The following is a 67,694-nucleotide window of genomic DNA, read 5'->3' on the forward strand; positions in this document are numbered from 1 at the left end:
CCTGGGGAAAAGCCTCTGACTGTCCACACGATCAATGCTTCTCACCATCTTATACACCTCTATCAGGTCACCTCTCATCCTCCGTCGCTCCAAGAAGAAAAGGCCGAGTTCACTCAACCTATTCTCGTAAGGCATGCTCCCCAATCCAGGCAACGTCCTTGTAGATCTCCTCTGCACCCTTTCTATAGTATGCATATCCTTCCTGTAGTGAGGTGACCAGAACTGAGCACAGTACTCCAAACGGGGTCTAACCAGGGTCCTATATAGCTGTAACATTACCTCTCGGCTCTTGAACTCAGTCCCACGGTTGATGAGGGCCAACACACCATACGCCTTCTCAACCACACTGTCAACCTGCGCAGCAGCTTTGAGTGTCCTATGGACACCGACCCCAAGATCTCCACACTGCCAAGAGTCTTACCATTAATATTATATTCTGTCTTCAAATTTGACCTATTGAAATGAAACACTTCACACTTATCTGGGTTGAATTGCATCTGCCACTCCTCTGAATAAAAAAACTTACCTCTCACATTCCCCCTTCACCTGCAATGCATGCCCTCTGGTATTAGACATTTCTACCCAGGGATACAGATACTCCCTGTCCACTCTATCTATGCCTCTCATAATCTCATAAACCTCTATCAGATCTCCCATCAACCTCTGGCGTTCCTGAGAAGACAACCCAAGTTTGTCCAGCCTCTCAGTACAGCTCATGCTCTCTAAATTAGGCAATATCCTGGCCAACCTCTTCTGCACCCTCTCCAAAGCCTCAACATCCTTCCTAAAGTGGGGCAAACAGAACTGGATGCAATACTCCGGATGTGGCTTAATCAGTTTTATAAAGTTGCAACATAACCTCTCGAATTTTCAGCTCAATGTCTCCACTAACAAAAACAAGCATTTCATAAGCCTTCTTAAGGAAGGGTGGGTTAACAATTCTGTCGGTGACACCAAGGTTTGTGGTACCGTGGATGGCGTAGAAGGTGGTCGAGGGTCATGATGGGATTTTGATGGGATGCAGAGGTGGGCTGAGAAGTGGCAGATAGAGTTCAACCCCAGACAGTGCGAAGCGGTTCACTTTGGAAAGGCCGCATCGGATGTAGATTACGGGGTTAATGGCAACATTCCAGACGGTGGAAGAACAAAGGGATCGTCAGCCCTCACTGTTGCCAGGGTGGTTAAGAAGGTGTACGGTGTTGGCCTTCATTAGTTTGGGGATTAAGTTCAAGAGTCACATGGTAGTGGGGCTCACTCTCTCTAACCCAGGGGTGACCGGTCAGTGATGGGGAGCAGGAACCCTGACTGAATCCCCCTCTCTCTCTGACCCAGGGGTGACCGGTCAGTGACGGGGAGCAGGAACCCTGACTGATTCCCCCTCTCTCTCTGACCCAGGGGTGACCGGTCAGTGACGGGGAACAGGAACCCTGACTGATTCCCCCTCTCTCTCTGACCCAGGGGTGACCGGTCAGTGACGGGGAACAGGAACCCTGACTGATTCCCCCTCTCTCTCTGACCCAGGGGTGACCGGTCAGTGACGGGGAACAGGAACCCTGACTGATTCCCTCCCTCTGACCCAGGGGTGACCAGTCAGTGATGGGGAGCAGGGTTACCGCAGCGAGTCGAGATTTATTTCCCATACACCAGTCTTGGTGTCAACAGGAGGGACCAGCCAGAGAACCTGGCCCTGCATGGTGTCACGTCTGGCCTTGGGATGGAAAATATAGCTCCTATAAAGGGGATTCTCCTTGGTCTGATTTTGAGAAACAGAGTGCATGTCGTAATCCTGGAATCATGATGCAACCACTTGGAAGGACCGGGAAAGAGTAAAAACAAAACAGAGATGGTTGAGATGATTCACGGATCAACACAGAACTACAGGCCCTTCTGCCCAATCAATCCATGCCAGCCACGGTGCCCTCCCAGTTGGTCCCAATTTCCCATGTTCGACCCATATCCCTATCAAAGTAATGGCCTTCTCACATGATAGTATTGTACCTGCACCAATGGCAGCTTGTTCCATATTCTACCCACCCTCTGCGTGAGAAGAATTGCCCCTCGGGGTCTCTTTTAACTCTTTTCGCTCTCGCCCTAAATCTATGCCCTCTAGTTTTGCACTCCCTACCCTGGCGGTGGGGTGCGGGGGGAGAGGAAGCTGTCACCGTACACTTTAAATATGCCTCTCATTGTTTAAATCATTTCAGTAAAGTCACTGTTCATTCTTCTGCATTCCAAATAAAGACCTCGCCTGGCCCTGTAACTCACTGTCTGGATCTGGAGACTAGAAGCCATAGGAACAGAATTATGCTATTTGGCCCATCGACTCGTGTCGAACAAGCCTGATAGAGTTCTTTGAGGAGGTGACCAGGCATATAGATGAGGGTAGTGCAGTGGATGTGATCTATATGGATTTTGGTAAGGCATTCAACAAGGTTCCACACAGTAGGCTTATTCAGAAAGTCAGAAGGCATGGGATCCAGGGAAGTTTGGCCAGGTGGATTCAGAATTGGCTTGCTTGCAGAAGGCAGAGGGTGGTGGTGGAGGGAATACATTCAGATTGGAGGATTGTGACTAGTGGTGTCCCACAAGGATCTGTTCTGGGACCTCTACTTTTCGTGATTTTTATTAACGACCTGGATGTGGGGGTAGAAGGGTGGGTTGGCAAGCTTGCAGATGACACAAAGGTTGGTGGTGGTGTCGATAGTGTAGAGGATTGTCGAAGATTGCAGAGAGACATTGATAGGATGCAGAAGTGGGCTGAGAAGTGGCAGATGGAGTTCAACCCGGAGAAGTGTGAGGTGGTACACTTTGGAAGGACAAACTCCAAGGCAGAGTACAAAGTAAATGGCAGGATACTTGGTAGTGTGGAGGAGCAGAGAGATCTGGGGGTACATGTCCACAGATCCCTGAAAGTTGCCTCACAGGTAGATAGAGTAGTTAAGAAAGCTTATGGGGTGTTAGCTTTCATAAGTCGAGGGATAGAGTTTAAGAGTCGCGATGTAATGATGCAGCTCTATAAAACTCTGGTTAGGCCACACTTGGAGTACTGTGTCCATTTCTGGTCGCCTCACTATAGGAAGGATCTGGAAGCATTGGAAAGGGTACAGAGGAGATTTACCAGGATGCTGCCTGGTTTAGAGAGTGTGCATTATGATCAAAGATTAAGAGAGCTAGGGCTTTACTCTTTGGAGAGAAGGAGGATGAGAGGAGTCATGATAGAGGTGTACAAGATAGTAAGAAGAATAGATAGAGTGGATAGCCAGCATCTCTTCCCCAGGGCACCACTGCACAATACAAGAGGACATGGCTTTAAGGTAAGTGGTGGGAAGTTCAAGGGGGAATATTAGAGGAAGATTTTTTACTCAGAGAGTGGTTGGTGCGTAGAATGCACTGCCTGAGTCAGTGGTGGAGGCAGATACACTAGTGAAGTTTAAGAGACTAGACAGGTAGATGGAGGAATATAAGGTGGGGGGTTATATGGGAGGCAGGGTTTGAGGGTCAGCATAACATTGTAGGCCAAAGGGCCTGTACTATGACTCCGCTATTCCATCATTTGTTACCCCTCTCAACCTTATTCTCCTGCCTTCTCCCCCTAACCTTTGATGCTCTGGTCAACCAAGAACCTACCAACCTCTGCTTTAATGGCTTGACCTTCACAGCCGTCTGTGTCAATGAATTCCCACAGGTTGACCGCCCTCCGGATAAAGAAATTCCTCCTTATCTCTGGTCTAAAGGAACGTTCGGTTCATAGGCTCTACCCTCTGACCCTAGACTTCCTTCACAGCACCAAACATCTTCTCGATCTTGGCCATGCAATATTCTATAGGTTCCAGTGAGATCTCCCCCTCAGTCTTATAAACTGTAGCGAGCACGGGCCCAGGGCCATCAAGCGCTCCTCATACATTAACCCTTTCATTCTCATGACCCTCCTCTGGATCTCTCCAATGCCAGCACATCTTTTCTTAGATATGCCTCCCAATACTCCAAGGGAGGCCTCACTAGTGCATTATAAAGCCTCAACATTACATCCTTGCTTTTGTATTCTAGTCTTCTCCAAATGAATGCTAACGTTGCATTCATTCCTCACCCGACTCAACCTCCAAGTTATCCTCCACAAGGACTCCCAAGTCCCTTTGCACCCCTGATGTCTGAATGTTCTCCCCGTCTAAAAGATAGTCTATGCCTATTCCATCTGCCACTTCTGTGCCCATTCTTCAGTAAGACCTTCTGCAGACTCCGTTACCTCAACACTATCTGCTCCACCTACCTGTTTGCCACAAAGCTGTCAATCTTTGATAGAGATATGGATGATAGAAAAACGTTGGGAAGAGTTAGATTAACCTGAGAGTAGGTTAAAAGGTCAGCACGTTATGGGCCGAAGGGCCTGTACCATGAAGAACTGTTCTGTAACCCGACAACCTGACCTGCACAGCACATAGGTGCAAACACAAGGAAGGATAACAAGCATCTTTATTAGGAGGGTAAGGAGGGTCTGTACAGCACTGAACACTGCATTTGTACGGAAACACTCTTCAAAGCACCCTGCGTTGTCGGTGGGAAGACTTCGCTGAGCTCCCAGCTCAGGAGTTCAGACCTGGCTCCGAGACACATCTCCCTGTAAACGTTCTCTTGAATTTTATTTTACAGTTGCGCGGACCAGCCACTGCTCTGAGCAGGAAGATTTTACATGGCCTGAAAACTGAGCAGCACTTTAAATGTGTTTTTTTTTCCCCCTGTAATTTGCACATCAAACAAACACAAAGTACAACCCACAACACAAGTGAACGTTGTCAGGCATTCAAAACAACTGCAGGCACAATGGCAAAAGTAAAATGTTTGGGCTAGATGGCGTTGGCGTTCAGCAGCCTGGCAGTTTATTAACAATGAGCTACTGACTTCCATTCTGTGTTTATTGTTCCAATTAGTAACAGCGTTATACAGTAACTTGAAACTGTAAGACATAGGAGCAGAATTAGGCTATTTGGCCCATCGATTCTGCTCCGCCATTTCATCACGGCTGATCCATTTCCCTCTCAGCCCCAATCTCCTTGTAACCCTTCATTCCCTAATGAAGAACCTATCAACCTCTGCCTTAAATATATCCAGTGACTTTGCCTCCACCCTGACAAAGCTCTAAAATGTTTCAAATGAAGGTTGTGGTATGGCTATTACTTTAAAAATTATGGATTGTATTAACACAATTAATTACAGGGTATTTCATAATCATATTAACAGACTTAAGAATTATATGAACGCTTAATAAAATTCCAGCTGCACAGCTGCAAAGGGTATGTGCGCGGGAGCATTTCAGTTACAGCGTGGCCGCGCACCACACAGCTCTGAAGGTGCAGCTCTCCCTGCTGTTCCAATGGTCGACATTCCACCAGGTCTGACTCATTGACGCTGCACTGCCCGGTTGCCGTCACTTGGGCACTTCCAAGCACATCCGTACCACATGATCTCTCTCTGCGTGTCGGACGTGCACCTCGATCCTCGACTCTGGCCCGAGCATCACGGCTTCACCGCCTTAACCCGGACCAGGATGACACTTTGTTGTTGGCCCGGGGGCCTGCGGCGCCTCTTCGGTCACCGTTAACATACACTGCGGTCAGGACAGCCAAGGTCGTTTTAACTCTTTAACTGCTGTAGATGGTCTCACCTTGCCGCCCGTCCCCCGGCGCACCCTGCTCGCCACCCTTCCCGTGGTCCGGTGCTCTCACCCTGCCGCACCCACCGCAGCTCCGACGCTTCCCGCGGCGCCCACTGCTCACAGACCACCCTGCAGTGCTCCCTCCTCACCGCCACCTCCCCCATAGGCACGGTGCTCCCTCCCCTATTCCGACGGCACAGCGCTCCCCCCTCACCGCCTCTCCCTTGCAGCGTTCCCTCCTCGCCAGCCCTCCCTCCGTCTATTTCTTGGCACAGCCACGGCCATTTTGTGCACAGTGAGATCCCACAATCTGTACCGATGGCACAACCAGGACTGGGGAGTGGGGGGGGGGGGCGTTCGATGGGACTCCAGGAATGTCTCCTCCCTGAGAGGTGCCAGAAGATTCACGCCCCCTCTTCCACCGGGAGACAGGCAAGCAGTTCAGGGCCAGCTGATCCCAAGATACGGTGGCCACCCCCTCCGGCACCAAGACCTAAGACCGCCTCCGAGAAGTGTACCGTCCCACGTTCTGGGCAGAGCACGGTAGGAGGGGGCAAACGTGCGACTCTCATTGGAGACGGAGCAGGTGTCTGCCCGCCAGCAAATAACAGACCACGGAACAGGGGAGGAGGTGCATTCAAACCATCACACTCTTTAATCGAGGCTCGCAAGATGTGACGCATTTCCCTGTGGGTACAAGTCAACAAAGACATGCCCTGACCTTAAAGGGCCGATCCTTGCCTGCCTCCCAGCACCCAAAGGACTTCTTGTCGCACAGCACTGCACTGGATTGGTTAATACTGCGGCCAGCACAGCCTGGCAGGGATTGGCCAATGAGGGCAGGCCTTGCTTGGCACAACTCTACTCCAGGATGAGAAGGCATGTCTCATTGGTCCCATCACAGCGTCCAATCAGATGCTCTCCTTCGGTTGACTTTGAGAAGCTAAGGTTGGAGCTGACCTGCTGAAACCAGAAGTGAATGAGCAGTGGGCGGCCGACAATAATCGGGACTGGATACAAGGGACTGCGGGTAAGAAGGTCGGTGGGGAAGAGGCGTTCTTCAAGGCTCACAGAGCAAGCCAATCCTGATGGGTTGGAGAAAGTGCTTGAAGATTAGAGCAAGGGGATTTTGGGATGAGGGAAGGGGGTGCAGGCTCCATCGGGGGGGGGGGGGAGGAGGTCAACTTCAGATGTCCGGGGTCAGGATCTTGTTCTGAAAGTCTCTGGTTGATGGTCACAGGTCTGACCCCGTGGCCGATGGGGGTGAGAGGTCAGAGGTTGGCGGTGGGCGCCTCCTTGGGCTTCTTCCGATCAGGCCCCGCGACTGGCCGGTCGCGCTCCTCCCACAGGGTAACGCCGTCACAGGCGCAGATCCTCTTTGGGTTCTGGAACAGTCCGGCGGAGCGCGCGATGATGCCGCACACCAAACTACACATGAAGGGGTGGAAGAACAAGGGGCAGAATTAGCTAAGAGAAGGGAACAATACGGCTCAGACACAGAGTGACGCTCCCATTACACACTCCCAGGGTCAGACACAGAGTGAAACTCCCTCCACACCGTCTCATCACTCACTCCCGGGGTCAGACACAGAGTGAAGCTCCCTCCACACTGTCCCGTCACACACTCCCCCAGGGTCAGACACAGAGTGAACACTCTCTACTATCCCATCACACACTCCCGGGGTCAGACACAGAGTGAAGCTCCCTCCACACCGTCCCATCACACACTCCCGGGGTCAGACACAGAGTGAAGCTCCCTCCACACCGTCCCATCACACACTCCCGGGGTCAGACACAGAGTGAAACTCCCTCTACACTGTCCCATCACACACTCCCGGGGTCAGACACAGAGTGAAGCTCCCTCCACATCGTCCCATCACACACTCCCAGGGTCAGACACAGAGAGGAGCTGTGCTGACTGAGCTGGGAGAAATCGAGGCAAAACTACTGGATAAAGTTCGTGGAATACTTTGGAGGTGGCTCTAAAAGTCTCTTGGACAACCGAGTGAGTGACGGCGCTGGTGTGGAAACTCGGTGTGCAGTTTTACTGCCGGTTTGGGCTGGGTTTGTTGGCGGCTGCTAACTGCGTAGCTCCCAGCTGCGGCCGCTGGCAACTCGCCAGGAAGCCGTTTCGCTCCAAAACCGGAGGCAAACGCCGTCGTTCCCCCCCATTGACAGCGGGGCAACGTTCCTCCTCCATTGTTTTCCTGATTTTCGTCCGGTGTTGGTGCCGGAGCATCTGGAAGGACGTTTCGGCCTCTCCCGGCCTGGGTCTCTGCAAGTCCGACGGAGCCTTTCCTGACGTCGAGCCAGCGAGGAACTGTCGACTGCAAACTTTCCCGGCCAGTTATTCGACTCGTTCCAGGACTTCTAACCGGCACCACTGTAGGATTCTCGGACTGGAAAGAGCGCCAGCATGCCAGACCGGTCTCCAGGGAGTCGCGGGCCTTCGGGGAGTTACGCAAGGGCGGCTGCCTCCCCGGCCTCGGACAACACCCTTTTTCGGTCGGTGAAGGTGGAACGTGGGGTGCAATGTATTTTGCGCCCTGGAATGACACTAGAAAAGTGTACGGAGGCAATGGAGGACCTTGTTGGGAAAGGTGGTATTCTGGCCACCGAGAAGGAGTTCGGAAAGGCGGTGTTTTATCTGGCGAATGAAGAGCTAGTGCACCGGGCCCTAAGCAGGGGAGTCATGGTAGACAACATCTTTTTACCTATGGAGCTGGTGATGGCCCCCACACAACGTATCGTGCTTGGGCATGTTAAGCCTTTCATTCCAAATGAGGACTTGCTACCCCCACTGGCCCGTTTAGGGCAAGTAAGGTCGGAGATCACTGCCATCCGACACAAATTTAAGAGACGCACCCTCCGCACCGTAATCTCTTTCCGGCGTCAGGTATTCATGCAGCTGGAAAGGGAGGACGACGTTGAGGGCCGGTTTACTGTCCGGCACGAGGGAGTGGATTATCAGGTGTACTGGAGCTCCGAGCGCCCGCGGTGCCATGCGTGCAGGGGGGTGGGGCACTTTCGGAGGGACTGTCCTGCCGCCTGGAACCCGAGGGAGCCCATTTCGGGCACCAGTGCCCCAGCTACCTCTGCCCCTGATCCTACTCCTGCGCGTGCGTCTGCGCCTGCATCTAACCCTGCCCCCGCCCGTGATCCTGCCCCAGCCCCTCACCCTGCCCCTGCCCCTACCCCTACCCCTACTCCTACGGTTGGGTCGGTCCCTGCTCCTCTCCCTGTGGTTCAGGTGGGGGACGGGGTGGAGTCTGTGCGGAGTAAGAAGGCAAAGGGGAAATCCAAACACAGTAAGAAGCGGGCCTTTGAGGCTGCAAAGCTCACGCCCATTTCGCCTGAAGTGGAGCGTGGGGCTCGGGGAGGTGCGCAAGCAGACGGGGCGATGGAAACAGAGAGCGCCGCCCCATCGGTGAAGCCTGCACCTGTGTGCTCCTCCGGTGTGAAGAGGAGAAGGGAACGTTCCCGCAAGAGGGCAGGGGATGTAGATGCCGGGGAGTCCCAGGAAGGGGTGGGAATCCGGGTAGGGGTTGGTTCTAAACCTGAGTCCCCAGATGTAGCCACCAGTCCTGGGGCAGATGGTGTGGTTGTGCAAAAAGCTTGTGATAGCCCTGTTTGCACAAATGAGGCAGCCCTGGAGGCCTCCACCCAGGACCTACAAGTCAGCGCCTCTCTGGAGGCCAGTGTACCGAATAATGTAAGAGGAGACGAGACAAAGCTCTCTCATTCTCAGCACCAGGCTGCTTGTGAATCCCTTGGACCAAAGGTGCCGGGTTCCCCTCTATGCCTGCCCCCTGGGGAGGGCGTTTTTCTGTGCACGTCGACCCCAGCAATTAATGACTTGCAGGGAGTCCCTGGGGATTGTCCCTCCACTGTCGCAAATGTGGATGAGGCTGATGCGACGGTGGAGCGGGCAGGTAAGAGCGGGGTGCCCGCTGCGCGGTATGGGTCACAAGTGCAGCCATCTTTTGGAACATGCGGGGAGGCCGATGGGGATTCTGTCTGCAGTGACGGGTTGGAGGGGGACTCTTTCGATAGTGAAATAATGGACATCCTCACCCCTCCTGAGAAGTCCCCATTGATACCTGTAGAGGAAATTAAGCATTTTATTCTCACCTCTGAGGGTGCCAAGCACCGGCCTCAACTAGCCTCGCTACGCTGGCCCAGCATGCCGAGGCTGGTGAGGTCCCTGCGAGTCATCCTCGGACGAAAGGGAAAGGGAAAGAGGAATGCGGTGGCGGGGAACGACAGACGGCAACTAAAATCTTTCCTAGATGACCTAGTAAGGAACATTAGAGGGAGAAGCAGCCTCGCTCCTACGGGGGATGGTGGGTCACAGGGTGTCGCTGGTACCGCTCGAGCCCGGAAGGCAAAAAGTAACCTTGCTTTGTTTCCGGACAGTGTGGTGGAGGGCGCCTCCGCTCTCACCGAAATGGGCACAGCTGCTGAGACCTAGTGTGCTCCCGCCATGAAGCTTACCATAGCTAGTCTCAATGTAAACAGCAGCAGGGGTCCTCTTCGCAGGCATAACAATCTCTCAGCCCTCAGGGATGGGTGGTATACGGTGAGTTTCCTGCAGGAAACCCATACCATCCCTGGGGACGAGTCTGCTTGGCTCCTGGAGTGGCGGGGCGGGGTCTACATGAGCCACCTCAGCTCCATTTCTAGCGGGGTGGCGATCCTGTTGGCCCCGACCTTCCAGCCAGTAATTGAAAGAGTCCAGGACGTTGTGCCCGGCCGTCTGCTCCACCTGGTTGTGCGCCTGGATGGCGTACCATTGCATTTTATCAATGTGCATGCTCCCAGGCGCGGTGTGATGAAGACGCGCCTATTCTGCCAGCTGTCCACCCTGCTGAGCTCCATCGATCCTGGGGATTGTGTCATCCTCGGGGGAGATTTCAATTGTACCCTCGAGGCGGAGGACCGTTCGGGCCTCCAACGCGACCCAGCATCGGCAAAAAAGTTAAAGGAGCTAGTCGGCTCCTTTGACTTGGTGGACAGCTGGCAGAATCTTCACCCCAACTCTAGCGCCTTCTCGAGAAGGTCTAGAGAAGGAGGTTCCAGGATAGACCGCATTTACATCTCTCGGGCCTACGTCTCCCGCGTGTCGGCGTCCTCCATGCGGCCGGTGTCGTGCTCGGATCATCACCTTGTGTGGATGGAATTTATTCCACTACACCCTCGGGTGGGATCCGGGTATTGGCATTTTAACAACCGGCTGCTGGAGGACAGCCGATTCCGGGATTCGTTCCGAGCTTTCTGGGTCTCCTGGAAGGAGAGGCGGAGAGAGTTCTGCTCCCTACGGCTATGGTGGGATGTGGGCAAAGCCCACATCCGGGTTTTATGTCGGGAGTACACTAGGGGGTCGACAAAGAGGCGGAGCTCTGAGGTTGAGCGGCTTGAGAGAGCGTTGCTTGACCTGGAGTCCCGCCTCGGTCCGACTGCTGGAGACCAACAGCTGTGGCAGGAATACCAGGAGAAGAAGGACGCACTAAGGAACCTGCAGCTCCAGCAGTCCCGAGGTGCGTACGTGAGGTCATGGATCCAAATGCTGCAGGATTTGGACCGTGGCTCACCCTTCTTCTACTCTTTGGAAAGGTGGCGGGGAGTTCAAAAGCAGCTAGTGGAGCTGCTGGCTGCCGATGGCTCCTCCATCACGGACCCTGATGGAATTAACAACGAGGTCCGTTCATTCTATCGGTCCTTATTCTCGCCTGATCCGTCAAATGCGGAGGCGTGTAATGAGGTCTGGGAGGATTTGCCGAAGGTCAGCCCAGAGGACGCAGTGCGTCTGGATGCCCCCCTGACTTGGGAGGAGCTGTCCACTGCCCTTCGGCAACTCCGGAGGGGCAAGTCCCCTGGTTTGGATGGACTGAGTGTTGAGTTTTATCAGGCTTTTTGGGATGTCCTGGGGGATGATTACAGCCTTGTCCTAGGGGAGAGCCTAGCCACCGGAGAAATGCCCCTCTCATGGCGGAGAGCTGTTGTGGTCCTACTGCCCAAGAAGGGAGACCTCCGCCTGCTAAAGAACTGGCGGCCGGTCTCCCTCTTGTGCGTGGACTACAAGATCTTCGCCCGGGCAATGGCCAACCGTCTGGGTTCGGTAATTGGACAGGTGGTCCATCCTGACCAATCTTATACAGTCCCGGGCCGCTCCATCCAGGACAATGTCCACCTAGTACGGGATCTGATCCACCTACTCCAGGAGACTGGGACCCCGGCAGCGTTTCTTTCTCTTGACCAGGAGAAGGCTTTTGACCGGGTGGACCACAGTTTCCTGGTGGGCACCCTGCAGGCTTTTGGGCTCGGACCACACTTTGTGGCCCGAGTTCGGCTCCTGTACTCTGCCGCAGAGTGCCTAGTGAAGATTAACGGATCATTGACAGGACCTATCCACTTCCGAAGAGGAGTGCGTCAAGGGTGCCCCATGTCCGGTCAACTGTATGCGATCTGTGTCGAGCCATTCCTCAGCCTTCTTCGGCGAAGGCTGACAGGTCTGGTTCTGCGCGAACCGGACATGGGTGTCGTCCTCTCGGCCTACGCCGATGACGTACTCCTCATGATGACAGACCCCTGTGACCTGCGGAGGATGCGCGAGTGCCAAGATGTTTTCTCGGCGGCATCCTCCGCCAGGATCAACTGGGCGAAATGTTCCGGACTCTTAGTAGGCCAGTGGCAGGTGGACTCCCTGCCGGAGGAGATGAGAGCTTTTGAGTGGAGCACCAGACGTCTTCTCTATCTGGGAGTCTACCTGAGTCCTTCTGGGGAGACCTGGCTGGCGAACTGGCAGGACCTGGAGACAAAGGTCATGGCCCGGCTAGGGCGCTGGTCAGGCCTTCTCAGGGTGCTTTCCTATCGAGGCAGGGTGGTGGTCATAAACCAGCTGGTGGCCTCCATGTTGTGGTACCGGATGGTCACCTTGGCCCCCCCTGCCCCTTTTGTCGCAAGAATGCAGAGGAAGCTAGTGGACTTCTTCTGGGGAAACAGGAAGCACTGGGTCTCTGCAGCGGTTCTGAGTCTCCCAGAAGGAGAGGGCAGACAGTCGCTGGTGTGTGTACGCACACGACTGGCGGCTCTCCGCCTCAGGACGCTGCAGAGATTCCTGTACGCCGAGCACCCTCCCAGGTGGCACGTGTTGGCGACTTTCTTCCTCCGGAGGGGCTGCTGTCTTGCCGAAGATATGCAGCTACCACCGGCGGGCGTTAGCCGTGCTGCTTTGCAGAGGCTGCCCGGCTTCTATCAGGACCTACTGAGAGTCTGGAACATGGTTGCCTCAGGCCGGGAATCCCCTCCTCTGGCAGAGGGCGGGGTCCTGGCCGACCCTTGCCCTGTCTCAACGGATGTCAGTGCGGCTCAGGTGTGTGGAACGACTCGGGCTGAGCTGCTCGTCGGGCCCAGGCCCCGCAGCCTTGCCCGAGAGACGAATCCACACAACTTGAGCCGTCTTTCATCAACACCCACAATCCCATTCAGGGATGCAGGCGGGAGGTATCTTTATGGGCTGCTGCTCCACACCCTCCACTTCCTAGCATTTGTCCACCGTCCCGACACGCCATGGCGGTCGGTCTTTCCACCTGGAGGTGAGGGGGGTCCCCAGTGGAAGTCCCTCTACAAGGGAGTCCTTCCCATGCACCTTGGGGATCTCGGCTGGAGGGTGCTGCATAAAGCGGTGCCCTGCAATAAGTTCTTTAGTTTGTACACGGATCTCCCAGCCGCGTGTCACTTCTGCGGGCTGGAGGAGACCGTGTACCATATGTACGTGGAGTGTGTGAGGCTGCAGCCCCTTTTCGCGTATTTGCGTGGGCTGCTTCTCGCCTTCTGGTTGCATTTCAGTCCCACCCTATTCATATATGGTCATCCAGTAAGGAGGGGGGCACAGAGGGATGAGGATGTCCTTGTCAACTTGCTCCTGGGGCTGGCGAAAATTGCCATCCATGGCTCCTGGAAAAGGGTGGCAGGAGGTTCTCCCCGGGCGGACTGCCTGGCTATGTTTAGGGGGTATGTTCCAGCCCGGGTGAACATTGAAAAGGAATACGCACAGTCCACGGCGACCGTCGAGATGTTCCGGGACCGTTGGGCTCCGCGGGGTGTAAATGCCATCATTGATGAGGATGGCAATATATTGGTTTAACATGTATTGTCTGTTTGTAGTGTAGTAAATGTGTTAGTCACTGGGTTTGTAAATATTGTATAGCACCGACATTTGTAATAAAGAATTTTGTAAAAAAAAAAAAAAGGGGTCAGAAACAGAGTGAAGCTCCCTCTACACCGTCCCATCACACACTCCCGGGGTCAGACACAGAGTGAAGCTCCCTCTACACAGTCCCATCACACACTCCCGGGGTCAGACACAGAGTGAATCTCCCTCCACACTGTCCCATCACACACGCCCGGGGTCAGACACAGAGTGATAATCTCTCTATACTGTCCCATTGCCAGGGAGAGTTCAGAGGGATGTTCGAGGACCTTGCCAGAATGGACACTGACGTTACAGAGAACTGTCTGGACTGGGGGTTGGTTTCTGAGGGACAGAGGAGAAAGAGGATGGAGGTGTACCCGATCACGAGAGGCTGGACAGGGATACGAAAAGGACCAATGAACCTAGGCAAGGATGATGATCAGCAGGGAAGGAGATTTCTAGGGGTGCGGAGGGGGATAACAGGAGGCACAAACCCCCACAGGGGTTGACAGCGGACTGAAGGGGCGTCTCCTTCAGACCATCTCTTGCGTCAGAAACATCACCAATTCTGGGAGCCCTGCCCGGATTGCTTCGAGGGCGAGGGTCGGGGAGGGGAGGTGAGGTCGGATGCTGCTCGCCACCTACCCCTCTCCAGAGTTTCCCGTGACGTGGGACAGCGGGTGTCCTCCTCGACCCAAGTCGTCCTCGCCGCTGGCCACCACCACCGAGCGCCCGATGATGTCCCAGACCTGGGGAGGGTTCAAGGAAGGGGCAGACTCAGCACGCGTGTTGAAAAACCGAGCGGCCCCCTCCACTCCCTCACCTCCCCCCACTCCCCTCAACCCCCCCCCATGCCCCACTCCCCTCATCCCTAGGGCTCATTTCACGTGGGTATCGCTTTCCTGGTGATACCTTGCTCTCCGGTGCACGGGAAGAAACAAGCCCTTTCACTGGACCTGCCCATAGCGACCAAGGTGGCTACCTGAGCTAGTCCCATTTGCCCGCGTTCGGCCCATATCCTTCTAAATCAGGGGTTCCCAACCACCATTGTCCCTGTACCAAAACAGACCAAGGTAACATGCCTGAACGACTGGCGTCCTGTCGCACTCACCTCAATAATAAGCAAATGCTTTGAGAGGCTGGTCAAGGATTACATCTGCAGCTTGCTACCACCCAAACTGGGCCCCCGACAGTTCCCCTACCGACACAACCGATCGGCAGCAGCCACTGCTCTACATACTGTCCTTACACATCTGGAGAAGAGGGATGCTTATGTGAGAATGCTGTTCTTGGGACTACAGTTCAGCATTCAACACCATAGTTCCATCCAGGCTCGATAAGAAGCTCAGAGACCTCGGCCTTGACCCTGCCTGGTGTAGCTGAATCCTGGACTTCCTGTCACATCGCCTGCAGGTGCTAAGAGTGGGCTCTCTCACCTCCACCCTCCTATGACTCTCAATACAGGAGCCCCTCAAGGCTGTGTACTGAGTCCCCTCCTTTACTCCCTGTATTCCAATGACTGTATCACCACCCACAGCTCTAATCTGCTTATTAAATTTGCCGACAACACTACATTGACTGGCCTTACATCAAACAATAACGAGGTGGCCTACAGGGAAAAAGTCATCTCCCTGACACAGTGTTGTCAAGAAAACAACCTCTCCCTCAATGTCCCAAAAACAATGGAGCTGGTTGTGGATTACAGGAGGAATGGAGACGGGCTAAAGCCTGGTTTATACTTCTGCGTTAACTGGACGCCGTAACCTACGCAAGTGGCCTACGTGCGTTGTGAGCATTTATACTTGTGCGTTGGCATATCTGCATTGCTTGGCAATTCGCGCACGTTGCGCATGCGCGCACACTTGCCCGCGCAAGACTTCGTGGTCATGGTAGTCTCAGGGTAAACAAGACGCGAGCGTCTTTTCTCGTGCGAGATGTGTCCTCCATAATTTCGGAGGTCTGTAAAGCTTTATGGAAAGCATTGCAGCCAGAGTTCCTTCCCTGCCCTTCAGTCGCCCAATGGGAAGCTATTGCAGCGTAGGAGGAAATGCGATGCTACCAAGCTGACCAATCACAGTTGTTGTGGTCTGCGTTGCCGCGACGCGCAGTTACATTTTGGGAGAGGTGCGCGTCAGGCTACGCAAGCTCTCGCGTAGAGTTCCGTGTGGGCTTTGCGTAGGGTTTGCGGCGACGCGTTGACGCAGAAGTATAAATCAGCCTTAACCCCTATTGACATCAATGCATCTGGAGTTAAGAAGGTAAACAGCTTTAAATTCCTCAGCATCCACATCACCGAGGATCTCGCGTGGTCTGTGCACACCAACGGTTGAGGAAGTTAGGTATGGGCCCCCAAATCCTAAAAAATTTCTACAGGGGCACAATTGAGAGCATCCTGACTGGCTGTATCACTGCCTGGTATGGGAACTGTACCTCCCTTAATCGCAGGATTCTGTAGAGAGTGGTGCGGACAGCCCAGTGCATCTATAGATGTGAACTTCCTACGAATCAGGACATTTACAAAGACAAGTGTGTAAAAAGGGCCCGAAGGATCATTGGGGACTCAAATCTATTCCAGCTGCTACCATCCGGGAAGTGGTACCACAGCATAAAAGCCAGGACCAACAGGCTCCGGGACAGCTTCTTCCACCAGGCCATCAGACTGATTAACTCACGCTGATTTAAGTGTATTTCTATGTTACATTGACTGCTCTATTCATTATAAATTATTATGATTGCACATTAAATGGAGATGTAACGTAAAGATTTTTACTTCTCATGAATGTGAAGGATGTAAGAAATAAAGTCCATTCACAATTCAATTCTTAATGGTATGGGTTCAAGCCATAAAAAAGGGTTGGGAACCCCTGCCCTAAACCTTTCCTATCAGTGTTTTGCATCTCCGGCTCTTACAGAACATAAGACTCTACAGCACCCTTTGGCCACGGTGTGCCAACTCCTTAACCTACTCTCTGATCAATCTAACCCTTCCCTCCCACATAGCCCTCCAATTTTCTATTATCCCTGTGTGCATCTTTCAGAGTCATAGAAAAGTACAGCACAGAAGCAGGCCCTTCACCCCATCTAGTCCATGCTGAGCCATTTAAACTTCCTATTCCCATCGAACTGCATCGGGACCATACCCTCCCATCCATGTATCTATCCAAACTTTTCCTAAACGTTGAACTCGAGTTCGCATGCACCACTTGTGCTGGCAGCTCGTTCCACACTCTCACCAACCTCTGAGTTTCCCCTCGTGCTCCCCTTAAACTTTTCACCTTTCACCCTCACCCCGCGACCTCTGGTTGTAGTCCCACCCAACCTCAGTGGAAAAAGCCTGCTTGCATTTACCCTATCTATACCTCTCATAATTCTGTATACCTCTATCAAGTCTCTTCTCAATCTTGTACATTCCAAGGAATAAAGTCCCAACCTATTCAATCTTTCCTCATAACTCAGGTCCTCCAGACCCGGCAACATCCTTGTAAATTTTCCCTGTACTCTTTCAACCTTATTTATATCTTTCACGTAGGTAGGTGGTCAAAACTGCATCACCGTCTGGTATTGGGGTGGGGTTAGCTGGCTACTGCACAGGATTGAAAGAAGCTGCAGAGAGTTGTAAACTCAGTCAGCTCCATCATGGGCACCAGCCTCCGTAGTGTCCAGGACATCTTCAAGGAGCGGTGCCTCAGAAAGGCAGCGTCCATCATTAAGGACCCTCATCACCCAGGATATGCCCTCTTCTCATTGATACTGTCAGGAAGGAGGTACAGGAGCCTGAAGGCACACACTCAGTGATTCAGGAACAACTTCTTCCCCTCTGCCATCCGATTTCTGAATGGACATTGAACCCATGAACACTACCTCAATACTTTTTTATTATTTCTTATTTTTGTACTAATTATTTATGTAAGGGGTTTCTCCTTTTATGTTACTGCGTAGGCTAATTAAAATGGCTTCTTTGTTATGTTAAATAACCATATAACAATTACAGCATGGAAACAGGCCATCTCAGCCCTTCTAGTCCGTGCCGAACTCTTACCCTATCCCAGTTCCACCGACCTGCACTCAGCCTATAACCCTCCATTCCTTTCCTGTCCATATATCTATCCAATTTAACTTTAAATGACAATATCGAACCTGCCTCAACCACTTCTGCTGGAAACTCGTTCCACACAGCTACCACTCTCTGAGTAAAGAAGTTCCCCCTCATGTTACCCCTAAACTTTTGTCCTCTAATTCTCAACCCATGTCCTCTTGTTTGAATCTTCCCCACACTCAATGGAAAAAGTCTAACCATGTCAACTCTATCAATCCCCCTCATAATTTTAAACACCTCTATCAAGTCCCCTCTCAACCTTCTACACTCCAAAGAATAAAGACCCAACTTGTTCAACCTTTCTCTGTAACTTAGGAGATGAAACCCAGGCAACATTCTAGTAAACCTCCTCTGTACTCTCTCAATTTTATTGACATCTTTCCTATAATGCGGTGACCAGAACTGTACACAATACTCCAGATCTGGCCTTACCAATGCCTTATACAAATCCAACATCACATCCCAACTCCTATACTCAATGCTCTGATTAATAACGGCCAGCAAACCAAAAGCTTTCTTCACCACCGTATCCACATGAGATTCCATCTTCAGGGAACTATGCACCATTATTTCTAGGTCCCTCTGTTCTACTGCATTCTTCAATGCCCTACCATTTACCATGTATGTCCTATTTTGATTAGTTCTACCAAAATGTAGCACCTCACATTTTTCAGCATTAAACTCCATCTGCCAACTTTCAGCCCACTCTTCTAACTGGCCTAAATCTCTCTGCAAGCTTTGAAAACCTACGTCATCATCCTCAACACCACCTATCTTAGTATCAGCTGCATATTTACTAATCCAATTTACCACCCCATCATCCAGATCATTAATATAAATGACAAACAACATTGGACCCAGTACAGATCCCTGAGGCACACCGCTAGTCATCGGCCTCCAATCTGACACACAGTTATCCACCACTACTCTCCGGCGTCTCCCATCCTGCCACTGCTGAATCCATATTAATGCCTAACGATTGAACCTTCCTAACTAACCTCCCGTGTGGAACCTTGTCAAAGGCCTTACTGAAGTCCATATAGACAACATCCACCGTTTTACCCTTGTCGACTTTCTTAGTAACCTCTTCAAAAAATTCAGTAAGATTTGTCAAACATGACCTTCCACGCACAAATCCATGTTGACTGTTCCTAATCAGACCCTGTCTATCCAGAAAATTATATATACCATCTCTAAGAATACTTTCCATCAAAAAATGCTGAGAAAGTTCTTGCGCTAGCAGTTTGTTTGAGTTAGGTTCGTGATAATAGAGCAAACGAACCAATTGGGATAGATGTTATTCTTTCTAGTGTGTAGGTTATTGTGATGCGCGGGTTTTGGGGGAGAAGGCGCGAGAGACAGAGGATGGACCAGGTGCTGTGAGTCGGCTAACAGGGTTGGACCCCGAGCAGGAGTCTGAGGTCCAGGGTGTTCGGCGAGGAGAGGAGACAGAGACGGACTCGTGTGGAGCGTCTGGTCGACCACCGTTGTTGGTCCCAGGTGGCAGGTCGGGGTGGTCCGAGGGGTCGCAGGGTGAAGAAGAAGGGTCCTGAGCTCCAACTGTTTGTGCACGAAGAGATTGAACTTTGATAAGTGTGGCGCCTTTAATCCTCCTTCTATATTTTATCTCTATTAATTATATAGTTCCAGTAATATCTATAAACTGTAATTCATTTAATTGTATCTGGTGTATTGTCTGTTATTTGGGCGGGGTGGGGTACAACGCACAGCATCCACACAAACTATTACCCAGTTTAGCGGGACCGAGGGCTGTTTCCCTAGACGACCGCGAGCTGAGCGACCTTGAATGCAATGCCCGGGGGCTACATTTAATTTAACTATTTGATATTTATATACTCACTGTAATTCACAGTTTTCCCTCTCTATTATCATGTATTAGATTGTACCGCTGCTACAAAGTTAACAAATTTCACCACATATGCCGGTGATATTAAACGAGATTCTGATTCTGACCATAAGGAGAGAGCAGACAGTCTGGATCAAAGCAGGCTGACGGGGAGACTTTAGAGAGGTTTATAAAACAATGAGGGGCAAGGATAAGTTGAATGGGCACACTGTGCTTCAAATTCGGCCCCACTGACGTCTTCTACAACTTCAACATAACATCCCATTTCCTGTACTCAGTACATTGATTCATGAGGACCAATGTGCCAAAAGCTTTCTTGAAGGTCCTATCTACCTATGATGCCACTTTCAAAGAATTAAGGACCTGTACTCCCAGGTCCCTTTGTTCTGCCACACTCCTCAGTTCCCTACCGCTCACAGAGTAAGACCTACCCCGGTAGGTCCTACCGAAGTGCAACACCTCGCACTTGTTGATATTAAAAACCTCACTTCCTCTGGCAGCTCGTTCCATGTGTCCACCATCCTCTGTGTGAGACTCTTACCCCTAGGTTCCTTTTAGATCTATCCCCTCTCCCCTTTCACCCTTGCCTTCTAGTCTTAACCTGCCCCCCCCCCACCCTGGGGAACAACAGTGTGGCCATTCAACTCATCTTTGCCCCTCATTGTTTTATAAGCCTCTCCTTGTCAGCCTCCTTTGATCCAGACTGTCTGCTCTCTCCTTATGGTCAGAATCAGAATCACGTTTAATATCACCGGCATGTGTGGGGAAATACGTTAACTTTGTAGCAGCAGTGAAATCTAATACATGATAATAGAGAGAAAAAAACTGTGAATTACAGTAGGTATATAAATATCAAATAGTTAAATTAAATAATTAGTACAAAAATAGGAAATAATAAAAAAGTAGTGAGGTAGTGTTCATGGGTTCAATGTCCATTCAGAAATCGGATGGCAGAGAGGAAGAAGTTGTTCCTGAATCATTGAGTGTGTGCCTTCAGGCTTCTGTACCTCCTTCTCGACGGTAGCAATGAGAAGAGGGCATGTCCTGGGTGATGGGGGTCCTTAATGACGGATGCCGCCATTTTGAGGCATTGCTCCTTGAAGAAGTCCTGGACACTACGGAGCCTGGTGCCCATGATGGAGCTGACCGAGTTTACAATTGTCTGCAGCTTACTCTGATCCTGTGCAGTAGCAACACCACCCCCCCCAATACCAGACGGTGATGCAGCCAGTCAGAATGCTCTCCACGGTGCATCTTTGGCGGCAAACCGAACCTCCTCAAACTCCTGATGAAATACAGCTGCAGTCGTGCCCTCTCTTTGTAGCTGGTCCAGGTCAGGTCCTCAGGGATATGGACCACCCAGGAACTTGAAATTGCTCACTCTCTCCACTTCTGATCGCTCTCTCAAGCCCTCTAGAGCCAGAAACCACCTCAGGAGTCATTTTCTGATGCCTTCCCAGTTTAATGGCACCCTTCCAATGCCTGGGTGAGCAGAACTGTGCAGGATACTTCAAGTGTGGCCTTGCTGCTCACCTCAAGTGCAATATGACATCCTAAACACCGCACCCAGCAGCCAATACGCCACACACCTTCTTCATGCTGTCCAGGTCCCCTGCTCTGCCTTTTCCAAATCCTCCATTCTGTCAGTTCCCGTCAGCATGCAGCTAGACCACTCAGCCCCTCCGCTCGATGCTGGGGTCTCCACGCCGGACGAGACCCCTCCCATTCCCTCTCTTTGTGTTGTAACGTCCAGGCTCCCGTCACAGATTGCTCCCGATTGTGGGAGCAGGCTCTCTGGGACAGGAAAATCTTCTCCCAATTCCCAATGGGATTCACCTCTTGGGATCAATGAAGGCAAAAAGCTAAAAATTCATTGCTGAAGGAAGAGGGAACGAGGCACTACGGAAGTAACAGGATTGGGCAGAGCCAGTGTTGCCCTTCATCAGTCGGGCGATTGAGTTCAAGAGCTGTAAGGTAATATTTGAGCTCTACAAAACCTTGGTTAGACCACACTTGGAGTATAGTGTTCAGTTCTGGTTACATTATTACAGGAAGGATGTGGAAGCCTTAGGGAGGCTGCAGAGGGGATTCACCAGGATGCTGCCTGGATTAGAGGGCATGTCTTATGAGGATGGGTTGAGTGAGCTCGGGCTTTTCTCTTTGGAGAGAAGGAGGATGACAGGTGACTTGATAGAAGTGTGCAAGATGATACGAGGCACAGATCCAGAAGACTTTTCCCAGGGTGGAAATGACTAATATGACGGGGCATAATTTTAAGGTGATTGGAGTAAAGTATGGGGTGGGGGGGGGATGTTAAAGGTTGTTTTTTTTTGCGCAGAGAGTGGTGGCGGCTACGAGCGGTAGAAGAGGCGACTACTACAGAGAAGGCTCTTGGAGAGGAACGTGAAATGTACAGGAGATCATGAATTGGTATGTTTTGTGTCTGCGTTGCTCTGGGTGTCCACAGCAGCTCATACAAAACGCTGAAGGAACTCAGCGGGCCGGGCAGCAACTGTGAAGGAGGAATGAACAGTCGACGTTTCGGGCCGAGACCCTTCATCAGAACACGTGTGGGCAGAAGGGATTAGGTCCGTTGGGCATACGAGTACAAATTTAGTTAAGGCTGGCGCAACATTGCAGGCTGAAGGGCGTGTTCCTGTGCTGCAGAGTTCTATATTACATCCACTCCAATAACTCTGCGCGTTTAAATACGAGTTAGTCAGGTCAGAAGGTGGTGTGTGTTGCTGCAGGCATGTGGGAAATGGTCGACCATCTCCCACTGTGGTAAACAGAGACTCATCATCACAATTATGTGCCGTGTTGTGTGACGTGGGAAATCATGGCCTTGACCGTGATTGTTCTTGGCAAATTTTTCTACAGAAGTGATTTGCCATCGCCGTCTTCTGGGCAGTGACTTCACATGATGGGTGACTACCGACCCCCCCCCACCCCCGGCCATTATCAACACTCTTCAGAGATTGTCTGCCTGGTGTCAGTGGTCGCGTAACTAGGACTTGCGATCTGCACCGGCTGCTTGTACGACCATTCACCGCCTGCTCCCACAGCTTCACGTGACCCTGATCGCGGGGCTAAGCAGGTGCTACACCTTGCCCAAGGGTGACGGGCAGGCTAGTGGAGGGAAGGAGCATTTTACACCTCCTTTGGTAGAGACACATCTCCCCCGCCACCAAAAACAGAGACTAGAGGAACTCAGCAGGTCGGGCAGCATCTGTGGAAAAGATCGGTCGACGTTTCGGGCCAGAACCCTTCGTCAGGACTGTAGAGGGAAGGGGCAGAGGCCCTATAAAGAAGGTGGGGGGGGGGGGAGGGTGGGAAGGAGAAGGCTGGTAGGTTCCAGGTGAAAAACCAGTAAGGGGAAAGATAAAGGGGTGGGGGAGGGAATAGGCAGAAAAGGTGAAGAAGGAATAGGGGAAAGCACAGTGGGTAGTAGAAGGAGGCAGAACCATGAGGGAGGTGATAGGCAGCTGGGGAAGGGACACAGTGACATAGGGATAGGGGAAGGGAGGGGGAGGGAATTACCGGAAGTTGGAGAATTCTATGTTCATACCGAGGGGCTGGAGACTACCTAGACGGTATATGAGGTGTTGCTCCTCCAACCTGAGTTTAGCCTCATCATGGCAGTAGAGGAGGCCATGTATGGACATATCTGAATGGGAGTGGGAAGCAGAGTTGAAGTGGGTGGCTACCGGGAGATCCTGTCTGTTGTGGCGGACGGAGTGGAGGTGCTCGACGAAGTGGTCCCCCAATCTGCGTCGGGTTTCACCGATGTAGAGGAGGCCGCACCGGGAGCACCGGATGCAATAGATGACCCCAACAGACTCACAAGTGAAGTGTTGTCGCACTTGGAAGGACTGTTTGGGGCCCTGAATGGTGGCAAGGGTTCCGGCCCGAAACATCGACCGATCTTTTCCATGAACGCTGCCCAACCTGCTGAGTTCCTCCAGCGTGTTGTGAGTGTTGCTTTGACCCCAGCGTCTGCAGATTATTTTGTGTTTAAAAACAGAGACTATACCTGCAGAGAGCGTTGGCCGCCCGAGGAGGAAATCTCACACAAGAGTTGACACATTGATGGGGGGAGAGGGGCCCAGTATTCCTGAAGGGCGGAGACACCATTCAACTATCTCGCTCCTGTACGCCCTCTCGTCAACATCTGAGATTCTGCCAACGATGGCTATATCGCCAGCAAATTCAAAGTTGACATGTGAGATGTCACATGTGAGTGGTGGGATAGAACAGCCTGGGCACAGTATTTCAGGAGAGGCCGCATTCCTCACATTGGCGCCCTATAAGTCAGTGAATGTCTGGAGATAAATGCAAATGCAGAAGGGGGAGCAAGAAGAAGATGGACAACAGGGACGAGTCTCTTGCTCCCTCTAGTGGTGACTGCAAACACTGCGGAGCACTGTGATATCCTCCGAGTGAGGAGGGAGAAGGGAAATGTACAGGGGACAGTACAGTTAGGGGAATGGCCACTCTTTTCAGTCCCTGACACGGTGTTATCTGCCCGGTGCCAGTGCTTAGGATGTCTCTTCTGGTCCACAATGGGAGGGGAATTGATCCCCAGTGCTACGACTCGGAAGGGGGTTCTGCTGGGGCGGAATATGGGGGGAGGGGGTGTTTGAGGGCAAAAATCAACAGAAAGATTCATTTTAATTCCTGAATTAAGACTAATTTCTAAAAATTAATAGAATGGCGGCAGGGTAGAGCGGTTTACAGTGCAGGAGACCCGGGTTCAATTCCCGCTACTGCCTGTAAGGAGTTTGTACGTTCTCTCCCCGTGACCGCGTGGGTTTCCTCCCACAGTCCAAAGACGAGGCAGTTGGTAAGTTAATTGGTGATTGTAAATTGTCCTGTGATTAGGCTAGGGTTAAATCGTGGGGATCGCTGGGCAGCGTGGCCCCAGAAGGGCCTATTTATCAAACACGCTGTACTTCAATAAATAGAATAAACAGGAAGGTGCATAAGGTACATGCAGGACAAGGCTGGTGAATTAATAACAGGGAGTAGAAAAGTCACCTTGCGAGGGTTCACCCTCTTAGGGGTGACAGGCCCCGATGGAATACCTGGTAGGGCTCTGAAAACCTGTGCCAGCCATTTGGCGGGGGTGTTCAAAAACGTTTTCAATCTCTCACTGCTGTGGACGGAAGTTCTCACCTGCGTCAAAAGGGCAACGGTTATACCAGTGCCCAAGAGCAGGGTGATGGCTATCATCCCGTATCTACGGTGATGAAGTGCTTTGGGAGGTTGGTTATGGCTAGTATTAACTCCTGTCTCAGCAAAGACCTGGACCCACTGCAGTATTTACCTATCGCCACAACAGGTCTACAGTGGATGTGATCTCACTGGCTCTCCACGCGGCCTTGGATCACCTGGACAATACTAATACCTACATCAGGTCGCTGTTTATTGATTACTCTTCAGCATTTAACACCATCAGTCGAAAAGCTCCAAAACCTGGGCCTCTGTACCTCACTCTGCAACTGGCTGCTCGACTTCCTCACCGGAAGACCACAATCTGTGCTCAACAGAAACAGCATCTCCACCTGGCTGACGACTAACACTGGTACTCCAGAGGGGCGTGTGCTTAGCCCACTGCTCTCTCTACACCCATGACTGCGTGGCCAGGCTCAGCTCACCTATTGACTGTAAACTTGCTGACCATATCGCCATTGCTGATAGAATCTCAGATGACGATGAGGGCGTACAGGAGCGAGATCCATCAGCCAGTGGAGTGGTGTCGCAGCAACAACCTGGCACTCAACCTCAGTAAGACCAAAGAGCTGGTTGTGGATTCAGAAAGGGTAAGACGACGGAACACGAACCAATCCTCATAGAGGGATCAGGAGTGGAGAAAGTGAGTGGTTTCAAGCTCCTGGGTGTCAAGATCTCTGAGGACCTAACCTTGTCCCATCATATCGATGCAGCTATAACGACGGCTATATTTCATTAGGAGTATAAGGAGATTTGGTAACCTAACACACTCAAAACCTTCTACAGATGTACTGTGGAGAGCATTCTGACTGGCTGCATCACCGTCTGGTATGGGGTGGGAGGTGGCTACTGCACAGGATCGAAAGAAGTTACAGAAAGTTGTAAACTCAGTCACCTCCATCATAGGCACGAGCCTCTGTGGTATCCGGGACATCCTCAAGGAGCAATACCTCAGGAAGGCAGCGTCCATCATTAAGGACCCCCACCACCCAGGACGTGCGTTCTTCTCATTGCTACCATCAGGAAGGAGGTACAGAAGCCTGAAGGCACACACTCAATGATTCAGGAAGAGCTTTTTGCATCACCACAGTGAATGTGACTAACCAGATGTACCAATTTCAAATAAAATGGAGGACCTTGTAGAAATCTCAATTGTAAGGAATAAATCATTGGGATGGGGTTAGGCAAAGGAAGATATGTCAAAGTGAATTTATCATCAAATTACGTATACGTCACCACGTTGTACCTTGAGATTCATTTTCCTGCAGCTCTGTACAGGAAAATTAAAATATACAATAGAACTTATGAAAAACTATATATAAAGCAAGACTGACAAATAACAAAAGAGCAAAAGAGGACAAATAATAAGTAAATAGATAATTCTGAGAGCATGAGTGATAGAGTCTTTGGAAGTGAGTCTGTAGGTTGTGGAATCAGTTCAGGGTTGAGGTGAGTGAAGTTACCCACGCTGGTTTTAGAAGCCTGATGGTTGTAGGGTGATAACTGCTCCTGAACCTGGTGAAGGTTTTTTTCAATGGAAGTGACTGCAGGAACCGAGGACACCAGCGGCTGAAACTTCTCAAACTCCGCTAAATTGCGGGGACGGTTCTTGGAGACTGGAAACCTGGAATTTGACCTGCTGTGTCCCCCCCAACGTTTTTGCGGGTGTTAACTTTAGAAAGCGTCCGCTGTTACTTTCTTAAACACTCTGCAGGTGCTGGAAGCCCAGAGTAACACACACAAAATGCCACAGGAACCCTAAGGGCCGTGGAGGGAAATAAAGTTAGCGCTTCAGCCCCAGACCCTTCATTAGGTCTGGGAAGGAAGTGGGGGCAGAAGCCAGAAAAAGTCAGTGGGAGGAGGGGAAAGACAATGGCTTCTTCAAATTAAATCAAATAAGTTCAAATATCATTCATCCATTCATGGATGAAGTCGAACAAAACAGTGTTCCTCTGGGGCCAAGATGCAAAACATACACAGCACATTCAAAACAGCAAACAAAAAAAACGTAGTCACACAAAAAAAAACAGATATATAGTCCAAGACCTTGAGCAACTTTTTCCACAAATTGATTGTACAGTTCCTGGCCAATCTGACCTGTCATTCCACCAATCGAACACTGGAGGGCAGCACCGACGGGAGAGACCAGACCCCAACCGAGCATGGACGCCACGCTACACTGCCTCCGGCAACTCCTCACTTGACCTGCAGAAGCAGGCAAGCCCACGGCCTGAGGTCTGGTCCTCGCTACAACCGGGGCTACGCAGCTCCCACGCCACCTGTTGCACCACCGAACAAGGGAAACAGGCCTGCATCTTACATTATCAATATCCGACAAGAGAAGCATCCAAGATAATCACCCACGTTACAACACACGCTGTCTTGTTCAAGTCAGTCAGAAGGTAGGACTCTGCATTTAACATCCATGGCCAGCCAGACGCTAGAATTATTAGCCATTGAGAATTAACAATCGTATGATGAAGTTTAATATAATTATTCTGGACTCAATACCCTGTGGTATATACAACTAATTTGTCTTCTCCCTTTACCAGCTATGATGAAGAGTTTCTCTCTCCGTAGTTGCTGCCTGGTCCGCTGAACAATGTGCTCTGATTTCCATTGCTGGCAGCCACCTGCTTACCTTCAGACGGTCGTCTTGGATACGGAACGTGGCTCTCCCCTGCTCATTGGCGTGGATGTTCCCCAGGTCTCCAACGTGCTGGAAAAGAAATGGTGGGGAAAGCCATCGTCACTTGGGCCAGATTAACCTTGGAGGGAGGGAGGGGATGGTGCCGGGGTCCTTGGGGGCCAAATAGAGAGGGGCCATTATCTCACGTTCAAACCCCCGGGCTCTTTTCACAAATGGCCTCCCTCGTTCCACCCTCCGCACTCTCCGGAGGTCGCCCTACAGTTCAACGTTCGCCACTGCCTGTAGGGAGTTTGAACGTTCTCCCCGTGGCCGCGGCGTGTCCAAAGACATACAGGTCGGGGTTAGTCAGTTGTAGGCGTGCTATGACAGAGACGTCGTGGTTGGCACGACGCTCTACAGTACTGGCAACTGGGGTTCAATTTCCTCCACTGCCCGTAAGGAGTGTGTACATTCTCCCCGTGATGCGTGGGTTTCCTCCGGGTGCTGCGGTTTCCTCTCACAGTCCAAAGACGTACCGACTTGGTCAGTTGTAAGTTGTAAATTGTCCTGTGATTAGGCTAGGACTATATCGGGAGGGTTTGCTGGAAGGGCCTATTCCGCACAGTAATCTCAATCAGTCAATAAATAATGGTGTGGTGAGAGTTGCCGACTGCCCCCAGCACATCTTGCGTTGGTCATTTGGTGCAAGAGAAGCATTTCACCGTGTGTATATTCTCATCGGCGCCATTGGTCACATGTGTGTCGAAACAGACAGTAAAACGTGTTGCTTGCGTCAAATCAAGTCAGCGAGGGGGGCAGCCCGCAAGTGTCGCCGTGCTTAAGGCCAACGTAGCACGTAACCTGTATTTAAGGCCAACGTAGCACGTAACCTGCACTTAAGGCCAACGTAGCACGTAACCTGTACTTAAGTGCTTAAGGCCAACCTGTACCATCTTTGAAACCGGAGCACCCAGAGGAAACCCACGCGGTCACGGGGATGCCGTACGAACTCCGTACAGTGGCAGGAACAAAGCCTGAACTCACAGCCAGTGCGGTGGGACGCTGTGGCGAGACGCTGGCCTCCGTCCGATGTGACAAATAAAGCTAATTCTTTGTCTTTACGCAGAGAGGGGAGCGGAGTTCAGCGGGTGGCGGGAAATGAGGGACGATGGGCAGGCTGAAACTACCAGCTGACAGACGGAGAATCGCCTCCGGTCCCTGGGGCCCCATTTTGGGAAAGACGCGGAGGCCTCTGGGAGAGCACAGAGGGGATCTGGAGCAGGCAGACCGTTGAGAAGGTGGAGCTGTTCTCTCTCTCTGTCTGCACAACTGAGACCGTGAGGGGAACCTATGGAGGGATTTTAAATCAGAATGGGTAGGGGTGCAGGTCGAGGAAACCATTGTGTTTGAGGAACGTGAACGCCAGCGCTCATGAGGGGGGCTGGAATTAGAAAGAACCCGCAGGGCTTTGGGGCAAGAGGAAGGGGACCTGTTGGATCAGATCTTACGCAGCTGGCATGGATCCTGATGGGCTGAGTGTTTGGAGCCAGAGGGAAGTGTGGCACTGCGGAAAGGGACGGGGACTGGGAAGGGGCTGAGCCGCAGGGAGGGAGTGATGGGGCGGGGCCACCAACAGGAAGGGGGGGGTGCCCGCAGAAAGGGGGCGGGCTACAGAAACAGCGTGGAGCCACTGCAAGCAGGTCAGGGCTTGGTCACAGAAAGGGGCAGGAAGGTCAGAGAAAGGAGTGGGGCCCCAGGGAGATCAGGGCCAGGGGAGGTGTCCGCCAGTGCAGTCGTATATCTGGACCGGGAGAAGGGCCACAGGGTGAATCGAGAACTGGTGACCCTCTGTACCAGGCAGTTCACACACTGCTGGGGGGTGGGTGGGTGGGGGTGTGTGTGTGTGTGTGTTGGTGTCTTCGCTCACACTCACCCGCTCGGCGTCCTTCGGCCCCCCGTGGCGGCTGTTCCCCGGATTGTAGTGGCCACCGCAGCTGTAGGAGAAGCAGCAGAGGTGAACAGGTAATGAGGTGGGACTGAGGACCCAGGGGAAGCCCCATCACCCCCACCACAACCCAGTTTCCTCCAGTCCTGTCCCAGAACCCTGTCCCCACAACAAGCCAACAAGCAGAGTCAGAGATAGGGGTCTGCAAACCGAGATACCACTTCCCTCCACCCCTGGGCTCAAGGGTGTGGGGGAGGTTGGCAAAGTGGGGGGCAGGGGGCGTGGGACATGGCCGGGGAATTCTCCCCTGTCAAAGGGACGGCCGAGGATCTTGCTGCGCACAGCCTGCCGGCGGCCACGCGGTCATCCCGAGAGACGGCTGGACGAGCGTCAGCCCCAGAGGGGGCGAGTGGTCAGTCCGGCTCCTGTGATGCCCAGATCGCACAGAGACGCACCACAACAGGGTCACAGCCTGGAACGGCCGCTGCCCAAGTCCCAGATCGCGGGAAACCACAGCGAGCGGTGAGCACAGCCCAGAACATCACAAACAGCCGCCTGCCATCCACGGACTCCATCTGCACTTCTTGCGGAAAGCAACCGACCTGATCAGGGACTTCTCTACAGCCCGGTCGTCCCCACCACCATCGGGCAGAAGACACTAAACCCTGACAGCACCGACCAGCAGGCTCGAGGTCAGCCTTTAATGGAACTGGTACTGGTTTATCATTGTTCTTACTGTTATATTGTTTCCCAGATGCACTGCAAAGCTTGTCTTGCATACACACAGATCAAATCCACGCACAGTACGCTGAGCGAGAACAGAATGCAGAATGCGGAAAATCCTACAAAAGAACAGTGGGTTTGGCCCAGTGCATCACGGATAAAGCCCTCCCAACCATTGAGCACACTCTACATGAAACACTGTTGTAGGAAAGCAGCGTCCATCGTCAGAGATCCCCACCACCCAGGCCATGCTCTCTTCTCGCTGCTGCCATCAGGTAGAAGGTACAAGAGCCTCAGGACTCACACCACCAGGTTCAGGAACAGTTATTACCCCCTCACTCCATCAGGAAGGAGGTACAGGAGCCTCAGGACTCACACCACCAAGTTCAGGAACAGTTACTACCCCCTCAACCATCAGGAAGGAGGTACAGGGGACTCAGGACTCACATCACCAGGTTCAGGAACAGTTATAAACCCCTCAAGCATCAGGTAGAAGGTACAGGAGCCTCAGGACTCGCACCACCAGGTTCTTGAACAAAAGAGGGTAATTAGACTAATCCATTGAGATGTTCCGACAACCAACGATTTCATTTTAAGGACTCTTTATCTCATGTTCTGGTTATTTATTGTCATTTATTTATATTTGCATTTGCGCAGTTAGTTGTTCACTGATCCTGTTAAGTTACTGTTCTATAGATTGGCCGAGTATGCCCGCAGGAAAAAGAATCTCAGGGTTGTATATGGTGACATGATGATAAACTTTACGTTGAACTTTGAGAATAAAGTACAACAGCGACAGAGAAAGTGCAGTGCAGGAAAACAATAAGGCGCAAGATCATAACGAGGGAGATTGGGAGGTCAAGAATCCAACTGAAGCATTTATTTATCACTCTTATGACAGCAGGGTAGAATCTGTCCTTGAGTCTTGGTGGTACGTGCTTTCAGGGTTTTGAACCCTCTGCCCTACGGGCAGAGGGGAGTGGAGAGAATGGAAGGGGGGGTCTTTGATTGTGCTGGCTGCTTTGCTGAGGCAGCAAGAAGTTTAGACAAACAATAGACCTCTCGAGCGATAAAAATTAATTCTTCATCTCGGTCTACCTTGTGTTGATCAGGTGATAATGCATCCAGAGCTTAATTGGAAGTCAAGAAAGAGGAGCAGAGCTTGGTGGGTACAGCCATTTTATTTAGTGTTACAAGGACAAAGGGAAAAAAAAAACAGAAATTGCGATCGTCTCATACTCAAGCAACAGATAAAGCACGTTCCAGTGATAAGGTGTTACTTTATTTATTAGTTATTGAGATATAGTGCGGTACAGACCCTCCGGCCCTTCAAGTCTCGCTGCCTAGCAACCCCCGATTTAACCCCAGCCTAATCACGGGACAATTTGCTTCTTTTTTTAAAACTTTATTTTTATTTGGCTAAGGTATTCACAAGTATTACACAAACTTCTTTACACATGCATATATAAAAACTTCTTTTTATATATGTATAAATCTATATATATTTATACATTCACAAGTACACGTTCACGTTTGCTCCTACCCACAGACCTACTTATCCATCTCTGTCTACTTACTTACTTCATTTTATCATTTTTTTCCAAATCTTTTTCTTTACTTGTATTAATTCCACATTTTCCAGAAATAAAACAGTGAACATTCGGACCAAGGGAGCTTACGTTAACACTATTACTACGTTGATGCGGAAAGCAGTATGAACCTTTAGGAGAGTCATCTAAAGTCTGCTCGCATTGGGGCTATAAATTCAATCCATTTATTCCAAATTTGATAAATTTTTTTCTTTTTGAATTCTCAGAGAGTAAGTCATCTTTTCCATTTTAAATATTTCCAAAATAATTTCATGCCAATCTTCTAATGTAGGTAATACTGGATTTAGCCACTTTCTGGTGATTGATTTCTTACTTGCTGCTAAAAGGGCCTGCAGCAACTTTATATGTTTCTTCTGTTCAAAAACAATACATGCCCCAAATAGAGAGTCTCCAAGTTCAGAAGTATCTGAGTCTTAAATACCTTAACTATTGTTCTGTGAATACGTTTCCAATATAAACTTAATTTAGGGCAATCCCAAAAAATATGGAAATGATTTGCCTCCTAGGAGCCACACCTTCTTCAACAAGCCACGTTTGTATCTTTTCCTGGTATGGGGGCCTGAAGTATTTTATAATATTTTTCCGGTAATGTTCTCTCCAAACCAAAGAGTTAGTTGAAGACCACTGGAAGCTGCACATTTTCCCCAATCCTCCTCTGAAAGTACCAACCCCGCTTCTTTTTCCCACTTCTCTGTAATATACAATGTGTTTTCATTTTTGGCATGAGAGAGGGCATTATATAATCAAGAAATTAATTTACTGGGTATTGAGCTGTAAGCCGATTTCAGAATCTTGAAAAATTCTAATTCTGCTATTGATAAGTCTGTACATCTACAAACTCTGGTTGAAGGTACCTAAAGAATCATTGTGTACTAGGCCGTAATAATCCTGCAGGGATTGAAAACTTTGTAATGCACTTTGATGTGTGAATGAGAGGTAGGTTGTAAGACCTTTCTTTATCCATAGTTCAAATCTTGTATCTCCTCTGCTGGGAAGGAATTCGGTAACGAGACAATTTACAATCACCGATTAGCCTACCTAACCAGTACGTCTTTGGACAGTGGGATAGGAAAGCCACGGGGGGGAACGTACAAACTCCTTATAGGCAGCAGCGAGATTTGAACCCAGGTCGCTGGTACTGTAAACCGTTGGGCTGACCACTACGCTACCATACTGCACGCCCCCCCCCCCCCCCCCGAGATATAGCCGATGAAACAGGCAGATTTAACTGCGTGGCACCTGCTGCCGAGAAGCTGAGAAGCTTCTAGAACAGGGGTTCCCAACCTTTTTTATGCCATGAACCAGTACCATTAAGTGAGCCCCAGGAAGGGGGGGCTCTAGAAAATACAGAATATACCTCGTTCACCAGCAAATTTGCTGAGCAATTTCACATCCATACATGTAAACGCTACATGAAGCAAAGGAAAATTAACGATCCACCACCCGAATCGAAAACCTTCATGGCTCTTTCAGTTTGTTTGCCTGCCTGCACTTTAAACATTATATTCTGAATTCTGTTTATTTTTCCCAGGCTGTCTTGCTGCCTGCTACACGAAGGCATCGAAGGCGGCGTGCAGTGCAACCACGGGTGACTGTCTTGGACGCTTCTCTTGCGATGGCGAGACCCTGTTGGATATTGATCATGTAAGATGCTGCAGGGCTGCTTCCCTTGTTCGGCAGTGTGACAGACGCCAGGGGAGCCGCACAGCTTAAGTAAGGACCAGACCTCAAGCCGCATTCTCGCCTGCCGCTGCAGTCCAGGTGAGGAGACGCTGGAGGCGGTGCAGCGTGGCGTCCGTGCTCAATTGGAGGCTGCCATCTCCCAGCGGTGCTGCCCCCCAGTGTCCGACCAGAAAAATGACAGGCTGGATTGTGAGGGTGCGTTGGTCGACGGACTCCCAGGAACTGCACATCAATTTGCGGCACTGTTACCTTGGTGCGTCTGACAATAATAGACCAAGCTCTAGTATCAGGGGCGAGACCAAGCAGAGGTTCTGACCAGGAGTGGTTCCCAAACTGAGGTCCACGGGCTCTCGGTTAATGGGGGGGCACCATGCAACAAAAGAAATTAGGAATCCCTGCTCTACACCCTTAACGAGTCCCACCGCAAAGAGTCTGAAAATTCAGGATCAGTCTCCACTGGGAATGGACACAAGTCACGAGAACAGCTAATCCTTGTGACCCGAGTCTTTTGTCCATGCAACAGTAAGTGGAGTACCTGGACAGGCTCAAAGATAAGAGGAAGGACAAGGGGGAGGTAGTAATCGCTGGCACCGCTGGTGGCAAGCACACATCCGCAGGGGCTGCGAGTGCGTCCAATCAGAAGGTCAGCCATTGCAACTACAAGATAGCAGGTTATCAAGACTCGTTACCTGAGGCAGGAGTTGCTGAGGTCTCCAAACTCGTTGACGTGTAGCCCGTGTGGACCGGGGCTCAGGCCATCCACAGTACCCTCGATAACGCACTGCTGCTCCGTCAGCTGCAGGAACCGCACCACCCCACTGACGGGCCCCTCCGGTCCCAGCATCGCCACTGCGGTGCCAAGGTCCCCTGCGGTCAAACAGCACGGGTCAGGAGCAGGGACCGTCCCATCACACACTCCCGGGGTCAGACACAGAGTGAAGCTCCCTCCACACCGTCCCATCACACACTCCCGGGGTCAGCCACAGAGTGAAGCTCCTTCTATACCATCCCATCACACACTCCCGGGGTCAGCCACAGAGTGAAGCTCCCTCCACACCGTCCCATCACACACTCCCGGGGTCAGACACAGAGTGAAGCTCCCTCCACACCGTCCCATCACACACTCCCGGGGTCAGACACAGAGTGAAGCTCTCTCCACACCGTCCCATCACACACTGTCAGGGTCAGACACAGAGTGAAGCTCCCTCCACACCGTCCCATCACACACACTCCCGGGGTCAGACACAGAGTGAAGCTCCCTCCACTCTGTCCCATCACACACTCCCGGGGTCAGACACAGAGTGAAGCTCCCTCTACACCGTCCCATCACGCACTCTCGGGGTCGGACGCAGAGTGAGGCTCCCTCTACACTGTCCCATCACACACTCCCGGGGTCAGACACAGAGTGAAGCTCATTCCACACCGTCCCATCACACACTCCCGGTGTCAGACACAGAGTGAAGCTCCCTCCACACCGTCCCATCACACACTCCCGGGGTCAGACACAGAGTGAAGCTCATTCCACACCGTCCCATCACACACTCCCGGGGTCAGACACAGAGTGAACTTCCCTCTACACCATCCCGTCACACACTCCCGGGGTCAGACACAGAGTGAAGCTCCCTCTACACCGTCCCATCACACACTTCCGGGGGTCAGACAGAGTGAAGCTCCCTCTACACCGTCCCATCACACAGTCCCGGGGTCAGACACAGAAGCTCCCTCCACACCGTCCCATCACACACTCCCGGGGTCAGACACAGAGTGAAGCTCCTTCCACACTGTCCCATCACACACGCGCAGGAGAGGGGCATCATGGACTCCCAATATTACTGTCGGTACATACGGAGGGCGCTGCTGCCCATTCCTTTCAGCACAGCTCTCCTCCCTGTGCTCTCGATGAGCGCCTGCACCTCCCCGGAGTTCAGCATGGTGTCGATGAGGACCTGCTCCTCGCTGAGGTTGATCTGTACCGAACGGATCCCTGCAGAGATGCGGAGACGTCAGCTGCCAGAGCTGCTGCCCAAGGGCTCGGGGGCTTGCAGCGTCCGCCCACCACCCCGACAACAAAGGCCCAAAGCCGTCCTGTGAGCTCTGCAAACTGCACCATTCAGCAGCAGGCCACTCGGCCCCTCGTACCCCCTTCTACCCTCCAATACCATCCGGCTGATCTGGTACTCTCCGTCCCACCTTTCACGTTTGTGTCACGCGGTCATCGCCACTTGCGTCAGTCACCGACACGGTGGAGGAACGTGCTGGGGACGGTCCACAAACTGTCGCCAGGGTTTTTAGCACCAGCGCAGCACGCCCACAACTTACTCACCTTAAACTGTACATCGGTGGACCGCAGCACCCAGAGGAATTCCGCGCGATCACGGGGAGAACGTACAAACTCCTCGCAGGCAGCGGCGGAGATTGGAAAGCTCGATTCCTGGCGCTGTAAGCATCACGCTAGCCGTGACACTGCCCTGTTTTGTATACCTACCTACACTGCACTTTCTCTGTAACCACCACTGTCTGTCCTGCAGTGGAGGAACTTTATACCTGGTCCGGAAGTCAGATTCTTGCTTCCTCTGCAGTCTTTCGTGGGTCCTCCTTGTAACTTGGAGCTGACCCCCGTTATCTTACACCTGGTATAAAACTCTGGGTCGGATTACCAACGACGGGTTGGGGACCCCTGTTATTGCCTGACCCCGAGGGGCAGAGTGAAGTTATGATGGCGCTAAACAGTGACCCCCTTTGCATGCATCTTCGGAAACAGCTCTGTTTCCTTTAACATCTGCCGGACGATGCTGAGGATGTTCTACGAGTCTGCGGTGGCCAGTGCTGTCATGTTTGCTGTGGTGTGCTGGGGCAGCAGGCTGAGGGGAGCAGACACCAACAGAATCAACAAACTCATTCGTAAGGCCAGTGATGTTGTGGGGATGGAACTGGACTCTCTGATGGTGGTGTCTGAAAAGAGGGTGCTGTCCAAGTTGCATGCCATCTTGGACAATGTCTCCCATCCACTGCATAATGTACTGGGTGGGCACAGGAGTACATTCAGCCAGAGACTCATTCCACCGAGATGCAGCACAGAGCGTCATAGGAAGTCATTCCTGCCCGTGGCCATCAAACTTTACAACTCCTCCCTTGGAGGGTCGGACACTCTGAGCCAATAGGCTGGTCCTGGACTTATTTCCATCTAGCATAATTTACATATTATTATTTAATTATTTATGGTTTTATGTTGCTATATTTATACTCTACTCTTGGTTGGTGCAACTGTAACGAAACCCAATTTCCCCTTGGGATCAATAAAGTATGTCTATCTATCTATCTTTTCGAGGTTCTTTTGAAGACCCTGACATGGAGTTACATGCTGACTTCAGTTCTTTGCAGGAACAGGACCCGCTCTCAGGGCCTCGCGACCGGCTGCTTTTTGACATCCCAAGGACGCGGCCTGGAAGGTGAGCACGCCTTCAAGGTGACAGATTCTCGTGGCTCTGGAGACGTGCCCCTGACTGAAGCATCGCGGGAGAACCACGGAACAGCGGGAGCAGCGGGTTAGCTGCCGGGGGTTGTATGTTCGCAGAGCCGCGCCTTTCTGGTACTGACTCTCCGGGTGCAGAGCTCGGAAAGAGCAATGCAACAGACTTTTAACATCGTAAATCAGTGTGTTGGTTTGTTATGTCTCCCCGCTCGCTGTAAAATGGACACACCTCTTTATCCCTTACTAGAGAGAGAGAGAGAGAAGCTGTGGTATGTTGAATTACCGGGTGAACGAGTAGTCTTTGGGGTACTGCAAGTCTGTGTCTTTAATGATGCTTTGCTGCACGTTGAGTGCTCAGTGGAGGGTGCCGAAGCCTTTTTGCTTGTGGGGAAGGGGTCATTGCTTTGCTACTGCTTATGCGTGGAAGGGGGGCTGGGAGGGGTCTTTGGGGTTCTAACATTTAACTGTCATTCATTCTTTGGGGCGCACCGCTGTTTGTGAAGAAAAAGAAAAGAATTTCAGGATGTATATTGTATACACTTCTCTTACATTAAAGGTACTGACTGAACCTTCTTGTGATTGTCCGATTTTAAGGATCTTCCCCTTTTACCGAAGACTCCCTAGCCAGTGGAAACCGTCTCCCCTGCTACAAACCCCACGTCGGCCCGTAACCTTCACCGCCCGGCTCGGCACAAGCCCACTTTGCTCGGACCCGCCTGGGAAACAAGCATCTAGGCCACAAAATGGGGACAACCCTGTGCAGTGGGTGGGAGTCAGTTGGGTTGGGTGGTTGGTGGGGGGGAGGGACATGCTCACCATCAACTCCAACCAGCGCGTTCCTGACGGCGTCGGCACAGCTCTCGCAAGTCATCTGCACCGCAAATTCCAGCTGCAAACAACAAGAAATTGCATTGATGTGGCGCCGTGTGGCTTAAGTTGGGGTTGATGATTGTGTTGCCGTTCCTCTTTTGTGCGGGGAGGGGTTCCTTCTGAACTGATGTCCATCGTTTTACGTTTTGTGGCTAGCTGGAGAAGATGAATCTCAGAGTTGTATACTACATACATACTTTGATAATAAATAAACCTTTGTACCTTTGAAAGGTGAGAGCAGGTGGCAGAGAATTCCAGAGCTTGGGGCCAGAATGGGCAGTCAGGAGACTGGAACTGGGGATGTGGAGGTGGGTGGGAGCAGAGAGCAGAGTCATACAGTAGAGAAAAAGACCCTTCGGTACGTCGTGTCTGTGCTGTCCCTGTTGAAGTCATGGGATTTACCACCATGTGGCCTGCCAGCCAAATTCTCGCCTGGAAAGTTTTAAAATCATTTCTTAATTCTTAAATGTTGTAAGTCTTTGCCTCCACCACCACCTCAGGCATCCTGAGTGAAAACAGAATCTTCTACAGATCCCCTTTAAACCTCCTCCTTACCCTAACCCGTCGCACACAGACATAGGAGGATTCTTCACTGCTGTTTCTGTCATAACTAAGTGTGCAATTTCAAAGTGTAAGCAAGTTTAAGTTCCTAGGGGGTCAAATGTCTCTGAGGATCTAACCTGGTCCCCTGGTGCCAACGTATCGACGCAGCGACAAAGACGGCACGACAGCGGCTATATTTCATTCGGAGTTTGAGGAGGCGTGGCATGTCGCCAAAGACACGCAAATTTCTACAGATGTAGCATGGAGAGTATTCTGACTGGCTGCATCACCGTCTGGTACAGGGAAGGGGGGGTGGAGGCTACTGCACAGGTTTGAAGTAATCTGCAGAGAGTTGTGAACTCAGTCAGCTCCATCATGGGCACCAGCCTCCGTAGTGTCCAGGACATCTTCAAGGAGCAGTGCCTCATAAAGGCAGCGTCCATTATTAAGGACCTCCATCACCCAGGAGGTGCCCTCTTCTCATTGTTACCATCAGGAAGGAGGTACAGGAGCCTGAAGGCACACACTCAATGATTCAGGAACAGCTTCTTCCCCTCTGCCATCTGTTTCTGAATGGACATTGAACCCATGAACACTACCTCATTACTTTTTTTATTTCTATATCTACACTACTTATTTGTTATATAAAATAGCCCCCACCCCAGTTGCCCCTCATAACCAAAATACTCCAGCCTGGAAACATTCTTGTAAATGTCCTCTGCATCCTCTCCAGTGCAACCACATCTGCCTTTTCCAAAGGTTTCCTTCCAGAAGGTACTATAGGGCTATTGAAACAAAAACTTCACACTATCTTATATTTTTCCCCAGGCAGTTAATTGGATCGTTTTCTAGCTAGACCCCCACCCCCACCCTCTGTCTATTACCTCAGTCACTGTACTGAATTATAAACACTTAAAAACACTTTTTATAAAGCTGTTTAGTGTAAATATTTATGTATTTATGCACACTGTATTCCATATCCATATTTCTATCATTATTTTGATATAATTCCCTATTCTTTATAGTAGTTGAATGTTTTCGGTGCATGCTGGGCCCTGACCAACACACCATAGCTAATTCCTTTTTGGCGGACACAAAGATGGCCGCAGAGGGCAACTTCTCCCAGCTCATCGCCCGAACAGTTAAATTCTCCCTATTCTAACGTCTCTATTTTCCTGTAACGGGTGTCTGGGGCCCAGTCGGGATCTTTGATCTACAGCGGCACCTAAACCTGCGGTTCTGCACGGCAACGCGTTCCTATTCTTGGAACTCGCCGATGGGCCGCGTTTCAGTACGTCCAGGTTGGGCCTGAAGTCGGACGCCTTCGGGATGTGGCCTTGCGGACACAAATTCTCGCCGGTGTCGCGAACTGAGCCGGGAGCCGGAACATCTAAGTCAGTGAAGGGCGGCTGTTGGAGGGCTCTACGCTCGAGCAATGTCTCTCGCTTGATGGTGAGGGAAAATTCACTGCCAATTCTCAAGTTGGGGGACTCGAGATGAAAAACCAATGCTTCAGACTGACTGTAGTCTCCCCTCTCACTAAGGAAGGAGCGAAATCTGTCCCTCCCTTGTCAGTGAGAGCGAGTGCCTGTGGGATGTAGAAATGTTGGAGCTTTTGATATACTATAGACCGTGCTGTAGGCTTGGAGGGTGGTGGGAATGCTGATGCTTTATGCTAGAATAATTTGGGGGGGGAGGGAGGGCGGCAGGGGGCTTTGGGGTTCATGTATCTTTTTTCTGCCATTCATTCTGTGGGGTTTCTTGTTTCGAGGATGTCTGGGGAGAGGAAGAATTTCAGGTTGTATATTGTTTACATTCCCTGATATTAAATGGAAGCATTGAACGTACATGTATACGGCAAATAAAAATGATCCTTAAGAACTGTACACAGTACTCCAGCTGTGGTCTAACCAATGTTTTAAACAGCTGTACTGTAAGCCTCCTGCTGTTATATTCTACACTCAGGCTGATGAAGCCAGGTACCCTGAACCTTCACCGAGTCTGGCGTTGAACGTTCCGCATCTGATAACGATGACCTAAAAAAAAGTGTGCATCTTTTCAAAGGCATGTTTATTGCCTGGAGCAAAACCACACTTTTGTATTCCCTCTGGGTCCCTCCAACCCGACGGCACAAATACCTATTTCTCCTTCTGGTGAACAAATCTCCCACCCCCACCCTCTACCCATTCACCACTCTGACCTTCTCACCTGCCTATCCCTTACCCCTGGTCCATTTCGGTAGGACAAATTTGAAGACAGAATATAACATTAATGGTAAGACTCTTGGCAGTGTGGTGGATCAGTGAGATCTTGGGGTCCATGTCCATAGGACACTCAAAGCTGCTGCACAGGTTGACAGTGTTATCAAGAGGGCATATATATGGTGTGTTGGCCTTCATCAACCTTGGGACTGAGTTCAAGAATCGAGAGGTAGTGTTACAGCCATTGCTCAGTTCTGATCACCTCACTACAGGAAGGATGTGGATGCTATAGAGTGCAGAGGAGATTTACAAGGATGTTTCCTGGATTGGAGAGCGTGCCTTATGAGAATAGGTTAAGTGAACTTGGCCCTTTCTCCTTGGAGTGAAGAAAGACGAGAGGTGACCTGATAGAGGTATATAAGATGATGAGAGGTATGGACTGTGTGGATGGCCAGAGGCATTTTCCCAGGGCTGAGGCGGCTAATATGAGGGGGCATAGTTCTGAGGTGCTTGGAAGTAGGTACGAGGGGGATGTCAGATTTAAGTTTTTCACACAGAGAGTGGTGGGTGCGTGGAATGCACTGCCAGTGAAGGTGGTAGAGGTGGATACAATAGGAACTTTTAAGAGACTCCTAGATAGGTACACAGAGCTTAGAAAAATAGAGGGCTATGCACGAGGGAAAGTCTGGGCAGTTTCTAGAGTGGGTTACATGGTCGATACAATATTGTGGGCCGAAGGGCCTGTAATGTGCTGTAGGTTTCTATGTTTCTTTGAGTCCCCTCCTTCGTCCTGTTTTCCTACGGTCCACACTCCTCTCCTATCAGATTCTCTCCTCTCCAACCCTTGGCCTTTCCTATCCACCTAGCTTCACCTAACACCTTCCAGCCAGCCTCCTTCCCCTCCCTCCCCAAACACCTTCTTACACCCCTTCCTTTCCAGACCCGAAGAAGGGTCTCGGCCCGAAACGTCGACTGTTCATTCCTTTCCGTAGATGCTGCCTGCCCCGCTGAGCTCCTCCGGCTAACAGAAAGCATCCTCTCTCTTGATGCATCAGAGCACAGCTTTTGTGGCATGCAAGAGAAAATCTGCAGATGCTGGAAATCCAAGCAACACACGCAAAATGCTGGTGCTCTGGGCCCCTACTGCTGGGAACTACGGGGAGTTAAGTACAAGGCTCTCCCCTCATCTGTCTACACCTCTCCCGGCCTCAATAAAGCAGCAAACATAATCAAACACCCCCTTCCCCACTGGGCAGCCGGGAGAAAAACCCGACAGTATGTACCACTACGCTTAAGGGTCGGCGTCTATCATGGTTGAGCGGTGCTCTCGCTCAATAAAATGGACTCCTAGGCGTACAATCTTGCTGTTTGTCTACTCTGTACTTCACCTGTAAGAGTAAAACCTTATTCCTCGTTCTCTCTATTTTCTCTGCGCCATCTCGATTCTCTGGGGTGATGAAACGTAAAGTGTTTTTTTCTACTGTATGTTGTGACGATTCAATAAACGCTACGGGATGTAGGTTTAAAGAGGGTGGTGGAGGTGGGGGGGGGAGTATAAAGGCGATTTACGACGCTTGTGTTTTTTTAATTCCACGGGTGCTTGGAACTTTCTGAGAGGGCATGTGGTGGAGGCAGAGTTGATGAGGAATTGTGTTTCGATCGGCGCCACGGACAACCACACACAAGACGCTGGGGGAGCTCGGGGAGGGCATGCTTGTTCTGTGCCGGACCGAGTTTGTTTCCGAAGGCGGGCGGGCGGAGCCGCTCGCACCATGACTAGGCAGAACTTTGTAGCAAACCGGCGCAGCACTCTGCAGGGCTGCAGCCAGCTTCGCGGTCCCGGGGGAAGGTCCCGCCGCCTGTCCACACGGGTCCCGTGGACTCCGGGGATCGGCAGCCGAGCTTCCCCGCTGTAACCCGAGCCTCTCGCCGCCCGCTTTACCTTGCACTCCGCGTTACCGCCTGTTGCCATGTTGCACCTCCCACACGAACCGCCCAGCGCTGACCCAGAAGTAATTCCCTTCCACTTGTCCCCAAACCCTTTCCGTCCCCTCTCCTACGATTAATTTAAACTACACGCGTTCCTGCAAAAACAAATCATCCCCCCAAACCGTGCATAAAATTAAAAAGGCAAAACCTCTCAGCACGGCCCTCCCTCAGTATTGCTCCTCAGTGTGACACTCCCTCAGTAATGCCCCTCAGCGCGGCCCTCCCTCAGTATTGCCCCTCAGTGTGACCCTCCCTCAGTAATGCCCCTCACCATAGCCCTCCCTCAGTAATGCCCCTCAGTGTGACCCTCCCTCAGTAATGCCACTCAGCATAGCCCTCCCTCAGTAATGCCCCTCAGTGTGCTCTCCCTCAATACTGCCCCTCAGCATAGCCCTCCCTCAGTAATGCCCCTCAGTGTGCCCCTCCCTCAGTACCTCCCCTCAGTTTTGCCCGTGTGGCTCTCCTGCACTATTGACCCCAGTGTGACCCTCCCTCAGTAATGCCCCTCAATGTGGCTCTCCCTCAGTACCTCCCCTCAGGGTGGCTCTCCTGCACTATTGACCCTCCTTCAGTAATGCCCCTCTGTGTGGCTCTCGGTACTGCCGCTTAGTGTGACTCTCCCTCAGCACCTCCCCTCAGCGTGGCTCTCCCTCAGTAATGCCCCTCAGCGTGCCCCTCCCACACTACTGCCCCTCAGTGTGGCTCTCCTGCACTACTGATCCTCAGTGTGACCCTCCCTCAGTAATGCCCCTCAGTGTGGCTCTCGGTACTGCCGCTTAGTGTGCCTCTCCCTCAGTTTTGCCCCTCAGCGTGGCTCTCCCTCAGTACTGTCCCCCGGCCCTGCGGCATTCCCTCATTCCTGCCCTACAGAGTGGCAATCCAGTGAAAGAAGCAAAAATTAGACTTGAGGATAGTTACAAGAGCAGGAGGTGGAGGGGGTGGTGGAAAATATGGCAGGAGAGACTACCTCACCACTCTCTCATATTCAACTTTCCACCCGGTCTAATCGCTCTCCAGCACCCTCTAAATGTTCATGCCGACTTCGCTCACTGCCACGTATTTTAATTATTTCCAGTCTTATCCCATTCTCCCCTCACTGCAGCACCCCTTATTATCCCGCCTAGCCGGATCCCTCCATCACCCCCCAGCTTCTTAACCTGTAATATTCCAAATTTCTTCCTCCTGCACAGTCGCCCCACTCTTACATATTCATTCTAATCCCACTCAATCCAACCCCACTACCAGCCCCTTTAAAGGGACTTGTATGATCTTGTACACCAGTCACTGTAACACTGAGAAACACAGTTTTGGAATTTTATTAGGAGAGAATTCAAGTAGTGGAGCAAAGTGCAAAGTAAATTTATTGTCGGAGTGCCTTGAAAAAGTACTCAGCCCCCACAACTATTTTCACATTTTACTGTCTCATCTTCTAAATTTATAAATATATTGAAGTAGGATTTTTGAGCTAATCTACAAAACACTGTGTATCATGTCAAAATAAAAGAAAAATTCCAAAACCTGTCAACAATTTACTAAAAATTTAAAAAAAACAAAATTGTGAGGCTGAAAAAAGTTTTCATCCCCTTTGGAGTAACTATGCTAACTTTCCTTGGGTGCAATGTGTTACCTTACCATCTCAACCACTTCGTTGATGTAGAAATTTGGAGGATCACCTGTTTACAATGAATTCATAAGAATAAATACCCTTCTCTCTGTAAGGTCCAACAGTATGTCAAATTTTCAACCAGGCCAAATCAAAATGAAGACAATAGAGCATTCAAGGCAAGTCATGGAAATGATAATAGAGAGGCACAAATCTGGGCAAGGGTAAAGACACTGAACATACCATGGAGCTCAGTGCAGTCCATCATGTAAAAGTGGAAAATATATGAAACCACAGCCACACAGCCTAGGTCAGGCCGCCCCTCTAAACGTAGTCACCGGTGAAGAATGGGACTTGTAAGAGAGGCTACTGTGACACCAACAGACACTCTTAGTGAGCTGCAGAGTCAGTGGCTGCAACTGGAGATGAAGTTCATGGCTCCACAATCTCTCAGCCAGGTCTTGCACAAAAGGGTATTTATGGATCCCTGGCTAAAAAAAAACATTATCCTTGCCTGCAAAGCATCACTTGGAAGATGCTGTAAAGACGTTGAAGAAGGTCTTGTGGTCGGATGAGACTAAAGTGGAACATTTTGGCCTCATTACTAGGCAGTACATGTGGTGTAAATCTAATACTGCGCATCAGCCAGGTAACAACATCCCGACTGTAAAGTATGGTGGAGGTAGCATCATGCTTTGGGGGTGCTTTTCAGCAGCAGGGACTGGAAATCTGGGCAGGGTTGTCGGAAAGATGAATGCCGCCTAACATAGACAGATCTTGGATTAAAAACCTGCTACTCTCTGCCAGAAAGCTTAAACTGGGGAGGAAGTTAGTCTTTCAGCAGGACAACGACCCAAAGCACACTGCCAAAGCAACCATGGAGTGGCCTCAAATGAAGAAAATTGATGTCCTTGAATGGCCCAGTCAGAGTCCTGACTTTAACTGGGATCGGACATCCCTGGCAAGACCTCAAGACTGCTGTCCACCGTCATTCCCCAACAAACCTGGCACAGCTCCAGCAATTTTACAAAGAGGAATGGGCAAATCTTGCTCCATCACATTGTGCAAAGCTAATAGTGACACATCCAAAAAGCCTACTGGCTGTAATAGCTGTGAGAAGTGGTTCAACTAGGTATTAGGCAAAGGGAGATGAATACTTCTGAACTGCAGACATTTCAGTTTTTTGTTCTTTACAATTTAGTTTTTTTAGCTCTACTATGGAAACAGGAGCATATGATTCACAAATAAAAACTCTGTTAGATTGCTCAAAATCCCTGGTGGGGGGGGGGGGGTTAAATAATTTTACAAGACACTGTGTGTCACCATATTCAAGCCTGAGATTTGTTCTCTTATGAGCATGGTCAGTAAATCCAGGAAACATAATAGATCCACTGAAAGACCACACCAACTTGGGTGTCCAGTCAGTGTGCCAAAGACAACAAACTCTGCAAATACTAAAAGAAAAAGTTAGTAAGAAATGAGCAATAAATACCTAGAACGTGATATGGAGAGTTCTTGAAAGTGAATCTGTAGGTTGTGGGAACAGTTCAATGATGGGGCAAGTGAAGTTATCCCCACTGGTTCAAGAGCTAGATGCTTAAGGGGTAATAACTTCCTAAACATAGTGGTGTGAGTTCTGAGGCTCCTGTACCTTCCTTCTGATAGCAGCAGCGAAAAGAGAGGATGACCTGGATGGTGGGGGTCCCTGATGATGGATGCTGCTTTCCTGCAACAACGCTCCGTATAGATGTGACCACTGAAGGGGAGGAATTTACCCATGATGTATCCCCTATTTTTTTGGAGGATTTTCAGTTCAGAAGCATTGGTATTTCCCAATGCCTTTATAAGTTCCCTGTAATAATACAGGTCCTTTGCAATGGTGGATATGCAATGGCAAGCATTTAAAGATCGCATTAACTATAAAAATTGTTCATCCCAGTTTAGCAAAAGAATAAACCAGGGAAGGTAGTGCACCCGTGGCTGACAAGAGAAATTAGGGATAGTATCAATTCCAAAGAAGAAACATACAAATTAGCCAGAAAAAGCGGCACACCTGAGGACTGGGAGAAATTCAGAGTCCAGCAGAGGAGGACAAAGGGCTTAATTAGGAAAGGGAAAAAAGATTATGAGAGAAAGCTGGCAGGGAACATAAAAACTGACTGTAAAAGCTTTTATAAATAGATGAAAAGAAAAAGATTGGTTAAGACAAATGTAGGTCCCTTACAGTCAGAAACGGGTGAATTGATCATGGGGAACAAGGACATGGTAGACCAATTGAATAACTACTTTGGTTCTGTCTTCACTAAGGAGGACATAAATAATCTTCCGGAAATAGTAGGGGACCGAGGGTCTAGTGAGATGGAGGAACTGAGGGAAATACATGTTAGTAGGGAAGTAGTATTAGGTAAATTGAAGGGATTGAAGGCAGATAAATCTCCCGGGCCAGATGGTCTGCATCCCAGAGTGCTTAAGGAAGTAGCACAAGAAATAGTGGATGCATTAGTGATAATTTTTCTAAACTCTTTAGATTCTGGATTAATACCTGAGGATTGGAGGGTGGCTAATGTAACCCCGCTTTTCAATAAAGGAGGGAGAGAGAAACCAGGGAATTATAGACTGGTAAGCCTGACATCAGTGGTGGGGAAAATGCTAGAGTCAGTTATCAAAGATGTGATAACAGCACATTTGGAAAGCGGTGAAATCATCAGATGAAGTCAGCATGGATTTGTGAAAGGAAAATCATGTCTGACGAATCTCAGAATTTTTTGAGGATGTAACTAGTAGTGTGGATAGGGGAGAACCAGTGAATGTGGTATATTTGGATTTTCAAAAGGCTTTTGACAAGGTCCCACACAGGAGATTAGTGTGCAAACTTAAAGCACATGGTATTGATGTGGATAGAGAATTGGTTGGCAGACAGGAAGCAAAGAGTGGGAATAAACGGGACCTTTTCAGAATGGCAGGCAGTGACAAGTGGGGTACCGCAAGGCTCAGTGCTGGGACCCCAGTTGTTTACAATATATATTAATGACTTAGACGAGGGAATTAAAATACAGCATCTCCAAGTTTGTGGATGACACGAAGCTGGGCGGCAGTGTTAGCCATGAGGAGGATGCTAAGAGGATGCAGGGTGTCTTGGATAGGTGAAGTGAGTGGGCAAATTCATGGCAGATGCAATTTAATGTGGATAAATGTGAGGTTATCCACTTTGGTGGCAAGAACAGGAAAACATTATTATCTGAATGGTGGCCGATTAGGAAAAGGGGAGGTGCAACGAGACCTGGGTGTCATTGTACACCAGTCATTGAAAGTGGGCATGTAGGTACAGCAGGCAGTGAAAAGGGCAAATGGTATGCTGGCATTCATAGCAAGAAGATTCAATTACAGGAGCAGGAAGGTACTACTGCAATTGTACAAGGCCTTGGTGAGACCACACATAGAGTACTATGTGCAGTTTTGGTCCCCTAATCTGAGGAAAGACATTCTTGCCATAGAGGGAGTACAAAGAAGGTTCACCAGATTGATTCCTGGGATGGCAGGACTTTCATATGATGAAAGACTGGATCGGCTAGGCTTATTCTCTCTGGAATTTAGAAGATTGAGGGGGGATCTTATTGAAACGTATAAAATTCTAAAGGGATTGGACAGGCTAGATGCAGGAAGATTGTTCCCAATGTTGGGGAAGTCCAGAATGAAGGGTCACAGTATGAGGATAAAGGGGAAGCCCTTTAGGACTGAGATGAGGAAAAACTTCTTCACACAGAGAGTGGTGAATCCGTGGAATTCTCTGCCACAGGAAACAGTTGAGGCCAGTTCACTGGCTATATTTAAGAGAGTGTTAGATATGGCCCTTGTGGCTAAAGGGATCAGGGGGTATGGACAGAAGGCAGGTACAGGGTTCTGAGTTGGATAATCAGCCATGATCGTACTGAATGGCGATGCTGGCTTGAAGGGCTGAATGGCCTATTCCTGCACCTATTTTCTATGTTTCTATGCCAGTTCTGGTCTCAAAAAGAGAGATCTGATAAGCTCTCATAACTTATAAGATTATGAATTGAATTGACTTGACTTTATTTCTTACATCCTTCACATACATGAGTAAAAATCTTTGTGTTACGCCTCCATCTAAATGTGTAATGTGCAATCACAGTAATTTATAATAAATAGAACAGTCAATGTAATATAGAGTACACTCACATCAGCGTGAGTTCATCAGTCTGATGGCCTAGTGGAAGAAGCTGCCCTGGAGCCTATTGGTCCTGGCTTTTATACTGAGGTACAGGTTCCCAGGTGGTAGCAGCTGGAATAGGTTGTGGTTGGGATGACTTGGGTCCCCAGTGATCCTATGCACCTGTCTTTGTAAATGTCCTGAATTTCACATCTACGGATGCGCTGGGCTGTCCAAACACACTCTCTGCAGAGTCCTGCGATTGAGGGAAGTACAGTTCCCAAACCAGGCAGTGATGCTCTCAATTGTGCCCCTGTATAAGGTTGTTAGGATCTAGGGGCCTATACCAAACTTGCTCAACCGTCTGAGGTAAAAGAGGTGCATTATGCCCTTTTCACCACATATACAGACATTATCTCTTTTCCCATATGCATTAAAGATGAGAGAGCATAACTTCAAAGGAGATGTGAGGGGCAAGTTTTTTTTTTAACACAGTGTGTGGGTGGGTGGCTGGCTGGCTGGAATGCACTGCCTGGGGTGGTGGTAGAGGCAGATACATTAGGGATTTCAGACGTTTAGATAGGTAAATGAATGTGGGGGAAATGGAAGGATATGGACATTGTGTAGGTATTAGGGATTAGTTTAGTATTTAATTAATAATTGGTTCAGCACTACATTGTGGGCTGAAGGGCCTGTTCCTGTTCTACTACTTTAAAAAAATAGTACTTGCCAGAGAGGGCTTGCAACAAAAATTCACAAGATGTTCCCTTGAATTGCAGGTTTACCACATGCTTAAATTAATTAGCACCATCAATATTATTTTTTTTTGTAATTTGCAGTTTGCCTTCTTTTGCACGTCGGTTGTTTGGCCGTCTTTGCGTTCAGACAATTGATTCCATTGTGTTTGTTTGCATCTCTACTGTGAATGCCCACGAGAGAGCGAGCCTACCTGAGATACCAAAGTGCTGGGTTATGGACTCTACATCAAGGTCTCTTTGGGGGCTTTTGCTATTGTTTGCATGGTGGATGGGGTTGTCAGTACTTCTGCTGTTTATGAAATGGGGAGGGAGCTTCAGGTTTTTGATGTCTCTATCATTCAATCTTTAGAGTTTGTTTCATGGATGTCTGTGAAGAGTAAGAATTTCAGGTTGTATACCGTATACATTCTCTGACATTAAATTGAACCAGTTGAAAATTAATCTCAGAGTAGTATAATCATGATATACATGTACTTTGATAACAACATTACCATGAACTTTGATCACATCTTCCAAAACATTCAGGGAAGCTAAAACTTCAATTTATGGACAGGACTTATTTCATCGTAATTTATTGGTAGGACTGGCTTTATTCTGAAGCTGCCGTTGCTTTCTTCCCTGAGCCATACTCTCTCTAATGCAATCTTAAATGTGTTTTCCACTAGAGTTCAAAAGATGAAGGGAGCACAAAAGGGAAGGCCTTTATTTTACAAGAAGCACAACTCTGGCAATGCGCCCACACGGTTAGCTGGTAGGAAGGCCTACATCTTCTCTGTAGAGTTAACCTGACTTATTTGACAGCTGATGGAATCTATTTTGCAGTTGCACTTACGTTTTTTTTCCCAATCATTTGTTTTAAAAATATACCCTTTTCACCCTTGGTACAGTGTTATTTGTACAGATTCTACCACCGCCACCCCATTATCTTTGTAAAATTTACACCATGTTCTGCCTGCTGTTGCTCCAAGGGTTTATCTCCATCTACCATTTAGCATCCTAGCCTTCAGCAGTAAGCTATGGAACTCATTCTCCAAATCTCTCAAAAAACTGATGCCCTCCCCCACCTCCAAAGCTTTTCCTCCAAGAGGACCACAACGTTGTCATCGGGTTTTGAGACTTGCATGCCTCAACGACCCAGAGAGTAATGTTGGCTGGAGTCAGGGCTTTGGCTCTTGGTAGGGTCATCCATGCCAAACAGGGTCAAAGGGTAGCGGCCAGACTAATAGTGGTCCACTGGTCCTCCAAGTTTTGGGGCGGGGGGGGGTTCAGCTCAGGGCTAACAACCCTGACTGGTAAAATAAAATTGTTATGGAAACAGCAATAAAGACCCCTTCTACATCAGTGCAACGGCATTTCCGAGTCTCCATCCAGGGCCTGCATGAAACCAGGCTACTGACACAATGAAGGAAGCCCTGAACACCGCCAGAGATGGAGGACTTACATTGCTGTCCTAAACTCCAGCGGCACAATAGGCTGTAACATCTAAATCTTTTGAGTACTTACACTGTCTTGGTGCCACATTTTGCTTGACGGAACTGTGGAGTAGCAAAGCACACTGAAGTGCAGTGTGTATTAGCTACAGCAGCTCCCAACCCAACAATCTCCACCATCTTTGGACTTCACGAGCAGACGAATAGGCCAATTGGCCTCATTTTGCCCCCATGTCTTAGGTTTTATGGTCTTTGAGGTATACTACAGGTCTTCCCTAGGCTGACAGGGTTCTATTCCATGACAGCTCACAAGTTGGGAAAGGTGGACACGAACCAAGTTTGCAGCCAGCAGAAGATGCCCGCAACCCAAAAGCAGCCGGCCGGTCTCCCCAGTGTAAACAAGTTAGGTGCTCATAGCCAGAGGAGGTGCTGTATCTACGATTGTCCTATTATCACCACTGGGTGCTAGATCTAAGTTCTCAGCCGTGCTCCCAACAGCACAGTGGCAGTACCTTCACTTGGACTGTAATAGCTTCAACCAGCAGTTCACCACCACTTTTGATGGTGGAGATCCTGAAAAAGCAATTAAATACAAAACTGAAAGTTGCTGTGTAAATGAAGACTTTTTTTCTGAGAACCAGTACAGAGATACTGTTCACACCATCATCGACAGTGCATGGAAGTAACCACTCTCAGTCGATAGGTAAAAATGATGTGGCAATTTGAAGCACTGTTTTCCACACCAGAATGGGAACCATTGGTGCACTCATTTCAAGGCAGTGCCACTGTCTGGCAGACTTGCCACTCCAAGCATCTGCCATGACCCTGCTTTGCACATACTGATATCAAATTCAAAGCTATCTATTGACAAGCTGCAACACATTCAGGTCACTGCTAGACTTTTAATTAAAACAAAAAGTGAGGAAACATCATCCCTGGCCTATCAGTTCAACATTTGCTTCCTGTTATCCTTTAGAACTCATTAAAGTTCTCTTAATGTATTTTTAAGTTCTTAATGTTCTGGACCTAGAGTACATCACAGAATCATTTTATAATCCTACTTGAGCTCTCAGGACTTTTTCTGCTAGTCTCTTAAATTTAAACAATTTCCCTCAGAAGATAATTGGGCAGGTCAGCTTTTTCTAAGCTACTGTGGAATTCAATTCCAAAAACTATAAAGGATGCAGACTCAGTTGACACTTTTAAACGTTAGCTCAAAACCTATTTAACTCTGTCTTTTACTTTCATGTTTACTTTTGTATTTCCATGTTTGCATTGTAAAGCACTTCGCCTGTATGAAAAGTGCTGTTATCACTAGCGGAAAAGATACCACAGATTAAGCCTAACAAGGTGATGCTGTGTACAAGCTCAGAAGCCTCCCATTCACTGTCCATCTGTAAACACTAATCAGTGAAGAGATGCTGCCAAGGTGCGGTCATAAAGACCTCATCAGCTGCAATACCAAGGGTTTATTTGGTGGGGGTGGGTCAGCAAGTTATGCCCCAGGTCACAGAGCAAATTCTTTGCTCTTTTCCAGCAAGACCTCACCAAACATTCCAGGTGTTGCAGTGGGGTGCCAGTCCAAACAATTACACACAAGCTCTGGAACGGGGGCTAATGTGTTACCAACTGAGCTGATCTCACCCTCCCCACCCCAACCCACAATTTCAATAGGTCCAGCCTGTGAATTAAGAGCGACAGTGTGACAGGGTGAAAGCACTGAGCTCTGAGAACCAGACAGCCCACAGGTAAGCGCCCAGCAGACTACCATTGTAAGTGAAAACACACACAAGTAAATGTTTCAGATTAGTTTTATTGAATCTTAAGCTACAGGTTAAATTACAAATACCCCTGCCCATCCCTTCCAAATCTAATTTCAGACACTGGTTTTAGGGTAGGCAATTACACAAAACTACTAAATCATTTCTCATGCTATAGGTAAATTAAATGAACCTTATTTCTTTTAATAATTTGTAATACCAGAAAGGACATATGAGCGCGCCTCCCCTAATCCCATTCCTTTACGATCCCCACCCACCATCCCAAAAAAACATCTGCAGTTTCTTTTGCAACCTTCCCGCCGCCAAAGGCACTAACAGAGGGATGATAACAGCTCTCCAGCACAGACAGGAACAGGTGCAGTCGGTGCCAGAAGGCTGGTCAACCTCAGGGGACAATGTGACCGAATACAACCCTCTCACTCCCACACACACACCTTACAAGTGCACACACGGTGCAACTTTCTACCGCACACAACACAGTACACGTCCGCACTGGGCCAATGGGGCATGAGAGATGCTTTTTATAGCTCCCTCTCAGATGACTGCACATTAACAAAGGAACAGGAAACGCGCCACATGCATGCACGCACACACATACACTCAGACACAGAAAGAGCCCAGAAAAGATGCAGTGTCCTCTTACAGCATATCAGTTTCAGAAGCATGCCTCTTGCCCCCTTGTCAACTGTTGCCCCTAGCAAGCAAGCTCCTAGAATAAGTAGTAACCCTGGTCAAAATTCTGCTGCTTTTCCCATCGTGCCAGTAGTTTTCGCACTGATTAGGTCACCCATATTCCAGATTAAAGTGAGATGGGATGGGGAAGGTGGGGTGGGGGAGGGGAGCACTAACTGGAGAAGGTAGACCACACAACAGCATCACCGAACCCTGACTGACACTGCGCAGGTCATCCACACACCCCACCCCTGACTGACCCCCACCACCAGCTCTCCGCCCCTCCCGCCCAACTCTCACCCCACGAGTCCAGAGGCTGCAGAGAAACAAGAGTGACAAGGAAAACAAAAACGAAGAGAGCACAAGCACAGGCAGAACAACTGCTCCCGTGCAACCTGGGGACTGGACCAACTGTGGCGACATGTTGGGTGTGGCTGAGACAAATGGGGAGGGAGAGAGTGACAGTAAAGCTACTCTTTTTTTTTGTATCAATCGTGGTGGTGGTACGATTCAGAAGCGACAAATATTTAAAAGGGGAAGCCTGTTCTGCTTCACCATGCAATCGCCAAACTGGAGGACCAAGTGACCGTGCCAACTGCAAGTAGAAGAAGCCACTGGTGGGGACGACGCAGGGCCAGAGGAATGGCTGGAATCCCAGCTAGTTTCAAGCACCAGAGGCCCCAGGATCAGCTCCGAGCTTCTGAACCCCAGGCAACAAGGTGCCACAGCAAGAGCAGCTCATCACTCCTCCCAAAGCTGCCCACCTACAGGCAGTAAAGGGGCTGCGAACCCATCACTACTTGAGGGACCTGCATGGTGAATTAATGGAACAGGCTCCCCCCTTTAAAACGTGCTGGGAAGTAGTTACTGAAGGCGCCTTTTTGCCAACTTGCATTCAGAGAGATCTGTAGGACTTGTACGGAGAGATTTTTTTTTCGGAAGGGGGGAGGGATTGGGTTTGGGTGCAGGGAGATGTCCGGAAAATGGAACCAAAAATAAAACCCCTGGAACAGCATCCAATCACAATCAGGGAGAGAGATAAGCGTCAAGTGTGTTCACATAACCTACGGATCACACGGTGGAGCTGCAGAGATTATATGTTTTGAGAAAGAGAGAAAGATATAATATATATAATTTTTTTTTGTTTAAATGCCACGGCGCTGTTCGTGCCACGATCGCGCGGGTCGTGTATTCGTCTGGAGAGAGCAAACTTCCGGTCGGACGGCGGCGGCGGCGGCGGAGGAGGAGGAGGAGGAGGAAATCGTCGGTTCATTGGGCAATAGTGGGGTTCGGTGGAATAAGCGTAGCCGTACTGATCATACCTAAGAGAAAAAGCACATCATGTCAATACAGAGAGGGTGGCAAGGAAAGACGCTCACGCATTCACCGAGGGAGAGGGTGCGGGGGGAGGAGGCAAGCTAGAAGTGAGCACTGTGGGGGACTAATATAATGGGGCTCTGTGGGGAGGGAGGGTCACCTAACAATTTGAAAATTCATCTCTCGCCAATGAAGCACGGAATTTGAGGTGAGGACATGGTGTTCAGCCAGGTTTTGTGATGGTATCTGGGGCCATAAATGACCAAAGATGGTGCCGTAAGCACCCCAGCAACCACTTCCCCCACCCAGTCACTCTGGTTCACAAGTCACCTCTTCCACTCTTAAACCAACAGTGGTGGGGGTTCACCTTTTTTTTAAAACCCTGACAACCTGCTATAAGGCAATTTGGAACACCATTCTCCCTCACCTACATCCCTCCTACTCAAGGGTTTAGGGTCTCTGGAATAGGCATCTTACTGTGCTACCAACACCCTCAATGTCTGTGAATGACGTATGGTTCAGGGACAATCTGAACTCATCCAGGAGGGAGTCACCACCCCTCCATCACTTTTTGAGTCCATACCTCCAGTAGAGACACTGTCAAAGATGCAGAGATCCAGACCATTTGCGTGACACAGAGAATATAAAGGGACGTTTAACAGAAGCAGGCCCCGGCACAACACACAAGACCCACCAGCACCACAAACAGGAGTGAAGCAGCCTCTGGTAGATTATCTAAAGCATCCACAACCGTCAATGAAGTAAATGCCAAGGCAAGAACGGAGACGGCTCATCCCTTCAACCAAAAGGCCACTGTGAGGGCTGCAGGCCACCAGGTGATCCCACCTACAACTATGGCAGGGCTGGAAACAGCACGTCAGTCTCTCCCAAGACCTCGCAATCTCTTTCTTACACATCCCCTGGGTAGGACCAAGGGAAGCGGTGATGGTAATCTCTAAATGGGCTCTGCATCCAGCCTAAGGCACAAGGTAAAATCAAACAGGAGTATAACTAAAGCGTTTGCCTACTCAAGATATTCTTACTTGTTCATCACCGTTCAGGATTACAGGATCCCGGGAAACATGATGCAGATGTAACTCAGCACCTGGGTGATTTTCCAAGGCAGGCACACTTATCAGAATCAAAAAGGGGCTATCGCAAGACTTTCACCTTTTTCACATTCAGAATGAAACCAGTCTGAGGAAAGATGGCAAGAGCATCAAAGGCTAATAATCTGACACTCTGTGAATGGATTTATTGCAGAAGAATGGGGTCCAGGCCAATTAAACCAGTGCCGTGTACTTGTGGGAATTTTATTACCACAAGATAAACTACTGGGTTACCAGGGATGTCCGAAGTTGTGACACATAAAAAGGGTTTAACGATTAGGATTGAGTCAGATTCCACTTGGGTTGCTTTCATAAGATTGCGTTCTCAATAAAAGCAAATCTGGGGTGTGGCGATGGGGAGGAGCAGTCACTGCCCTGTCCTTAACAGTGCAATTACATTACCAAATCAATGTTTGTGCTAGGATGCAAGTTCAGGGCATTGCAGAATAATCTAACACAGTAGTCATTCAAGCCCATTCACTGTGTTTGCAATGACTCCCAAAGGGGCACCCCATCAATCCTGATCCTGTTCTTTGCCTGTGATTATTTATAATTTCACACCTCGCCAAATATTCTTCGTGAAGTTACTGACTTGGCTTTGGGGGGGGGGGGGTCACAGACTTTTCTGCTCTCCTGAACTTGGAATATCTGTCAAAGCTCTGTTTCAGAGGTAATTCCCACCTTCAGTATCCTAGTAAATGTCCACTTACAGCCTTGTTAACCCCAACGTTCTCTCTGCTGCTCAGAGTGGGGACGGGAGGGTTCCCCTCCAGTTACGTATGGCTCTATAGCAGGCTTCGTATTTGCATGTGATGGCTACGATTGGTTAATGACCCAAAAGTCATCAATTTGCAGCTGGGGGTGGAAAGCTAACATGGCCTCCTTTAGCCTCATCTTTGACAAACGTCCTCTGGGACCTTTACACAGGCAGTGTCCAAATCAAGAACTCCAGAAACTCACACACAATACCTGTTTCTGGCAACATTCATCCAAATCCAAACAGAGAGGGCACCATTCCCACATATGCATTCTCAAAGTAGATAACAGGGGACACCCAACCCCATTTCAGAAGGCAAATGCTGAGATAATTTCATCTCTTTTCTCCCCAGCAACTCCTCACCCGCCCCAACCGCCACGCAACACGCCACTCCGCGCCAGCGCCAAGTTCTGCGTTACTTACTGTGGAGCCCACAGGATGCCTGGTGTGGCATTACTGCTCCGTCACCTGGGCAGTCCCAAGGGAAGAGTCTTCAACGGGTGCCACCGTATTCCACGCAGCAGCAGCGACGTAAACGACATTATTCGCTGCCGAGGCCGCCATGCTCTCCCCTGTCCCCACTGCAGAAGTAAGGGCGGCATGCCCTGCTGCCGCCGCCGCCTGCTTGCGTGCTACGGCTATGTACCTGAGGCTTTCGTCCATGTATTTCTCTGTTTGATATTTTGGCACCGTGAGCGGCGAGAGGCGGGTGCGCTCATACAGGGAGTTGTTACTGGTGGTCACTGCAGACGAGGCAAGACGATTAGGGCTCCTCTCTCTTCCATAATCGAGAGTCGCATAACCAGCGGCAGCGGTGGCCGTCTGGTAATCTTCGTAATAGTCGTAATAGGAGCCGTGACCGTAATCGTAGTCGTAATAGGAATAGTAAGAGGGGTAGTATTGGGACGCCAGCTGGTACTGGCTGTACTGATTCAGGCGCAGTGAGTGGCAATCTCGAGCTTGGTGGCCCTGCCTTCCGCAACGCTGACATACTTCCCGCTGCCCACCAGATTTCCCATAGGTCGACCTGGAGAGCTGCACCCTGAGCTTGTTCCCTAGGAACTCCTGGCCGTCTAGGCTGGCTATTGCTTTGATTGCATCTTCCTCTTTTTCCATGTGGACAAAAGCATAATCTGAAAAAGAGGAGGAAGGAAAGTTACATTCGCATCTTAGAAAACAGCATTGGCACCCAATTGCTGCCCAATCCCCAGCAGGGCCATTAGAAAGCTGTTGTTTGAATCATGACACAGTAGCACTAAACCTCCGCTATGATACACAAGCAGATGCCTAGTCACCTTCAGTCCTGTCAATTACTTAATTTTCTTTCATGATCAGATCTAGTCAATATCCAGGCTGAAAAGTGGAAAATTACACGGTGGATGATGGTCATTTCTGATCAGAGTTCACCTTGAAATGGGGCAGGTACAATGATACGATTTAAAAACCACTGGGATACTATGGGGGGTGGATCTGGGCCAAATGGAGGAAATTGAGATTAGATGGTTGGGCATCATGATATGACATGGACACATTGGGCTCTACGCCTCTGCAAGTTTGCCTCCATCTGACTGGGAGCTCAGTGAACCAACCGTGGCTAACAGAGCTGCTCAGCGCCCCATCCACTACTGTAAACGCTCGCTCCAATCCACATCCCCCCACAGAGAGGCTTCAGTGGGAATCAGCTACAAAACCAAGGGGGTGTATCGGTTAGTGGAAGCTGTTACAGCTCAGAGTCAATTCCAGAGATTATACGTTCTCCCCATAACCTCGTGGACTTTCTCCCACATTCCAAAGAGGTACTGGTTAGTAGGTTAATTTGTCCTGTGATTCGGTTAGCGTTAAAGAGTGGAGTGCTGGACAGCGTGACTCTTTGGATTGGAAGGACCAGTTCCACACTAAACTAAAGCATACTACAATTGTGGCAGCAAGTAGAGCTGCTGCCATATGGCACCCAGTGAACTGAGGCTCAATCCTCACTGCAGGGGCTGTTTGCATGGAGGTTTCATGCCTTCTCCGGGACTGCACCGAGTTTCCCGAGGTCCCCCGATTCCGTCTCACACCAAAGACGTGCATTTTGCTTGGTTAACTCGCCTCTGCAAGTTGCGCCCAGTGCATGGGCAGGTGGTAGAATATGAGAGGAGGCAGGAGAGAGGAGAGTCAATGAGGATGTGGGGGGGGGGGGGAGGGAGGGGCAGGGGAACATAAACAGGACTAACCAACGTTAGCACTAATGGTTCAGTGTGGATGTGGCGGACTGGTCATCCTTTAATTCTTTCTACATCGGTCTGCAGCAACTGGAACACCACCCCGTGCAATACCACGCACCATACCAAATAACACACTACTTCTGTGATCTTTGGCTTTGAACCTACCTAACATTACTATGGACATTATTATCGTGTCTGCTGAAGGGTCTTGGCCTGTAGTTCTTTTCCATTGATGGTGCATGGCCTGCTGAGTTCCTCCAGCATTTTGTGAGTGTTGATTGGACTTCCAGTGCCTGCAGATTTTCTCTTGTTTGTGATTGGAATACTACAGGTGTACCTTCACTGGAGAATCTTAGTGATCCCAGCAGTAACCCTGGGGTCACTGACTGGGAAATAATATATCTAACAGCAGCACCCTTTGCCAGAATGAATGGAATGGACCTGACACATTCCCCTGAATGTATCTCGGGTCTCCAATTTACCTTTCTGTCAGTGAATTAGTCAACCACACATCTTCACATATCCTACTAAATCCATGTAATCACATAAAGCCTGTAAGACATAGGAGTTCATTTAGTCCATTCAACCCATCAGCAAATCAACAATTGCATCATGGCTGATTTATTATCCTTTCCAAACCTACTCTTCTGCCTTCTCCCCATAAGCTACGTCCTTACTAATCAAGAACGTCATTGCCTTTGTATAGAAAATCCTACAGAAGGTAGTGGATTTGACCCAGTACATCACAGGCAAAGCCCTCACCATCATTGAGCACATCTACTTGAAACGTTGCCGTAGAAAAGCAGCGTCCATCACCAGAGATCCCCACCACCCTTCTCGCTGCTGCCTTCAGGTAGAAGGTACAGGAGCCTCAGGACTCGCACCACCAGGTTGAGGAACAGTTACTACCCCTCAACCATCAGGCTCTCGAACTAGTGATTAACTACACTCACTTGCCCCATCATTGAGATGCTCTCACACTTTAAGGACTCTTTATCTCATGTTCTCGTTATTTATCGCTTATTTGCATCCGCAGACTTTGTTGTCTTGTGCACTCTGATTAATCTTTCACTGATCCTGTTAAAGCAACAGATCACCTTTAGATTCTAAAACTCAGGGTTGTATACGCACTTTTGATAATAAAATGTACACAGAACGGGCTCATTCTCCCTTTGACGTGCAATGGCGCCGGGCTGCGTAACGTCATGACGTCAGAGGAATCCCTTCTATTCCTCCGCCGGGCTCTCGGAGGCCCTAAGCGAACCTGCGCCTCCCCCCACCAACCCCCCGGGGCCCCCTCACCTTTGACGATGTCGCACTCGACCACGCGGCCGTACTCCTCGAACTTGGCCCGCAGCTCCTGGTTGCTGCAGCTGGCCGCCAGGTTGCCCACGTAGACCTTGGTGACGGCCGCGGAGATCGGGGGCTTAGGCCGCGACTCGGCCACGTTGAGCTTCTGGCCGTGCAGCTCGTACTGGTTGAGCGCGGCGATGGCCTGCGCCGCCTCCTCGGGGCTGTCCATGTGCACGAAGCCGTAGTGCCGGATGATATCGCACTCCCGCACCGTGCCATAATACTCGAAGAGCGTACGCAACTCCTCCACCGTGCCCTCAGTCGGGATGTTGCCCACAAATATCTTCATTTTGCTCTCTGTGCCTCCCTTCCCTTTCTACAGTAATCGCTTTATCCAAACACCGCTGGCCTCGCGTATTTATGTTTAAACTGTTTGTTTTATTTTGAATAGAGCGCGACGATGCTGCCCCCCACTCTACAAAATGGCGCCGGTCCCAACGTTCGCCCAGGCAGTTGGAGTGGGAGGGGACGACCCTCTTTAAATGATGGTGCTCTCAGCCAATCAGAATCGGAGTACCGTCCCGCCGCCGGATGGGCAGCCAATCGTGTTCCGATATTCCCCTCCGTTTGTCTCCAAAGCCCGCCCACTCCCTCTCGCACAGCTACATCCGGCGGAAAGGGGCGGGACACACTGCCCCTTTCTGCAGCGCGGATTGGGCGCGCTGCGTGACCACGCGTGTTCCCATTCGCTCACATACTTCTCACTCCCGTCAGCTATAAATTTTGCGTCGAAAGGATGCGGGGTTACTTTTATGTGCGAAACAGCTTCTGATGATGTTGAGGTGTGAGAATTGGAAGAATTCGTATACGGAGGGGTAAGGGCAAGTGACGAGGCTTTCGGTCGGATCGCTGGTCAAAGGTGAGAGGTCAGAGGTCTCACATGGCCGCCACCTGTTAGATACATAGAGGAGGAATTCCGCAGATGCTGGAAATTCAAGCAACACACATCAAAGTTGCTGGTGAACGCAGCAGGCCAGGCAGCATCTCTAGGAAGAGGTACAGTCGACGTTTCAGGCCGAGACCCTTCGTCAGGACCCGTTGTTAGATGCATAGAGTGTTTTTCAAGTGACGGATAGTTGTCAAGCCACACCATTGCTCTTTTCATTTTGTTAGAACCCTACCCCGCCTTTGTATTGCTTTATACCCTCCTGGCCTCATTACTCCTGTCACCAATGCCTCCCTGCAGTGTTCCCCACCTTCATTCCATGGTGCACTGCCACCTCCTATGAAAGTCCACCTTCTTCAACTCTTTATAAACAGAGGGGACACTGTACAGAGGCTGGAATACTTGAGCAACACACACACACACACACACACACACACAAAGAGCTGGATGAATTCAGAGGGTCGACAAGACATGGAGCAGAATTGGGCCATTCTGCTCCGCCATTCCATCATGCCTGGTCCCGGAGGCCAAGTCCGTAAGTATATTTAAGGCGGAAGTTCGAAGTTCCATCAAGGGATCAAAGGATGTGGTGAGAAGGCAGGTGTGTGGGGTTGAGTGGGATCCGGGAGCAGCCATACTGAAATGGCAGAGCAGACTCAATGGGCCAAATGGCCCAATTTTGCTCCTACGTCTTATGGTGTTGCCCCTCCAGCCTGAGGGTGGACTCACCTTGCCATGAGGGAAGGCCATGGATTGACACGCCGGAATGGGAATGGGAATTAAAATGGTTGGCCGCTGTGAAGTCCTGTTTTTGTATCGGATAGAGTGGTGCTGCTTGATGAAGTGTTTTCCCAGTGTATGACAGTTCTCACCAATGTAGAAGAGGCCGCATCACTTCGGGAGCACTGGACACAATGGGGGACCCCAGCAGATCTGTAGGTGAAGTGTTTGGGGCCCTGAATGGAGGTGAGGGAGGAGGTGTATGGGCAGGTGTAGCACTTGGCCGTTTGTGGGGATAAGTGCTGGGAGGGAGATTAGTGGGGAGGGACAAATGGTTAAGGGAATTCCAGAGGAAGCGATCCCTGGGGAAATCGTACGGGGGAGGTAAAGATATGTTTAGTGGGGATGTTTAATGGGGACAAGCTCTCACTACCTATTAAGTGCTCCCAATAGCGTGCACCTCAAATAGCTGCTGACAACCAAGTCCAGCTCCTGGCCTTCACATGTGACTTAGCTATTAAGCCCGGTGGAAGGGAAGGAAAAATTCCCATGACCGATTAATTTCATGGGATATGGGCAAAAAGTGGCCAAAACAGCATTTAGTTGAGATGGCAGCAGTAACACTGATGTGTGGGACATAACGGAAAGCATTGACTACGAATGTAAAAAATGAAAAGGCATTCAATGGTTTATTCCTGTAAATAATTTTATTATGAATAAAGTTTATTTTGTTGAAAAAGTATTTTAGATTGATGTTGCCCCCTCCCAAAATAATCATGTTCTGATCAGATAAGGACGGCATGGTAGCGTAGTAGTTAGCATGCAAACAACAGGAATTCTGCAGATGCTGGAAATTCAAGCAACACACATAAAAGTTGCTGGTGACTCAGTTGCTGGTCCCTGGATCGTGACCCCACTAAGGAGCACCAGGCCATTGTCTCCCACACCATCACCGACTTTATCAGCTCAGGGGATCTCCCATCCACTGCTACCAACCTTATTGTTCCCACACCCCGCACTTCCCGTTTCTACCTCCTACCCAAGATCCACAAACCTGCCTGTCCTGGCCGACCTATTGTCTCAGCTTGCTCCTGCCCCACCGAACTCGTTTCTGCATACCTCGACACAATTTTATCCCCCCTTGTTCAATCCCTTCCTACCTATGTTCGTGACACTTCTCACGCTCTTAAACTTTTCGATGATTTTAAGTTCCCTGGCCCCCACCACTTTATTTTCACCATGGATGTCCAGTCCTTATATACTTCCATCCCCCATCAGGAAGGTCTCAAAGCTCTACGCTTCTTTTTGGATTCCAGACCTAATCAGTTCCCCTCTACCACCACTCTGCTCCGTCTAGCGGAATTAGTCCTTACTCTTAATAATTTCTCCTTTGGCTCCTCCCACTTCCTCCAAACTAAAGGTGTAGCTATGGGCACCCGTATGGGTCCTAGCTATGCCTGCCTTTTTGTTGGCTTTGTGGAACAATCTATGTTCCGTGCCTATTCTGGTATCTGTCTCCCACTTTTCCTTCGCTACATCGACGACTGCATTGGTGCTGCTTCCTGCACGCATGCAGAGCTCATTGACTTTATTAACTTTGCCTCCAACTTTCACCCTGCCCTCAAGTTTACCTGGTCCATTTCTGACACCTCCCTCCCCTTTCTAGATCTTTCTGTCTCTGTCTCTGGAGACAGCTTATCCACTGATGTCTACTATAAGCCTACTGACTCTCACAGCTATCTGGACTATTCCTCTTCTCACCCTGTCTCTTGCAAAAACGCCATCCACTTCTCGCAATTCCTCCGTCTCCGCCGCATCTGCTCTCAGGATGAGGCTTTTCATTCTAGGACAAGGGAGATGTCCTCCTTTTTTAAAGAAAGGGGCTTCCCTTCCTCCACTATCAACTCTGCTCTTAAACGCATCTCCTCCATTTCATGTACATCTGCCCTCACTCCATCCTCCCGCCACCCCACTAGGAATAGGGTTCCCCTGGTCCTCACCTACCACCCCACCAGCCTCCGGGTCCAACATATTATTCTCCGTAACTTCCGCCACCTCCAACGGGATCCCACCACTAAGCACATCTTTCCCTCCCCTCCCCCTGCATTCCGCAGGGATCGCTCCCTACGCGACTCCCTTGTCCATTCGTCCCCCCCATCCCTCCCCACTGATCTCCCTCCTGGCACTTAGCCGTGTAAGTGGAAAAAGTGCTACACATGCCCTTACACTTCCTCCCTTACCACCATTCAGGGCCCCAAACAGCCCTTCCAGGTGAGGCGACACTTCACCTGTGAGTCGGCTGGGGTGATATACTGCGTCCGGTGCTCCCGATGTGGCCTTTTATATATTGGCGAGACCCGACGCAGACTGGGAGACCGCTTTGCTGAACACCTACGCTCTGTCTGCCAGAGAAAGCAGGATCTCCCAGTGGCCACACGTTTTAATTCTACATCCCATTCCCATTCTGACATGTCTATCCACGGCCTCCTCTACTGTAAAGATGAAGCCACACTCAGGTTGGAGGAACAACACCTTATATTCCGTCTGGGTAGCCTCCAACCTGATGGCATGAACATCGACTTCTCTAACTTCCGCTAATGCCCCACCTCCCCCTTGTACCCCATCTGTTACTTATTTTTATGCACACATTCTTTCTCTCACTCTCCTTTTTCTCCCTCTGTCCCTCTGAATATACCCCTTGCCCATCCACTGGGTCCCCTCCCCCCCCCCCCGTCTTTCTTCCCGGACCTCCTGTCCCATGATCCTCTGGTATCCCTTTTGCCAATCACCTGTCCAGCTCTTGGCTCCATCCCTCCCCCTCCTGTCTTCTCCTATCATTTTGGATCTCCCCCTCCCCCTCCAACTTTCAAATCCCTTACTCACTCTTCCTTCAGTTAGTCCTGACAAAGGGTCTCGGCCTGAAACGTCGACTGCACCTCTTCCTAGAGATGCTGCCTGGCCTGCTGCGTTCACCAGCAACTTTGATGTGTGTGGCTAGTAGTTAGCACAATGGTTTACAGTACGGACGACCCGGGTTCAGTTCCTGCTGCTGCCTATAAGGAGTTTGAACGCTCTCCCCCGTGACCGTGTAGGTTTCCTCTGGGTGCCACGGTTTCCTCCCACAGTCCAAAGACGTTCCGGTTGTTAGATAAATTGGTCAGTGTAAATTGTCCCGTGATTAGGCCACGACTAATTCGGGAGGTTGCTGGGCAGCGTGGCTCGAAGGGCCGATTCCGCGCTGTACCTCAATGAGTAAATTATCTTTGAGTGATCTTCGAGGACCCAGCTGGTATTTATGACAATATGGTCATTTCCGAAACTATTTTTTCCCCATTCCACATACATCTAATTGTGTGGAATTTTAATTCCCTAACCAGTCACGGTGAGATCGCTGGTAGATAGTTCTGACCGGCCGCCCGTTCAGTAAATGTCACCGTTGTCCCATTTGGGGTACTGAGACCTGCATTTCAGTCCATCCTGGGGAGTTTTGAAGACCAGACCTCCTATTCCCTTCATCTTCTATTCTCTCCCAAACTTTCTGACAACGCTCTGGCTCGTAGAATGGTGGATCGCACTAAATTCTCTTTATTCGCAAGAAATAGTGAATACTGCAGATAGTAGTCATAGTCATACTTTATTGATCCTGGGGGAAATTGGTTTTCGTTACAGTTGCACCATAAATAATTAAATAGTAATATGTAAATTATGCCAGGAAATAAGTCCAGGACCAGCCTATTGGCTCGGGGTGTCTGACCCTCCAAGGGAGGAGTTGTAAAGTTTGATGGCCACAGGCAGGAATGACCTCCTATGACGTTCTGTACTGCATCTCGGAGGAATGAGTCTCTGGCTGAATGTACTCCTGTGCCCACCCAGTACATTATGTAGTGGCTGGGAGACATTGTCCAAGATGGCATGCAACTTGGACAGCATCCTCTTTTCAGACACCACTGTCAGAGAGTCCAGTTCCATCCCCACAACATCACTGGCCTTACGAATGAGTTTGTTGGTTCAATGAAGAAAGACCGTTTTCTCTGAGTCCAGACATGCCAAACGCTGGTGGGACTCAGCAATTCGGGCAGTATCTATCTAAGGAGGGGGAAAAAAAGGCAATGTTGTGGGCCGAGCCTCTTCATCACAACCAGGCAAAAACATTCAAAAGTTCAAAGTAAATTTATTATCAAAGTGTATATATATGTCAGCATATGCAATCCTGAGATTCATTTTCTTGCAGGCATGCTCAATAAATCCATAATAGAATAATAACCATATTATTATATAAAGACCGCATCGACTTGGACAGTCAAGCAGTGTGCAAAAGACAACAAACTACGCAAATAGAAAAAGAATTAATAATAATGATACTAAATAAATATTCAGAATATGAAATAAAGAGTCCTTGAAAGTGAGTCCACGGGTTGTGGGAACAGTTCAGTGATGGGGCGAGTGAAGTTATCCCCTCTGGTTTAGTAACCAGCTCGACTCACTCCAGGCAGGTACCAGCTCCAACATTCACAAAGCAGGGAACACCTCACAAATAACTTTGGAAACGACCTCCAGCCCAGCAGATGACCCGAAGCATCACTGTGTCTACTTTAAAACACAGAAAGCAAAGGGACTCCGTCTCACAAAATGGAGGATGTAAAACAGTTCCACAAAATGGCAGCCTCCATCTCATAGAAAGGTAGAAAACCCACAGCACGTGCTTATTCTTAATAGAATAAGGATCCAATTGAATGCTGTTCTTAGAGACCTATTTCCTTACTTCATGTTGATACTAAAATTTTACCTAAACTTTTGGCCTGTAGGATTGAAAATATGTTGCCATCTATTATCTCTGATGATCAGACTGGGTTTATCAAAAATCGATACTCCCATTTTAATATTCGTCATTTATTGAATCTTATTTATTCTCCTTCTAAAGAGGTTTCGGAATGTGTGATACCTTAGATGCTGAGAAAGCCTTTCATCGGGTTGAATGGAATTATTTATTTAAAACTTTAGAAAAATTTAACTTTGGGCCCGATTTTATTCAATGGATTAGATTACTTATCTCCCTCTGCTCAGGTTCTTACTAACTCTCAGTACTCTAAACTATTTAAACTTTATCGTGGAACTAGACAAGGTTGTCCTTTGAGTCCTTCGCTTTTTGATTTGGCTTTAGAACCTTTAGCTATTGCTTTCCGGGAATCTAATGATATCACTGGTATTTTAAGGAGGGGTATTACCCTCAAAGTTTTGCTTTATGCTGATGACCTTTTGCTCTACACTTCTAATGTGGAGTCTTTTCCTGCTTTAGTCAGTTTTCTGGATATAAACTTAACTTTCATAACAGTGAACTTTTTCCTTTGAATATTTTGGTATTAACCTTCCTCTTAAAATTGTAAGAAATCAATTTACTTATTTGGATGTAACAATTACTAGGAATTATAAATTCCTTTTTAAAGAAATTTGTTTTACACTTCTGAATTATGTTAAGAAGGCACTTTCAAATTGGTCACCTCTCTCTTTGTCGTTGATTGGCCGAATCAATTCCATTAAAATGAATATTTTGCCTATATTTCCATATTTATTTCAGACCATACCTATTTTTATTCCTAAATCCTTTTTTGATTCTTTGGATTCTATTATATCTTATATATGGAAAATAAAATTTCTGGATTAAATAAAGTTCATCTTCAAAAAGCTAAAAAGAATGGAGGTTTAACTTTACCGAATTTTAGGTTTTATTACTGGGCAGTCAATATACAGAATCTTACGTTTTGGTTATATTATATTAATCAAGAGGACTGTCCGGTCTGGGTTTCATTAGAAGCTAACTCTGTTAATAAATTCTCTATCATTTCTCTTCTCGGATCCTCAATTCCTTTATCTATAAGTAATTTAATTGTAGTTAAACGTGGTGGTGGCATCCGTTAGTCTTGCGAGACCATGGATCTGTGCCTGGAAAGCCTTGCTTCAGTCTCTGTTGGTAGAGCAGCGTCTGTTGTGGCTGTAGAGGCCCACACGGGAGTGACAGTCTTGGCTGCAGTGACTGCCCTTGAAGCCACTGTCCTCCAGTATTGTCCTGGTGCTGTTTTTCCGATGAGTGCGCTTTTCTTCAGCAGCAAGCCTCAGCTTCTCTTCTCCTCTTTTTAGACCTCTGCGTAGTTCCAGCCTCCAGTGAGAGCGATCGCTTGTGAAGTCTCCCACCTCTCGACGTTCATGTTCAGTGACTTCATGTCGCTCTTGC

General features: G+C 49.6%; 2 protein-coding genes across 4 annotated transcripts; both read right to left on the reverse strand.

Moving 5' to 3' along the window:
* Positions 1 to 5,874: 5,874 nt before the first annotated feature.
* On the reverse strand, positions 5,875 to 42,712 carry ccs (copper chaperone for superoxide dismutase). The gene is made up of 8 exons (XM_072245857.1): positions 42,658 to 42,712; positions 37,918 to 37,990; positions 35,476 to 35,613; positions 34,319 to 34,496; positions 29,602 to 29,662; positions 27,681 to 27,758; positions 14,490 to 14,593; positions 5,875 to 7,078 (listed from the first exon to the last, which is right to left on the reverse strand). The coding sequence occupies exons 1-8, from the start codon at positions 42,685 to 42,687 to the stop codon at positions 6,922 to 6,924; spliced, it is 819 nt and encodes a 272-aa protein (XP_072101958.1). The 5' UTR covers positions 42,688 to 42,712; the 3' UTR covers positions 5,875 to 6,921.
* LOC140189157 (RNA-binding protein 4B-like) lies at positions 27,740 to 60,319 on the reverse strand. Of its 3 annotated transcripts, XR_011883471.1 has the most exons (4): positions 59,809 to 60,319; positions 56,723 to 57,432; positions 29,602 to 29,662; positions 27,740 to 27,758 (listed from the first exon to the last, which is right to left on the reverse strand). XR_011883471.1 is itself a non-coding variant. In XM_072245856.1 (3 exons), exons 1-2 carry the CDS (start codon positions 60,146 to 60,148, stop codon positions 56,753 to 56,755), a joined length of 1,020 nt encoding a protein of 339 aa, XP_072101957.1. In that variant the 5' UTR covers positions 60,149 to 60,319; the 3' UTR covers positions 37,918 to 37,990; positions 56,723 to 56,752. The 3 variants fall into 3 exon arrangements, 2 of the variants coding, with proteins under 2 accessions (XP_072101957.1, XP_072101956.1); XM_072245856.1 differs by lacking the exons at positions 27,740 to 27,758; positions 29,602 to 29,662 and adding an exon at positions 37,918 to 37,990; XM_072245855.1 differs by lacking the exons at positions 27,740 to 27,758; positions 29,602 to 29,662 and adding an exon at positions 52,459 to 54,438.
* Positions 60,320 to 67,694: the final 7,375 nt, after the last annotated feature.

The sequence above is a fragment of the Mobula birostris genome, chromosome 28 (assembly GCF_030028105.1).
Source record: "Mobula birostris isolate sMobBir1 chromosome 28, sMobBir1.hap1, whole genome shotgun sequence".
In the NCBI taxonomy this organism is placed as follows: domain Eukaryota; kingdom Metazoa; phylum Chordata; class Chondrichthyes; order Myliobatiformes; family Myliobatidae; genus Mobula; species Mobula birostris.

What these genes read in the sequence shown, in the direction of transcription:
- ccs (XM_072245857.1), bottom strand. Translation starts at nt 42,687, where the DNA reads ATGGCAACAGGCGGTAACGCGGAGTGCAAG. An exon ending in GGCCGAAGGACGCCGAGCGG is followed by an intron (nt 27,759 to 29,601) that starts GTGAGTGTGAGC and finishes TTTCTTTTCCAG; the next exon opens with CACGTTGGAGACCTGGGGAA. An exon ending in TCCAAGACGACCGTCTGAAG is followed by an intron (nt 14,594 to 27,680) that starts GTAAGCAGGTGG and finishes AACCCTCCCCAG; the next exon opens with GTCTGGGACATCATCGGGCG.
- LOC140189157 (XM_072245856.1), bottom strand. Translation starts at nt 60,148, where the DNA reads ATGAAGATATTTGTGGGCAACATCCCGACTGAGGGCACGGTGGAGGAG. An exon ending in CGAGTGCGACATCGTCAAAG is followed by an intron (nt 57,433 to 59,808) that starts GTGAGGGGGCCC and finishes CCTCTTTTTCAG; the next exon opens with ATTATGCTTTTGTCCACATG.